General features: G+C 43.7%; 2 protein-coding genes and 1 non-coding gene across 3 annotated transcripts in view; 2 read left to right on the forward strand and 1 right to left on the reverse strand.

The window, feature by feature from the left end:
* Positions 1-10,196: 10,196 nt before the first annotated feature.
* On the forward strand, positions 10,197-54,548 carry CUNH11orf53 (chromosome unknown C11orf53 homolog). Its single transcript, XM_036323981.1, has 6 exons — positions 10,197-10,262; positions 10,949-11,015; positions 28,690-28,799; positions 50,028-50,070; positions 52,592-52,890; positions 54,147-54,548. The coding sequence occupies exons 1-6, from the start codon at positions 10,197-10,199 to the stop codon at positions 54,546-54,548; spliced, it is 987 nt and encodes a 328-aa protein (XP_036179874.1).
* Positions 23,272-23,469, reverse strand: LOC118665607. Its single transcript, XR_004970703.1, has one exon. It is a non-coding gene; the product is annotated as a U4atac minor spliceosomal RNA (small nuclear RNA).
* Positions 54,549-65,878: 11,330 nt separating the features above from the next.
* The window catches only part of COLCA2 (colorectal cancer associated 2), a gene marked incomplete at its 5' end in the record, with an annotated part of 7,593 nt that continues 1,382 nt past the window's right edge, over positions 65,879-72,089 (forward strand). Inside the window, 3 exons of the mRNA XM_036323982.1 lie at positions 65,879-65,977; positions 69,962-70,016; positions 71,339-71,565. Of these exons, the coding sequence (XP_036179875.1) occupies positions 65,879-65,977; positions 69,962-70,016; positions 71,339-71,565 (381 nt within the window). The remainder of the gene's footprint in view (positions 65,978-69,961; positions 70,017-71,338; positions 71,566-72,089) is intronic.

Genomic DNA, 72,089 nt, shown 5'->3' on the forward strand with positions numbered 1-72,089 from the left:
CAGACTTGGCTAAAATCTCTCAAACAAACATCAGCTGGTGTCAGCAAACCCCAAATTTAACAATAAAAGGCTCAAAACCCCGCACTAGCATCAGCCTACCTTGTTTCACAGCTGGGCCTTGCCTGGGAACTTCCAAGCACAAGTAGCAGCCATCTGTAGATCTCTCTGTAGCTCCTGCAAGGTGGCCCCAGGCAGTGGCTGACTTTACACCTCCCGGGAGGCCCCAGAGCCAGTACACCTGGTGGACAGCTTCAGAACATAGCAGATTACAACTCTACATATCCACAAGTAACACACTCAAGGAGCAGACTCAGTGAGCACCAAAGCCCCACTAAAGCAAGTCCTGCTCCATAGGAGTGTCTCCTGCACAACAGCCCTTCCGCTATAGCCAATTGGCCTGGAGGTCAATTCCTCCCAGTGATGCCAATAGCAATCAAGGCTCAACTACAACAAGACTATGTACACAGCCCACACAGGGGTGCACCTAGAGTACCCAACTCAGGTGACTTGGGAGGCTGAGTCACTGGGCCCTACAGGTCACCTGATACACAAGACCACTCTACCAATTCCAGGAGACATAGCAGCTCTACCTAATACATAGAAACAAACACAGGGAAGCAGCCAAAATGTGTAGATAAGGAAACATGTCATAAATTAAAGAAATAGAAGAAAGCAAACTACTGGATACAGAGTTCAAAACAGTGGTTATAAGGTTGCTCAAGGATGTGAATGAGAGCTTTAAGGTACTTAAATGAGTCTTTCAAGGATCTTAGTGAGAATTTCAACCATCATAACAGAATAGAGAGCCCAGAAAAATAAAAGCAACTCAATGGAAAAAGAATAGCCTTTTAAAAAATGTGAATGGATAAACAACCTTTGGAACATCAATACAATAGAATATTATTCAATGACCAAAGAATTGAGCTATCAAGACACAAAAAGACATGGGTGAATCTTAAATGAATATTGCTAAGTGAAAGAGGCCAGTCTGAAAAGGCTATACACACTGAATGATTTCAATGTCATTTTTTCCTCTTATTTCATTTTGGTAAATAGCATCTTTTGCATCTTAATGCCTCTTAATTGAGACTTCAATTTTAACGTCTTACTTCAAATGTGTATAAGTACTTATTCAGAGACTGAGAAATATCTAGCCATAAGAAACAATTCTAAATGCAAATCTACTAACTTTGTTATTTCTCTAATTAGATTATAAGTTCCTCAAGTGCTGTAATCATATCTTCTACTCTTTAGTAACACACACACACACACACACACACACACACACACACACAGAAACATAACTTCTATTCCAAGACTGACTCAATAAACACTGGTAGCTTGCTGATGATTTATCTGTGTATATTTAATTCTATAAAAGTAATCAAGCATGAATCTGCAGTCAAAACACATCATTTGGAGCCAGAACTCGGACTGCCGAGTTTCCAGTTAAATCACTGGTTGGCCAGTTGCAAAGCTAACATCGGTTAGTACAACCATTGTCACCTAAAAAAGATCCAGATTAGACAGTCAATCCCAAAGATCAATGGAATGACGTGTGTTGCATCCAGAGAAAACGGAACATCTAAATCACTATCAAAATGCAGCATGCAGGTAAAATGTTATTTTGTACTTGGTGATTTATTTGAATCTGTAAAATGAACAGCACTTTCAACTGGAAGTTCGGCCCCTCTAGAATTAGCAGGCACCGAACTTAAAATGCAGGTGAAATGCTTTTTTACTGACAAGCTCCCAAACCAGCTCAATTCATACTGATTGTACAACAGGGGGAGCATGCCTAACGTTTCCTTGGGTCAAAGGGAAATCCCACTGGTTCTGAATAGTTTCTCCTTGGCCAGGGGTGAAGTTTTCCTTTTGTAACTCCTTCCTCACATAAGATGCTTCAAATTCCTCCCCCTCTCCCCAGGGGCTTGCTGGGATCCAGGACTGTGAGGTGACAGGCCGTGCACAGCGGTGGATGAATTGGTGGGTGCATTGGTGGGTCCTGGGACCAACCACTGGCTCCATCCCTTATCCTCACCAAGCCTGGCTTCTTCCCCACTTCAAACACCCCAACAGCTTTGTCCCTCTAGTTCAGTGGTTCTCAACCTTGGCTGCACATTAGAATCACCTGGGAATCTTCTTAAAATCCTGATTTCTGGGCCTCACCCTCTGGAAATTCTGTTTCTTTGTTATGGGGTGGGGCCACAACATTAGTAACAAAGAAACACAATTTCCGGAGGATGGGGCCCAGAAATCAGGATTTTAAAAAGATTCCCAGGTGATTCTAATGTGCAGCCAAGGTTGAGAACCACTGTGTTAGGCAAAGTTAAGGTCACAATTGATGGCAAGGAAAGTAACTATAGGCTGAGAGAAGCCACCTGGTGTCCAGGCCAAAGTGGGGACTCACACCAGTGAGGTGCACTTCCCCTTTGGTCCTAGAGGCTGAGTATTGAAACTCAATCAGTCAGGACAGATGTGGCCTCTAGAATAGCTCCACAGATGTTCCGATATGAAGCCTGCTCTGAGAAAGTTTTAATCAGCATGAGTTTTAGAATCCTTGGTGGACTTTGAGTCTACACTAAGAAGGCTAGCAAGGGACGTTTAGGCCAATCGTAGTCCCCCACTCTCACCTCATACTGAATAGAAACCTATTAAGACCTAATGCCATGTGGCTTTTTATAAATTGCTTTTGATTAAAATAATTGCTGTTGGGAAAAAATTCGTGTTTTATACCAGAAACTTTCATAACTTCCCAGTAATAAAGGTATATCCAATTTATACTATAAACCTTTCTTTTAGAGAGCCCTGTGTCCCTTTTGGGACAAATTATTTTTAAAAGGCTTATAATGAGTATATTTCTTTGTCTCAGTGGCATATGGACATGACGTAGTTTTATTTTTTCTCTAATTACTACCGTCAACCAAGCTCAATCCAATCTGCCCTTTGCATTCCTTAGTGGCATCCTAGGTAGATTTCAAAACTTTTCTGTTATTTCCTAGTATTAAAACTCAGTGCAATTGAAACTCCATTTACATATCACATTCTCTCCTCCCATTAGCACTGCTTTGGAGTTGAGAGAGGAAGACACCAGGGGAAGCTCTAGCTGCCTTTCCTCTCCTCCCTTCAAGGCCCACTCTCTTAGTATGTTGGCAAGAGGAGGCAGACAGAGGTGTCTGCAATTTAACTGGCCCTTGTGGTTCCTCTCCCATTGGCGGCTCACTTCTCAGGGTAACACTAAATACCTATAGACACCCCACATGATTGGTGTTCAGATACCTGCCCTCGAAGAGTCTCTGTGGGAGCTCTTGTTGGGGCTACTGGGCCTCTGCCCAGCACACTCCCTGACTCCGAGATGTAGCTCTGGTCCTACCCCTGCCACCCCTCCCGCACAACCTCCACCGTCAGAGGACCACGCCGCAGCACTGTGGCCACTCATTCCCAGATACTCTGTCCTCCAGAGAAAGTTCTTTTAAGTGATACAAACCCAGCTACATCCCACTGTGTCTTCTGGGCCTATAGGAGGCACATGTGTCCTCACCAGGACCAGCCTCTCTCTGTCCCACCATCTCCCAGCCCTCCTTTCCCTGCTCAGATGCGAGAAAATGGAATCTGCGAAGGGCAGATCAGCAAGTCATCCAGTTAGAGACCCAGGTTCCCAACTCCTTACTTCCGGTTTCTAAAGGCCATTTTCCTGAAGCCTCCCCAACCTGGGCTTTGGCATGAAGAAAGGACCACATATAACTCACTCCTCTCCCAGGGGGTGGGGAAGAAATCACTTCTCAACACAAATACTGCACATCCAGGGGTTTCCCCCACCCCTCCTTCACTCCCTCTGTAGTTTTTCTGTATAGACTTGGGGGGTGGGGGGTGGGGCAAGTAAGTACCTGAAGAAGGTGACTTCCAGGGGCCCCCATGAGTTGGTGGCTCTTGACACAAAGACGGGTAATTCCTGCCGGTTGTTTCAGCCGTGGGCCCTAGAGCCCGCTTTTAGATCACTCCACATCCTTTAGCAGGTGTCAACAGAAAAATGCCCACGCTTTACAATATAAAACAAGAGAGGCAAAGTTTTCACCACAGAATCTGTCTGTCACGGGTAAGTGAGACTGCGTGTCTTTTTGCATAGGCACAGAAATCCTCTCCTATCCAAAAACCAAGTCTCTCTCTTGTGAACAGGTCAGGAAGAGAGGACCATTCTCCAGCCAAGGAAACCAGCAGCTGATTTCCTAACGGGGACCAGACTCACGAGGCTGCAGGACCCTCCGGTGCCTCCTGACACAGGAGCCCAGGGGATTCCATTTATTTCCCCTCAAGTCCCCACTTAACCCCAAAAGTCAGTCCAAAAGCTACTGACTGGAGGGCAAAACTGAAGGACATAAAACACAGACATGGAGAGAAAGCTAAGCAATAAAGAGAGTTGTGGGCAACAGAGTCGAGGTTATTCCCTTTGTGATTTTTGGGTAGACCCCTGAGTAGATGTGAATTTTATTTTACAACTTGACATAGAGAACGGACGATTAATGTATCCAGGGGACCCATCACAGTTCTGCACCCCCACACTTACTCAGTGACTTGATACCTTCACAGTCCCTTCTGTTTGTGAGGAAAGAGCTGGTTCCTACCCCAGCGCTGGAACTGAAGGCACACACTGGAGTAACAATACCCAGCAGATACAAAACATGTTGCCGCAGTGTCTGGCCATCATAAGAGCCACTGATTAAATCTTTTAAATCAAACCGATTTCAAAAGTGTTATATCTAGCAAAGTCTCCAGACATGGAAAGAAAAAATAATGCCCCAAAGATGATGGGTTCAAAGGGAGGAAATGCCCATAGCAAGCTGATGGGGGCAGGGAAGGGGAGGGGCGGGGCAGGCAGGAACAAAGGGAAGCAGCCAGCCTTGAGCTGAAACACTGGTGTACGGTTTGGAGGCTCTGTGTCCAAGGATATGGTCAACTGGAAGAAGTTCAAGACCAGAAGAGCAAGACACAGCTGACTCTCATAGCCAGTTAGCCTGGAGGTCAAATCACCCCCGGTATTGCTGACAACAATCAAGGCTTAACTACAACAAGACTGCGCACAAAGACCACTAGGGAGTGCACCAAGAAAGCATAAAAAAATGCGGAGACAAAGAAACAGGACAAAATTGTCCATGGAGGATATAGAGTTCAGAACCACACTTTTAAGGTCTCTCAAGAACTGTCTAGAAGCCACCGATAAATGTAGTGAGATCCTCAAGAAATCTAATGAGACCCTCAATGCTATGATAAAGAACCAACTAGAAATTAAGCATACACTGACTGAAATAAAGAATATTATACAGACACCCAACAGCAGACTGGAGGAGTGCAAGAATCAAGTCAAAGATTCGAAACGCGAAGAAGCAAAAAAACACCCAACTGGAAAAGCAAAATAAAAAAAGAATCTGAAAATACGAAGATAGTGTAAGGAGCCTCTGGGACAGCTTCAAGCATACCAACATCAGAATTATAGGGGTGCCAGAAGATGAGAGAGACCAAGATATTGAAAACCTATTTGAAGAAATAATGACAGAAAACTTCCCCCACCTGGTGAAAGAAATAGACTTACAGGTCCAGGAAGTGCAGAGAACCCCAAACAAAAGGAATCCAAAGAGGACCACACCAAGACACATCATCATTAAAATGCCAAGAGCAAAAGACAAAGAGAGACTCTTAAGAGCAGCAAGAGAAAGAAACTCAGTTACCTACCAGGGAATACCCATACGACTGTCAGCTGATTTCTCAACAGAAACTTTGCTGGCCAGAAGGGAATGGCAAGAAATATTCAAAGTGATGAATACCAAGAACCTACAACCAAGATTACTTTATCCAGCAAAGCTATCATTCAGAATTGAAGGTCAGATAAAGAGCTTCACAGATAAGGAAAAGCTAAAGGAGTTCATCACCACCAAACCAGGATTATATGAAATGCTGAAAGGTATCCTTTAAGAAGAGGAGGAAGAAGAAAAAGGTAAAGATACAAATTATGAACAACAAACATGCATCTATCAACAAGTGAATCTAAGAATCAAGTGAATAAATAATCTGATGAACAGAATGAACTGTTGATTATAATAGAATCAGGGACATAGAAAGGGAATGGACTGACTATTCCTGGGGGGGAAAGGGGTGTGGGAGATGCGGGAAGAGACTGGACAAAAATCGTGCACCTATGGATGAGGACAGTGGGTGGGGAGTGAGGGCGGAGGGTGGAGCGGGAACTGGGAGGAGGGGAGTTATGGGGGGAAAAAAGAGGAACAAATGTAATAATCTGAACAATAAAGATTTAATTTAAAATAAAAAATAAAAAAAGAAGCAGTTAAGAAAAAAAAAAAAAGACCAGAAGAGCAGGCCAACAGTCTTCTCCCAGCTTTGTGGTCAGAAGTAGAGCCCTCCTTGGGAGCAGGAGGCATGGAATACCAAGAGAAAAGAGTAGAAAAGATGTAAACTGATATTTTTTTTCACCAGGGCCAGTGAGATGGCAGATTGATCCTACCAAGGACTAAAATTTTCTTGGCTTGATCTAGTATGTAACCTGAACAGGCCTAATAGATAACAGCTATGCTACCACAGGGTAACAATCCTGAAGCAGGTCTCTTTGGTTATGCCCATTTTACAGATGAGGAAACTGAGTCATGTGTCTTATCTAAGTTTATAGTTTTTAAAGTGGAGCCAGGTTCAAACCAATAGATCCAGAGCCTGTGCATGTAACCACTTGGCTCTGCTGCCTCACATGAAGAAGAGCGGAGTTCCCACCCCAGGATTTCCCAAAGAATGTGTGAGGCTCCAGGGCAATGGAGAAAGGCTTGGAACGTGGTTAACCTCCTCCAATTAGCAGCAAAGGGCAGGGGGAGGAGGCAGAGGAATAGGCAGGGAAGTTAGGAAATGACCTCCTTCGCAGGCAACCATGGAAAGAACTGATTGACTCCCCGTTCCTTCCATATCACTGCAGTTCCCCCCAAAATCCTTGCTCTTAACCCAGCTGTCAGAGCGAGCCCTTTGGTAAACTACGGATTGGCTTGAGGCACCACCTAGTGGCTGAAACTGAAAATACTCGCAAAGGACGTCCGGGGAGGGAGAATCAGAGGCAGGGAGGGAAACAGGTCTGTCCAAGGCAGGAAGAGAAAACAGAAAGTAAACGTTACCCACACCCCAAGCCTTTCTCTATCTCCCTGTAGCCTCTAGCAGCACATGAACATACGTCTTTATTTATGCAGGCTTGTTCAAGGTTATCAGGACAAAGCAAGAGTTAGAATCCAGGAGACCTCAACTCCAGACCCCTGTCACTTTCTCTCCAATAGACTGAAAAATTGTGCCTCCTAAATCTTTTCCCAGAACTGAAAACCATGCTGGATATCTGGGCACCTTACTCAACATCGGGAATAACTCACAGGAGTTATTGGTGATAATGAAGGATTAGAAAAACAAAGAGAAAATAGAACAGTTTCCAAGGAGCTTATACAAAAATCTCAGAGTCATCAAGGGGAGGGCCGTAGCATGCACTGGCTTCAGGAGTTATCAGTGATGGTTATCCCTGAGGGACCTGATCCAGACCAAGGCAGCTGACCTGAGACTGAAGTATGACACAATTCTGTGGAGGAGGGATGGGCAGGTAAGGTCAAGTCCCTTAACAGAACTCTGACCTAGGTCAGGCATGTGACAGTGGAGAGTTATGAGAAAGGGAACAGCTAGGAGGTGCAACTTGAAGCCATGGGATGTAAGTCCAGATGCCGGAATTCTGAGCAATGTTTTGTACACCTGAGGCTGTAAACTGGTCAAGTCAGCTCAGGGTGGCTGGAGAGAGGGTTTGTGGTAGGAGCCAGCCCCAGGAAACAGGGCAGCTGTCTGGGCTTCCCCGTCTCACCTCTAGAGGCGATGGAGACATGCCAGGCATTGAAGAGATCAGACAGGAGACGGGTAAACAGACAAAAGTAGATTTGGGAAGCAGCCAGATGTAGTGATAGACCCTTGACCCTAAAGGAACCAGGATTTTCCCTAAGAATGTGCCTCCAGGTGTCCCTTTCTGTCCTTTATCTTTATTACATCCACTCAGTAAGCACTCCCGCTCCTGCAAAACAGAGCATTCAGACCAAGGCAAAGAATGGTATTGCTCCTATTTTATTTTATTATTTTACTAGAGGCCCGATGCATGAAATTTGTGCAAGGGGCTCGGCCCTCGCAGCCCCGGCGTCGTCCAGAAGGCTGTCTGGAAGGACATCTGGAAGGTCATTTGGCTGTCTGGTCTAATTAGCATATTATGCTTTAATTATTATAGACGTATTGATTTGAAAGAAAGAGAGAAACATCAATTTTTTTGTTCCACTTATTTGTTATTCCACTTATGTGCCCTCTGGGGCTCTAACCCAGAACCTTGGAATATCCAGACAATGCTCTAACCAACTGACTACCCAGCCAAGGCCAACATTGCTCCTATTTTAGCCTCAAGAATTCTTGTACTCAGGTCCATCTGGACTGGATTTCAGTCCACTCCTTCACCTTCGAAAGTCTCCACGCTCAGGTCCCTACAGCTCCAGTCTCCCCTGCCTCTGTTCTCTCTCGTCTAGTCTGGCTCACCTTTATTTCCCCTTTTCAGGGTTGGTTCTGTTCTTGGTGAAGTGCGGCTTCTTCACCTATTGCTCTGAGCTGAGCTCAGCGCTTAGACTCCCAGTGGTCAGATGGCCTCACTGGTCAGGGTCATCGCGTCAGGGGCCTCTCCACTGCATGTCAGGCCCCTGCCACAGCTGCCACACCACGATCTCTCCTTCCTTCAAAGGCTCAGGCCACGGAGGAGCTGGCTCCCAGCACCATTCAGGGTGGAGGGGGTCACTCCTAGATCTTCATCTCCTTGTCAGACAGAGCTGACTGGCATCCCTGCGGTCAGTAAAGGAATGAGCCTTCCTCTGTAGCTGTGAATGGCATCCCCTACTTATGTGTTTTCCCTGTTGTGTTTGCTTGAAAAGCTAACCTGCGGTAACAAAGAGACCTTGAGTTACAGTGGCTCAAAAATAAAGTTTCCTTCTTGCTCATGTGACAGTTCAGAAAAGTTACAAGCCTTTTGCTGGGCGGAGTCATTCAAGGTCTCGTCTATTTTACCTCCTCACTGTGTTTTAGAGAACTCTCCTATGTTCAGTGGATATTTGAGCACTTACTATTTAAAAGCGGCTGGGTCACATTTCACGAGAGATACAGTCTCCGCCTCCTCAGAGTCCTGATCTAATGGGAAGACAAACAAGTATACGAATAAGTATGTCGGGAGAAGAAAAACAAGCTCAACAGAAGGTCTGTAGGGGTGGAAAGAGGGAGGCATCACCTTCAATTCAAGGGCAACAGCAGAGCCTTCACAGAGGAAGTTGTATGTGAGATGGAATTTGAAGGATAAATAAAATTTTAGTAGATAAAAAGAGGATAAAATGTTACCAGTGGAGAAAACAGTATGAACCAAAGCTTAGAAACAATAAAATGTAGAAAGTGTAGGGAGCAGTGAGCATAAGCACATAGTGTATTAGCAGAGCAAGGCTGGGGGGCGGGGAGGGAAGAGTCTCATTGTAGAGGATGAATGTGTAACCAAGCCTTCAGGGTGGGGGGGAGAGGGATGGGGGATCTTTTGGGGTTTCAAGTTGAAGAGTGAATGGTCCGAGCTCTGAATTTGCTGAGAGAGGTAGGCTAAAGGGGGAGGTTGGAGATGAAGGAACTAAAAGGAAACTACCACTCAGTCGGGAGGAGACAACACTGTCTGCAACCAGGTTACAAGTCAGAGAAAGGAGCCGGGAGGGAAGCCCACCATGGGGACAACACAGATGAGATCTGACACCTGTTCGCATGTCAGAAGTGAACGGAGAAATACCACACAACTCAGAGAGGGCACGGTTCAGCTCTCAAAAAATGGTGCTGCTGAGCCACACATGCCGATCATTCACTGACTCCCGCCTTCCCCACTCAGCCACGAGCCCCCTAAGAGAGTGGACTGGTAGTTGCCTTGCACACAGTAGGGATCCATTTGAAGAACTGAATGAGAATGAATGTGTATTCCTTCCTTGAGGAAAAGGTTGGCAGCTTGGAAAAAATGAATACTCGGCCACACAAAATCAATGAGTTCTTTCTTATTTCGTGGATTTATGAGATACCCATGTTTTCACGTCGCAGCATCTCTGAGGGATCCCTGCATCCAAGCAGGAGTAATGGCTAGCTGTCACTGCCTGACAGGCAACTTGGTCGTAGCTGCTCATGCTGCCACCTCAGTTGAGGTTAGTGTAAGGCGACCACGGAATTTAATCCTCCAAACCAAGACTCTTTGGAGAGTGAAAGGGGACGCCAGCCAGACGGGATGCCATGACAAACGTGGGACTGTCCCATGCAGACGCGGGCAGGGGGCCACCTCAGCCATGCACCCACCTTGTAGGTACCACGTATATTGGATCTCAATGTCATTCAAAGTGTCTTCAAGGAGAAGACACTGTGATGGCCTTGAGGGTCACACCTTGAGGGTCACACCTTGAGGGCCACACTGTCATGTCCACAAAAAGCATAGATACGGCAGTGGGACATGAATTGGATATTAGGAAAGCAAATATTCATTTTTGGAGAAATGCTCCCAATTCCATATTTTCTTACAAAGCAAAAACTAAGTAGATACTTCAAGTCCACAGAGATGTGTTACATTTCGGGGGGGGGGGGGGGAGGGAGGGAATACATTGCAAAAACATATTTTTAATAAATATATTTACATGCCAAACAATGTGACTAAAAGCAGGAAAAATCATCACAGCCCTCAAAATGGAAGACAGAAATATCAAACCAAGAGGTTCTGTGACCATTTCCTACATCAGGACTGTTGTCATTGACCTATTAAATGGCCACTTCTGCTTTCTTTCTCAATGGCACACAAAATCGTGGTGTGTTTTTGCTATCCTTGGTGCTGTAACTTCGAAAGATACAATACCTTGTCCAGATAAATGCAAAGACCATCCTCATGATTGCAAACCAGACTGTACCTGACGGTAAGTGTCTGCCAGGTCCCTGTATCAAGGCCTCTCCAGTCCTCCCAAGGTGTGCTTCGGCCAACTTCAGACCCTGCTCCCGCCAGAAAGCGAGACTCTCTGAGTGGGCTTACCTGCCCCTCGTGCCTAATAAAGGTGAAGGAAACCCCTAGGCAGATCAAATCTACTGTCGACTTCTTGATGTGTACCGTCAAGCTCTCCCCTTCAACAGTCACATTCAGGATGCCTAAGGATATGGGAACTTTATGATCCTAAATCCTGGCATTTTGCTAATCAAGGACTCTAGTTAGGAAGAGGGTTTATTTCATTTTTCCCACCAGTGCTTCCTCCCCTCCCCACACCATAGTTAAGGGACTCAGAGCCTCTTCCACTAAAGAAAGGGCATGAGAGTCAGAGGTGGGGGTGGATGGGCATCCACCAGCTGCACCACCACATCCGCTCACTTAGTGCTTTCCCTGATCCCTAAATTCTTTCCTAATGGATGCTGGGAATGGGTTCATGAAACTGACTGGTATCCTTAAGTACAAGATTCAGGGTCCAAGACCCTCTTCAGGCCCTATGTACTGCTGCTCAGCAAATAAACCCATCTACCTCCCCTGCCCCAAAGATCAATCTCATTGCTTCCTGGAGGGGCCAGTGGGTGTCACTGAAGGGTGTGAGAAATCAAGTAAATCCCCAAAGGCTTCCTTAGGCCATCTCACTCATCCTCTCCCAGGGCTAGGGGTCAGCCTACCCCCAGCATGCCCTGCCAAAGGTAGCCCCCTGGGGCAGACCTCCAGGCTCCTCTCATCTGTAACTCCATTGTGCCTGTGATACCAAACAAAATGTCATGGTGGAGCCTGGCCAGGTGCCTCAGTTGGTTGCAGCATCATCCCACACACCAAAGGGTTGAGGGTTCAGTCCCAGATGGGGAGCATGTGGATCGATGTTTCTCTCTCACATCAATGTTTCTCTCTCTCTCCTGTCCTCTCTCTCAAAATCAATAAAAATATCCTGGAGTGAGGAATTTTTTTAAAGTTTAAAAAAACAAAGTCAGGTTGTACTTAATCATTTTTCCAGGGGTGGTGATCTAGAAGCTAGGTCTAGCATAGTGATTTTTCCCATGCAAATTAAGGAATATAGGCTGCCTAATCTCCAATGTTCTTTCCAGTGGAAACTCTGCATTATCGACATTTGATTCTTCACCTGAGTGTCCAGAGTATTTGCAAAACAACAATTTTGGGATTTCAGGGAAAGCTTGTGGCCATGAGACTGGCTGCGTGTAGAAGAATCATAATAAGTGGCCAGGATGCCCTACTATCAATGCCGGATAGGCCCCCCCCAAATGACAATTCAGCTGGTTTCAAGTGGCCACATCTGGCATCTTACCTGCCCTTCACGGTGCCTCGGGGCAGCCTCTGGCTCTGTTCTTGAGCCATCTTCACCCTCGCATGGCAAACTCCAGTGGTCAAGGCCCTCCTCCCTGCTCAGTCTTCATCAGGATGACTATTTCCACCCCCCCCCGCACCCCCCCCCCCCAATGAACTATGAAGCTGATGGGAAGACCCAGAAACGTGCCACTCCCTCAAGGGTGCCTGAGCCACACTGACCACACCTCTCCAGGTGTGGGGAGGACAGACACTTCCAACTTCCTTCTGCATGTGAGAATTCCGCTGGGCCCATTGGGCATGTGCTTGTTTATGCCTAAAAGGAAAACAAGTGAGCAAGTTCTCTACTCACAACACTTCTGACACCGAGCGTGTGGGTTTCCTCACACCAAGCAATTCTCCAACTCTTGGCAGAACCTGCCGGTGTGTCCTGCAATTAAACTCAATTCTGACACTAACTACCCAGAGTCAGTGCAGACCCCACAGATTAAGGGCTCAGTCCCGTAAGACGTCCTCCCCACTTCACACGCCAATCACAAGTCCCAGGTTGTCCCATGTACTCTGACCACTCGGCTATAACTCAGGAGTTCCCATGACAACCTCCTCAGGTTCAATAATTTGCTAGAACTGTTCACAGAACCCAGAAAAAGAGTTTACTTGCTGTTAACTGATTTATTATAAGGGATTCCACCAGGACTAGCCAAATGGGCGAGATGCATAAGGCAGGGGATACAGAGCTGTCATGCCCTCTCTGCATCTCTGTGTATTCACCAACCTTTAAGCTCTCTGGAGACTATAGGTTCGGGACTTTTATGAAGGCTTCACCTTATAGGTATGATCAATTGTTAACTTACTCTCCAGTCCCTCTCCCCTCCCGGAAGATGGGAGGCAGGGCTAAACGTTCCAAGTGCCTAACCTGCTGACCAGCCCCCATCCTGAAGCTACCCAGGAGCTGCCAAGTGTTACCTCATGAGAACAAAGACACTCAGTCTCCCAGGTCATTCCAAGGGATTGAGGAGCTCTATGGAAGTAGCTGGAATCAAAGACCAAATATTAGGGGGGAAAAGATGCTCCTAGCACTCCTAACGCTTAGGAAATTACAAGGGTTTTAGGAGCTCTGTGTCATGAACCAAGAGCAGAAACCAATATCTATTTCTAAGTTTGTTACAATGTCATTCTTTTCTGATGTAAGAGGCAGCTCATGTGCTACTAGCACTTTGCTCCCCTACCTCCCAGTAGAATCCTCTCCCTTCCTCTCGTCCCTGTAGTAAGCTGTCCCTGAGTCCCTGTGTACCATGCGAATGGAGCCTGGCATCGCCCAACCCACGGAGCCGCTTACTGCTCCCTTCAGCTCTCCCTCATAGAGAGGCCTCAGGAACAGCAAGCCCCAGCACAAAGGCAGGGTGGGGGAAGCAGAGGTGCCTGCTCCCGGGTCCCTCCCCCCTCCCCTCCCCCATGTCTGCCAAGCTGTCAGGAGCTGCCAACCCACACAGCAGGTGCCCAGCCACGGAATGAAGGGGGAAGCCGGCACAGAAACTTTGTGGTTGGGAGTATCTGAGGGTTGTTCCCTATACAAGGGAAAGGCGATGAATACTAATCCTGCCTGTGCTCTGCGGGTTTGTGTTTACTCTACCCAAGCCTGCCTTGTTTTCCCCTCAACATGCTGCCCAGGCCACCGCTATCCCCACTGAGACCCAACAGCCCGCCTGACTGCACATGTGCCCTGTTTCGGAACCCACCAGCTACTGAAGTTGAACAGACAACATCCACCGCCAACCCACATCCTTCCAGCAACCACCAGCCACTCAAATCTGCAGAAAACGTGTTTCCTTGGCCTATGAAAACAACCTTTCCTGGGATTTTTGTAAATGTGTTTAGTTCTAGGTAAACAATTCTGGAGCTCTATGCAAATGAAGCAAGTGTATGGAGGGTGTTTTCAGCACAAGCACACGGATCTTTTGCAAATCAATTTCTCAGCTTCCATGCATTTCAGCTCTTCTGATGACATTTAACATCTGCAGTGCTGCTGCGGGGTGCTAGGCATTTCTGCATCAAACTTCCTCTAGAAAATCATTAGTCTTTGGGGTACAGGAACGGTCTACAGGGCAATGGTTACAAAGCCTTCGGTGTTGCATTCAGTTTGTGGAAAGAGAAAGGGGTTGTGCTTAATAACATTTCTTTACAAGAAAACTGGTGGAATGCCCTCGGCTCTGTTTTATCTGCCATGTACTGCTTATACCCGAAGACTGCTGCCTCTGCTGGGTTCTATGGCAGGGTTCAGCATGGCTGGCGCTCACTGGGGACCCACTATGTGCACAGCCCCATAAGCACAGTCAAGTGCTGTGGGGATACAGAGAAGCAGAAAGAGACTATTTGGCTGGGGATGGTGGACGGATATGCAAACCACTGACCAGAATGGAAAGCAGCATGAAATCAGCGTCATTTCAAGTAAGAAACACCATGAAATGGTCCATTGAATCTACCCTGGGGAAAACTATGTGGAGAAGGCAGCATTAGTGGTGAATCTGAAAATCCACTGAGTTCTCAGGTAGAGCCAGAGCAGGGGCCATCAACCCTCAGTATTTATTAATAATCACATGGGTGGCAGTTATTCCATTTCTGGGCATTTGTCACAAGAAACCCAAACCACTAATTCCAGAGAATATCTACCCCCTTTGTTCATTGCAGCATTACTTATAATAGCCCAAGTGCCCATCAGTAGGTGAGTGGGTAAAAAAGCTGTGGTACCTTCACACAATGGAATATTACTCAGATATAAAAAAAGAAGGAAATCTTAGTTTTTATGACAGCATGGATGCACCTGGAGATGGTTGTGCTAAGAGAAGGAAGCCAGTCGGAGAAAGACAAATACCATGTTTCACTTATATGTGGAATCCAATGAACAAACAGTAGCAAACAAAATAGAAACAGACTCACAGATACAGAGAACAGACTGACAGCTATCAGAGGGGGAGATGTTAGGGGGTCTGTGTAAAAAAAGTGAAGGCATTAAGCAAAAGCAGCAGCACACAGACATAGACACAGACAACAGTATGGTGATTACCAGAGGGAAAAGGGGATGGGGGAAGAGACTAGAGGGTACAGGGGGAATAAATGGTGATGGAAGGAGACTTACTTGAGTGGTGAACACAAAATATAATATACAGATGATGTGTTATAGAATTGTACACCTGAAACCCATGTAATTTTATTAACCAATGTCATCCCAATAAATTCAATTAAAAAAGAATCACATGGGCGGGAAGGGCAGGGATTTCCTTTAGAAATGTAGCAACTATAAGAGATGTATTCTATCGGTCAGAGAAGTGCCGACACAAAGCTCTCAAATCTGCCTGTGCATTAGAGCACCCCAGAAACTCATCAAAACTGCAGATGTCTTTCCCAATGAGCAGAGGAGCAGGTCTCCAACATCTTGCTCTCAGAACCCCTTCACTTTCTTATAAATTATTGAGGACCCCAAAGAGCTTGGTTTTAATATGACTTATTAAAGTGTGAATAAATTAAAATAACTAATTAATTTAAATGCACTTATTACATTAGAAATTAAAACTAAGAAATTTTAAAATATTTATTAGTCATTTAAAATAACAATAATGAACCATTTACATATCCACAGAGATAATCTTATAATAAAAAAAAAATAACAGTGCTTTTCAAACTGAAAAAGTTACTGAAAAAGGTTGGCACTGTTTTACAAATTTGTGAATCTCCTGAATGTTTGGCTTTGTGGAAAACAGCTGGATTCTCTGCTTCTCCAGTCAATCTGTTAGTCCATCACAAGTCAGATAACCTCTACAGACCTCCCTTGTACATTCCTGAGATGATGAAAGCATAAAAGGCAAACTAATTTGTTATGAAATTAGTTTGGACTTTGCAGATCTCCTGAATCAGTCTCTGGGACCTCTGGGTATCTCTGGAATGCACTTTGAGAAACAAGGTTCTCTAGATGTCATGGTCTGAAACGGGGTTGGGCCATGTGATTCAGAGCCAGGTTGGAGGACCAGGAAGATGATACCCATCTGAAGCCCTGAAATGCCAAGTGTTACACAAATCCAGTCAGACTAGAAAGGGGTCCGGGAACTCACTCTGTTTAGGACTAGGAGGCAGAACCAAGATTAGGTTAAACAGCAATTGTGGGTAAAGAATGAGAAAAATGTCAGAAAATACCTAAAACGTGACTTCTTTTCATTTTGCTATAGAGGAGTTCACAACACTGACTGTACATCAATATAGATCCCCTTTCCCCCATTTTCAAATCATTTTCACTTTTCAATTACAGTTGACATACATTATTATATTAGTTTCAGGTGTATACCCCCGTGACTGAGCATTACATAACTTACTAAGTGATCAACCCCCAAAATGTCACCCCCATCTGACATCACACATACTTATCACAATATTATTGACTATACTCCCTGTGCTGTGCCTATTTTGTAACAACCCATTTGCACTTCTTAATCTTTTCACCTTTTTCACCCCTCCCCCAACCCCCTCCCACCTGGCACCTGCCAAAACGTTCTCTGTAACCATGAGTCTGTTTCTGTTCTGCTGGTTCATTTATTTTGTTTTTAAAATGCAATTGTTGATAGGTATGTATTTATTGCCATTTTATTGTTCATAATTTTTATCAAAAAATGCCCTTTTTAAAAATATCAGAAAGTGTGGTTTAAAATACAGCTCTCTTGAGCCTCTCTTCAAAAGATTCTGAATTAGAACAGGATAGACACTAGGCAATGGTATTTCTAACCAGCTCCACCAGTGGCTCTGCTATGGAGCATATATAAATATGTATTATATAGCTTATACATAATGAAAAGGCTAGTCAATTATATTAAAATGGCATTCATTTTTATTCTGATTCCCAAACAAAAACGTTTTCCTAGGATTCCGCCTATATCTGAAAGACACCCAGCTTTTAAAAATCAGGTACCCATAATCTAAGTATTACAGGCACAATACCTACATTTTGAACAGGGAAATATGGGCTTTTCATACATTTTATTTTTGTAAAACCTAACTAAGTTAAAGGGATAGAAAATGCCACGGCTATTCATAGACAAATAATGGATTCCTTGTTTACATAATAAACTTTTAAAAGCGTGGGCTCCTAATGGAAACTCATTGTTACTGAATAAAAATCCTCTTAGGGAGGAAAAAAGTACCTTCATATATAATCTACAGTGGGGATGCAAATTGCAGAGAAACAGACACCAAGGATTTGCATTTAATAAAATCTAAAGCAAGTCATTTCAGAAGCATCACTACCGTGTACAGAGGCCTTTCCTTCAGGATCTGGCTGAGCTTGTAGGAGGCCAGGACCTTTACCCAAGAGAGCAGGCCGCTCGCTCACCAGAAACCCTGCATCCCGTCCAGAAGGAAATTCACCAGAACCATCAAGAATGGAAGGTGGTGAGTCAGCGTTGATTTTTACAATTTTTATAAAGCTTTTAATAACGCTTATGTTTATTTTTGGCATCATAAAGTCATAAATGAAGCTAAGAACAAGAAGAAATATCCTTAACCCTGGCTAGAATATGAAATATAAAAATATGAAAACATACATCAGACACCAACAATTTAGTACTCTTGGTAACATTTCATAATTCCAGTCACATATAATCCTTAATTGTTAGATTTCCTTTTGCTGCATAGAGTTTAGGTTGGCATTTATTCTGAAAGATCAACTCTATTGAACATTATTTTTATAAAATGAGGACTTGGATATTAAAGCATTCTTTTTCAGTCTAGTGAAATTTTATGTTAAATGCAATGACTTCCAGTACACCCATTGTTATAAGGAAAGTGCAAGAGAAAGAGCCACATATATTCAGAACTTCAAATATCTTTTACTCATGCCTCTTGCTTTGAGCTCTTAAGCTAAGGATGAAGGTCTTCCCACATACATGTATGGGGGAACCTGAGCCGTTATTTCATGAATTCAAACTTTATACAAATCTTTCTCAGCTGGTTCACTCTGAAGACACGGATGTTAGTGTCAGCGGAGAGGAAAACCCAAATTTGAGATGAAAAAGTGAGCATTTTAAATGTCAATAATGACAGGAACTATTTCAAATATGCCTTGGGCAGTAGCTTGGAAGAAAAACTAATATTATTTTAAAGCCCCACAGCTCTTCAAAGTCTGATCTCAAAAGATAAGGAGACAGCCAGAGCCACACAAGCTCCTAGGTCCTGCAGCATGGAATTGGTTATTGGCAGGAATGCTAAGTTTCTGGATCCAGCTATGAGGCTCTAAAGGTGCGGAGGGGGGCTGTTGGGGTATTGGGAAGGGGGGCTGTTGGGTTATTGGGAGGGGCTGTGGATAGGAGGGGTTGTGGATGGAGGCCTGCTACCCGGGCCAGCCAAACTGACAAAATTCTAACAGGTGAACTACTTTGGCTTCACTTCTTTAAAAGTTTTGGTCTTTATTTCAAAAGCAGTATATATTATTTTCTGCTCAATAATTTGATATTTTGAACATTTCTAGAGAAGTTGCTGAATGCTCCTTTCCTTGTGTCCTCCTGGAGGTCCCCCATAATAAAACTAATATGATACCATTTCCCAGATCAGACATGGAAGCACAGACGCTGAGACTTTCGAAGGTGTAGACCTACCACTATTATTCCTGGGTGGGTATCTGTCTCCTGGTGAGGAGGTCTGCCCCTCAGCAAGGCAGGCAGAGCTGGGCTAGTGGCCCGAGAGGGCCCCCCGGTGCCAGGGCTGCCCCTGAGCCGGGTGGTGCACTGACACACTGCTTTGCCACTGGATTGTCCAGACCTCATTCTCAGCACTTTCCTAACAGACAGAGAAATAAAACCAATGTGGATGCTATCCACCAGTAACTTGTCACTTAGGATTTTTATTCTGCTCTGTCTTGAGTGAGAGTGTGCCTATATTCTGTTCCTTGAGAGTATACAGTGCAGGGAGAATTTATTTATTATCTTTTTTTTAATCCTCACCTGAGGGTATTTTTATTGATTTTAGAGAGAAAGAAAGGGAGAAAGAGAGAAACATTGATGTGAGAGAAATATCAATTGGTTGCCTCCCATATACGCCCCAACTTGGATGGAACCCAAAACCTAGGTATATGCCCTGACCAAAACTCAAGCCCACCAAATTTTCTGTGTATGGGGTGACACTCCATGCAACTGGGTCACCTGGCCAAGGATCATCTATTATTTTAATTTTGGCATTGTCTAATGACGTAACTCAAAACATAAGTTATTATTTTCTAAAGTTATGAGATGAGTATTTGTTTTATTCTTTTTCTGTTTTGAACTATCTCTTTATTCCCTTACATGTATAACAAGCATGCACTTAGAGACTCTAAAGTTTTGAAAGCAAGAAAATGTATTCCAGAGAATGTCATAAAAAATAGAAAAATAAGGATGTACTTCAAATACCATAAATCAGTGGTCGGCAAACTGCAGCTCTCGAGCCACATGCGGCTCTTTGGCCCCTTGAGTGTGACTTTTCCACAAAATACCACGTGCAGGCGCACACGTACAGTGCGATTGAAACTTCGTGGCCCATGCGCAGAAGTCGGTATTTTGTGGAAGAGCCACACTCAAGGGGCCAGAGAGCCGCATGTTTGCCGACCACTGCCATAAATGTATTCGATATTTAATAACAAAAAAAGGTTTATGAATCACATACATTTAAAATATTAAACTCCAAAATACATGACTTTTACTTAATGCAGAAACTGTTTAATTTTCAAAAATAAGGTTAAGGTAACCGCACCATTATATCTACTATGGGCCAAATTATTCAGCAAAGTGAACAGGAATAAGGAGTGGGTGTGATTGACACAATTTGGTATATATATATATATATATATATATATATATATATATATATATATATATAATCACAATACCACAGTACAATTTTTTCCAAATTCTAAAGAACAAATAGATTCTTATTGATAAATTTGTGTTGTTTTCTCTCCGGAAACTTGTCTTTGTTTTATCAACAACTGATCTGAATGCAAGCTGGTACCTAGAGTATTTGAATAAAAACTCAAGTGTCTTCAGGTTTATACAGGTGTGTAGTCTTTAAATAGACACAAAACACAGGGAAAATAATGTTTGGGAGTAGGAATACTGGTAACATTTTAAACTCTAAATATCACTGCACTCCAAAAAAGGAGGGCAGGGTAGTTAAGCCACTCTGAGAATTCTCAAAAACATGAAGACTATTCCAGATGATAGTTGAAAGGATGTGTCCCATTGCTTAGTTAAACTTTATTTTAATTCACCTTAGGTGCTGGGAAAAGGTTGGTCTTTGCTTGTTTGCACCACTGCTTCAGACCATGGCTTATCTCCATGGCCACTGTTTTCTCCCAACCAGAGAAAGGGTTTCGTTGCCACCTCTTACAAAACTGCTCCCCTGCACGCTCAAAAAGGTCTGCACCTTTGCAAACCCTGTGGTCTTTCTGGGCCTTCATTTTCCTCTACTTCTCTAAAGCACTTTATTTGCTCCACAAGTTTTTATTGAGCACCTGCTAGTTATTTCTCTTTCTCTACGGGCCCTCTTTCTTTCATTTCTCTGATGCTATCCTGATGGAACATTACTTATATTTCTGATCCCCCCCTGACCCCCTGACCCCCTGCCTTCCTCAGAGAACCAGAACTGTAGCCTTTTCGCCATACTCAGCGCTTGGATTTCTATTCCTCTGTTTGTACAAAGTCTTCCTTGGAGAACTTCATTTTCATAGCTTTCATTACCATACCTTTAATGATGTTTCTTAGATGTACAGTTCTAATTCTTGTCAAAGTTCCTGCCCTATATATTTTATTTTATTAAGCCACCACAATTACACTAGCTCTTTACCCTTTCTGCACATGCCTTGCTCCTTCCTGCCTCTTCTTTTGCTCATGTCATTCCTGATGTCTAAAATACCTTTCTTCCTCCTCCCATCCCATCCACAACCTTCTAAATCAGCGGTTCTCAACCTGTGGGGTGCGACCTCTTTGGGGGTCGAATGACCCTTTCACAGGGGTCTCCTAAGACCATCAGAAAACACATATATAATTACATATTGTTTTTGTGATTAATCACTATGCTTTAATTATGTTCAATTTGTAACAATAAAATTGGGGGTCACCACAACATGAGGAACTGTATTAAAGGATCGTGGCATTAGGAAGGTTGAGAACCACTGGTCTAAATCCAACCCAAGTCCCACCCATCCCTTCCCACAAAAAAGTTTATCAACAATCCAGAGTGTACTCTTCCCCTACCTTTCACGTGTGAATGTCTTATTTCTCTCACTAAAATAGGATCTCTTTGAGGACATCTGTTATATGTTCTAAACTTATTTTGCATCCCCTGTGGCATATAGCCCCATACAACAAGTCTATGCCAACTGGAATGTAAGACTGATTGTTTTATGATAAAACTTCAGAAGTGTTGATCTGGTTGTTTACCATCCCATGAACTTTATCCCTCTATTCATTGCTATGTGGTTATTTGTTAAACTTATTTAGAATAGGTGTAATTCCCCTAGGCTTTTTGGCATACACATAAAGCATAAGTAGATCATTCAGATTAAAATCAGCAATTAAAAAGCCTTCAGAAAAAAAGTGAAGCCAAGACTCTGCAAACACACAAAGGATCCAGCCTGGACCTCTTCAGCTTCTACCTCCTCCTCTCAGACCTTAGCCCACACCTGCCATCAACCAGTCATCAACCTTTATGCTTAGCAAGGATGCCTCTGTTAGAGTTGGCCCCCACCTCCGCAGGAACCTTATCCAAAGTCCTTACTCTTATGTATGCCTGTGGTTCTCATCAGAATCACCAGGAGGACTCATTAAACAATGGATTTCTGGGGCCCCACCGCTAAAGTTTCTGATTCGTTCATCTGGAGGAGACCCTGAGAACCTGCACGTCCCAGCTTCTGGCTGATGCCCTTGCTGCTGGTGCAGAGACCACACTTGGAGGATTACTGGGTGCATTCTCACTTAGGCTTGTCTATCTGACTTTGACCCCTGCCTTCTTGTGACATTTAGTACTTGAGTTGTTCTCCTACACCAGGCTGCTTCAGGGGCACTAGAGTAGAGGTGCCTTGGTCATTGAGCATACCACCCCTCCCCTTTCTTTACTCCAGTCTCAGAGGTTGAGAACCAACTTGTGCCCTTGACCCCAATTTCTTGCTTCTTTTTCAAAACGTCCTTCCATCATTTTCTCCCTCTTTTCCTAAATCTTTAGTCCTTTCTTTTGTCCTACTTTAATATCCTCTAATCTCTGCCACCCATCTATAATAATAAAAGTGTCATATGCTAATTAGACTGGATGTCCTTCTGGACAACCTTCCGGAAGAAGCCGAGGCTGTGAGGGAAGCCCAGGTTGGGTCCCGGATGCCTGCCGGCAGCCGGAGGGAAGCCTGGGTCCTGGGTGCCTGAGGGAAGCTAGTGCCAGCAGTCAGGGAAGGAAGGCCTACTCTTGCATGAATTTCGTGCATTGGGCCTCTAGTAAGTACATAAATAGATATAAAAACATAAACAAATGTCTCCTTGACCCTATAGTGTTCTCTAGTTATCATCCAATCTCTTGTTTCCCTTTCTCATTCAAACTTCAAAAAGTCATTTCCCTCCCTGTCTCTACCTCTTCTCTTGACATTATTACCTGTAAGGAGGAGAGTATTAGGAAATGAGGTTAGAGGTATCATGGAACAAGGTTCTAACTACCCTACTCTCCCAAAATTGCCATTGGGGAAGTCTAACACCAACCACTGCATTGAAAGGATGCCTTGCTGTCTCTATCTTCCTGGATCACTCTGTTGCATCTCATACCTTTCCCTTCTTTCTTAAAATCTCCCCCCTCTAAATTCTGTGATACCTTATTCCCCTGGTTTGACCTGGTTCTTCTCCAACCATTTCTTCTTCATTGGGTTTTCTCCTCCTCTGATAACCCTTCAAATGAGGATGTTCCACGGGACCATCTTTAAGCATCTATCTATCTATCTATCTATCTATCTATCTATCTATCTATCTTAGGCATTAGCAGTATTGTCCTCACTAGATGTTCATTGGACAGTAGCACAACCCCAAGAAAAGGATGGTTCCATCTTTAACCATTTAGTCCAATGTTTTAGGAATTGGTGTTATGCTGGGATCCAACCCCAGCAGGTCCAGGGGTTCCCAAAGGTGTGAACGGAGTCGGCGAAGAAGGAATGACACGGAGACAGCGTTCAGTTGATCAGCAGCCTAGCCAGGATCTCTAGCCAGGATCTCCAGCCAAGTTCTGTTCAGGATCTCCAGCGAAGTCCTGGTTAGGATCTCCAGCCAGGTTCTGTGTCCATGTTCTCTTGATAGGTTCTCCAGCCAGGTTCCCCAGGTTCCCCAGCCAGGTTTGGCCACCAGATTCTGTAGCCAGGTTCTTCAGCCAGGTTCTGGTTAGGTTCTCCAGCCAGGTTCAGTCACCAGGTTCTAGTCAGGTTCTCTTGCCATGTTCTATAGTCAGGTTCAGTCCAGGATCTTTTGCCATGTAGGTTCTGTCTTCTAAGTTCTGTCTTCTTACATCTGTATTTATACCAGTTGATTCCAATCCTATCAATCTCTATTCCAAAGGTTAGGGCGTTTCTTATCTCCATTCCAGGGAGTAAAGATTATGTAGCTTAAGCATGATTGTTCGTAGTTAAAGTGATTAATTACCCGCCTGGCACTTACTTAAGAGGTTTTATTCCCTCCCTAACTTCAGGGGAAAATCCCTACCTGGGGAAACAACCTTTCTCAGAGACCTTGGTTAAAACACATAGTGCCAAGAAGGTGAGCAAACATATTAAGAACAGTATGCCATATATGCCAGGTCCCTTGAAACAGCAAGGATGGACCGGCTCCCGGCAGTGTTACGGGGGTTCCCAGGATATTGATCCTCTCAGCCCTCAGCAACAGCCTGGCCTGCTTATTCCCATATGCCAGACACATATTGTTTCTATGTGGGCGATCATGTGACTCTAACTTTTAAACACTCCCCCAAGAGATTTCATCCTCTTTCCTGGTTTCATTACCATCAACATCATGATGGCTCTGGGCCTTCTGTACTTAGACCAACCCCATGATGGAAACTTGAGAATTACCCTTGGATCTTCCCTCTCCTTTCCCTCCCACATACAAATAATTGCCAGATCTGTCTGCTGCTTGCCCTCCTATCTACCGCTGCTCAGACCCCATCACCTCTTGCCCGAATTATTCTAGAAACCCCCTGCCTGATTTCCTTGTGGTTTTGTGATTCTTAAGTCCATTCTTCACATAGCTTCCAGAAAAGTCCATCTAAAATGCAAATCTAACCACAATACACCCATGCTTAAAAGCCTGCAATGGCTCTGTGTTGAATAGGATGAAGTCCAAACTCCTTCACATACAAGAAACTTCATGACAGAGCCCTACTCATTTTAGTTCCCCAGGCTCACTTCTTGCCACATCCTCCCTCACACACCTCTGTATTCTTGCTTCCAGGCCATTGCCCATGCTGTCTCTATGCCTAAATGTTCTTGCCCATTTTGCCATCACCACACACCCCTTACCTCAGCTCAGGTGTCACCTTGCCTTCCCTAACACCCTCCCACACTCACAAGGAAGTGACACATTCTGTGTTTATCTGAGTATCTTAAGTATATTTCTCTTGTTGTACTTAGTGCATTTTCATTATAATTACTTTTTTAGTATTTTTCTCCTCCCACTTGATAGCATGTTCTTTTGCATGTCCTGTTCTGAAATGCCTGACACAGAAAATATTCAATAAATATTTAATGAGTAAATACAGTCTTAGGCTTTTCTAAAAGACTAGAGGCCTGGTGCACAAAAATTTGTGCACTCGGGGGGGTCCCTCAGCCTGGCCTGTGCCCTCTCACAGTCAGGGACACCTTGGGGGATGTCCACCTGCTGGCTTAGGCCCGCTCCCAGGGGGATTGGGCCTAAGATAGCAGTCAGACATCCCTCTGGCAGCCCGGGAGCCCTCAGGGGATGTCCACTTGACAGCGGGGAGCAGGCCTAAGCTGCAGTCGGACATCCTTAGCGCTGCTGAGGAGGCGGGAGAGGCTCCCGCCATCACTACTGTGCTGGCAGCCATCAGCCTGGCTTGTGGCTGAGCAGAGCTCCCCATGTGAGAGCGCACTGACCACCAGGGGGCAGCTCCTGCATTGAGCGTCTGCCCTCTGGTGGTCAGTGTGTGTCATAGTGCCCGGTCATTCCCAGTTGTTCTGCTGTTAGGGTCAATTTGCATATTACCCTTTTATTATATAGGATAAGTCATCACATATAATTTTAGGAACAATACTTACGTTCCTTTGAAAAAAATCATAAGGTCATTAAACTTTAAATTTGAGGCTGATTTGAAAGACATTCTTTAAGCCTCTTTAATTAAAAGATATATAGTCCCATCCATGCTGTTGCAAATAGTAAGAATTTTTTACAGCAGTGTAGAATTCCATTGTGTAGATGTACCACAGTTTTCCAATCCACTCGTCTTCTGATGAGCACTTAGACTGTTTCCAAATCTTAGCTATTGTAAATTGTGCTGCTATGAACATAGGGGTGCATATATCCTTTTTGATTGGTGTTTCTGTTTTCCTGGGATACATTCCTAGAAGTGGGATCACTGGGTCAAATGAGAGTTCCATTTTTAATTTTTTGAGGAAACACCATATTGCTTTCCAAAATGGCTGCACCAGTTTGCATTCCCACCAGCAGTGCAAGAGGGTTCCTTCTTCTCCACATCCTCTCCAGCACTTGTCGTTTGTTGATTTGTTGATGATAGCCATCCTGACAGGTGTGAGATGGTACCTCATTGTTGTTTTGATTTGCATCTCTCGGATGAATAGTGACTTTGAGCATGTTTTCATATGTCTCTCAGCCTTTTGAATGTCCTCTTTTGAAAAGTGTCTATTTCGGTCCTTTGCCCATATTTTGATTGGATTGTTTATCTTCCTTTTGTTAAGTTGTATGAGTTCCCTGTAAATTTTGGAGATTAAACCCTTATCGGAGATAACATTGACAAATATATTCTGCCAGGCAGTGGGCTTTCTTGTTGTTTTGGTGATGGTTTCTTTTGCTGTACAGAAGCTTTTCATTTTGATGTAGTCCCATTTGTTTATTTTCTCCATTTGCAACAGCATGGATGGAACTAGAGAGCATTATGCTAAGCGAAATAAGCCAGTCAGAGAAAGATAAATACACATGATCTCACTCATTTGTGGAATATAATGAACAACATAAACTGATGAACAGAAATAGAACCAGAGACATAGAAGCATCTAACAGACTTTACAATCTATGATGGAAGGCGGTGGGGGGCGGGGAGGAGAGTAAGAGATCAACCAAAGGACTTTTATGCATGCATATGAGCATAACCAATGGACACAGACAGTAGGGGGAGGGGGAGGGCTTGTGCCTGGGGGACGGGATGGTGGGGGAGAGGTCAATGGGGGTGGGGGGGGGGGGAGAGACTCATGTAATACTTTAAACAATAAAGAATTTTTTTTAAAAAGATATATAGTCCAACTCCTTTCAAAATTAGACCCAAGGGACTCTTAAATAACTTTGTTTTGCTGAGACCAGATTGTGTGTGCTTTTATTTGTATTAAACAATACATTGTCTTGTAACCTATAGATTATTTCTTCTTCATGAGGCTGAGAGATGGTGATTTTCCCAAGTCAGTGATTAGTATGTGGTTTTATAGCACTGACTCAGTTCAGCAGCCTTTGTACCAATGCAGCATTCTGCCCCTGGTTTGGGTTTGGTTTCCTCCTTCCTTCCTTTCATCTTCTTTGTGATGATATTTTACTTATAAGTCAAATATATGCTAGATTATTTACAAATTCAACCAGATTGGAGAATATTTCTGGTTATATACCTAATGCATATATATGTTAGTATGTTCTGCCATATACACTGATGCTGAATTCTAAGCCAGCTGAGATTGCTGATAAACCAGCAACACCTCAATGAATCAAAACCATCAAACCGTCTCCAGAACAACAATTTCAGAGTTAAAAAAATGTCTTATAATTCCTCTAGTTAACCACCAATTAAGAGCTTAAATACTTCTATCATCATCCAAGCAAAAGGTTCTCCTGTCGTTGTTTGATCACCCTTAGTGACAAGGAACTCACTGTCCCCAAAAGCCATGTTCCCAATTTCATAACCTTGGGGGAATATTTTCTCGATAGCCTGTTATCACTCTGTAATTTCGTCAGGGTAAAATAGCAAATTTTCTGGTTGTTAGAGCTACAATCTAACCTCAGTCTGGATCCTAGCCACTAAGTCTGCTGATTAGTAGCTATGAGACCTTGACAAATCACTTTAGCCCCAGACCACAACTTCTTCATCTGTAAAATGGATCAAATGAAATAATGCATGTATCTTGTCCAGCACCATAATATGGTTGATCAGTACATGTGGTAAGTGCTCAATAAAGATTCTTAAATAAATGAATGACACTTCCCTGATCCTTGGCCTAGTTTCAAAGCAGCAACTCTTCATGTTGTGTAACTGTATTTTCAAAAATAAAAAAAATACATAAATTAGTATAGTGAACAGAAACAAATGACTTTCTCCTTAATAATATAATCTTCCTGCCCTAGCCTGGTGTTTCTCAGTGGTTGGAGCATAGGTCTGCTCATCAGATGATTGTTGTTTTGATTCCCGGACAAGGACACATACCTGGGTTGCAGGTTTGCCCAGTCTCTGATCAGGGTGTGTGTAGGAGGCAACCAATTGATGTGGCTTTCTCTCTCCTCCCTCCCTTCCACTCTCTCTAAAAATCAATGGGAATCCTATCCTGGGGTGAGGATTAACAACAACAACAAAAAAACATAATCTTCCTGAAACAGTCCAGTTGATCTGCTCACCCACAGCAGGTAGGAATGTGAGCCAGCAGGAATACTTTCCCTCTGTAATCTGAATCATGCAAATCCACCTTTGCACCATGCAGTAAGAAGCATCATTTCTAGTTGCATCCAATCCCTGATCTTGCTTTAAAGCATAAATTTTAAGTCTTCCTTACATAGATCTTGGCAAACCAGCGTACAAATAAGAAGACACTTTGAAGAGTTGTTGTGTAGAAGTTGGAATGGTGTTTCTTTCACTTAATCAGAGCTTGGTTGGGTTTCCATTCAGGGCCAGGAGATGGGACTAGATGACCTCTGTGAAGCCACTTCAAATTCAAGTCTATCATGCTAACAATAAAACAGCATTAGAATTATAGCTTCTGACTACAGCCCTCTAGTTGTTAACCTGATTACTCCACCCACATTTGATTGTTACTATTCCATTTGCTTAAGTCCCAGGAGACTACAGCAAACGAGTATATCAAGGCGTGAGAGTGAAGCACACAGTCAAAGATCTGCTGGCAGAAAAACGATCCAAGCAGACAAGTAACTCAAGATTTAATGTAAGTCTCATACATTCTGAAGTCTTGGGGGGGGGGGGGGCAAGTCCTATATTAAGATTAGTTATCTCCCCTCTTCTTTTATTTACACAGCAACCTCTCACCTCTTGAGTCTGATATTTTCCATTGAAAATCTTTCCTTCTACTGGCACTTACAGTATAATTACTGTTATTAACACTATGGCACATCTGTCAAGCTATTCCAAGAGCTCTGTGCACTGTTTGGCTGACTACTACAGCTGGTGGCAGTGAGAGGAAACTGTGCTCTGCCTTTTCATCCCCCGCCCAACCCATCATGAATCAACAAAGGCTTAGTTGGTGAAAATAACCACGTTATTCTAAGCCTGATAGAGACAACTTAGAAGAATCCTCTCTGTAACATGCAAAGTCAGATTCTAAAATCCTAGTAGGACTCAGCCATAAGAAAAGATGAAATACTGGTTTTTGCAACAACATAGATACATCTTGAGAATATCATGTTAATCTAAATAAGTCAAACAGAAAAAGTCAAGAACCATATGATTTCATTCATATGTGGGATATAAAACTGAAAGCAACAAGTCAACGAACAAACAAACAAAACTCATAGATACAGACAACAGTACGGTGGTTACCGGAGGGAATAGGGGTGAGAGTGTAATAAAGGATAAAGGGGATCAAACCGATGCTGACTGAAGGAGACCTGAGGTTGAATGGTGAACACACACGATAGTATACAGGTGATGTATTATAGAATTGTACATTTTAAACCTATATAAGTTTATTAGCCAAGTCACCCCAATACATTTAATAAAAAGTTTAAAGAAAAATCCTAGTAGGAGACACGCTTAATTCTAACACCCTTATATACCAACTGTGTCTTCATAAGTAGATATACTCTGTGCCTAAAATGTTTAAGTAGTGGCACCAATTCTCAAAAAACAAAAAGTGATTCAAGAATGGAAATAGTATTTGGTTATCAAGACAGTATATAATCATTATCTATTAGGTAAAATACAACAACATAAACATCAGGATCTGTCGGGGATTGCTGGGTGCAGGGCACAGAGCAGATGGCCAGGAATAACAGAGCAAGCATGGACAGCACCGCACCCAGGGGCTGGCACACAGTGGGCACTGGTCTCCCAGTGTGTCTGCTCTGTCAGCACCATGTCCAACACTGCTCCAAAATCAAATTAAATGAGAAAACCCAGATTCTATTTCCTCCCATCCATATTTTCTGCCTCTTTTTCTTTTAAACCATCTCCTCTCCTCTAGTTCAACAAATGGAGCTTAGCTGATAAAGAGAAATCAAAATAATGGGCTTCTTGTCTGCTCCTAGTGCAGTGTTTCTCATAACGCCTGCTTAGAATCATCTGGGGTGTGTGGGGCATGTGTTAAAATTATCCATACCAATCTAGAGGAGAGAGAGAGAGAGAAAGAGAGAGAGAGAGAGAGAGAGAGAGAGAGAGAGAGAGAGAGAGAGAGAGAGAGATTTCAGATCTACTGTAAATGAACTACAGCTTCATGGAAGTACTGTAAATTGCTTGGCCACAACTCTAGCTAAAATTGTGCAACATGATGAAAGTTACAGGCATACTGTCAATTGGGAAGATAAAGATCACAGTGAAGATAACACCATAGTCAAGGAGCAGATATTGTATCTTCTCAGTGTGAGTGAGGAGGTAACTCACTCCTTGGAATTGTCATCAATCTATAATAATAAAAGTGTAATATGCTAATTAGACCGGACAGCTGAATGACCTTCCAGACATCCTTCTGGATGAAGCCATGGGGGCCAAGGCCGAGGTGGTTAGGGACAATCAGGCAGGCAGGCAGAGGCAGTTAGGGGAGATCAGTCAGGCAGGAGAGTAGTTAGGGGTAATCAGGCAGGAAGAGTGGTTAAGGGTGACGAGGCAGGCAGGTAAGTGCTTAGGGGTGATGAGGCAGGCAGGCAGAGTGGATAAGGGAGATCAGGAAGGCAGGGAGGCAAACAGTTAAGAGCCAGCGGTAGGTCCCAGATTGCAAGAGGGTACAGGCTGAGCTGAGGGACCCCTCCCATCCACCCCCCATGCACAAATTTCGTGCACTGGGATTCTAGTGTCAATATACAAATGATAAGGCCCTATACCCAACAGAGTTACAAAAAAAGACCAAATGGTAATATATTTTTCTTTTAAAAATGACCTAACATGACTTCTTGTTCAATATCTATGACTATCAAATAGTGTTTTATTTGTTGATGTTACTTTTTAAGAGCTATAACAATATAAACATAATTAATAATAAGCTATATTATTTTATGAAAATGAAGATTCCTGGTCCTTTTACCATGTCTACTAACATAGAGTTATTTGGCTGGAGCCAAGAAATGGTCATTGTTAACAAGTTCTTTGAGTGAATCTTTACATATCATATCTTGAGAACTTTACCATGGAGCAAAGAGTAAGCATTGAAGCCTCACACACCACAGCCATAGTTCTTATCTTTACCCAGATAAGAACTTGTTGAACTACTGCTAATTGGCCCAGTGACATTGAAAATGTTATAGTGAAAGTGGCTACAAGAAATGCATAATACATGGTCTGTGCCATTAAACACCAAATAGGCTGGTGGAAAGGAAAAATACCTATTCACTTAAAAATATACAAGACAATATAACGAAGCACTGGGCTGAATGGTAAAGACAAAAGACCAGGCAGTATGGCCATGTGATATGAAGACTATAACAATGTTTACATAAGGACTGTTTAAAGTACATTTCCTTATGTGTTATTTCATTTAATCGACACATTAATTCTGCAAGATTGAGATTTACATGGTTTCCCATTTTAGAGATTAAAAAGATGAGAATAAGAGAAGGGAATTGATTATTTTTATGCTACAGTTAGCAAGTGGCAGGTTTTCTGACTTCTAGTTCCATATTCCTTTTAAGGGAAAGATCAATGTGGAGAATAGCAAAATCTCTGACTCATGCTGTCTTTGTCCATTTCAGCTGCTATAACAAAATACCACAAAAGGGGTAGCTTAAACAGCAAACATTTCTCACAGTTTGAAGGCTGGAAGTCTAAGATCAAGGCTGGAAGTCTACTCTTCTGGGGGGTAGACGTCTCCCTGTATTCTCACATGGGGCCTGGGGATCCCTTGGGTCTCTTATAAAGGCACTACTCCCATTCCTGAGGGCTCTGTGTTCATGATCTAATCACCCCAAAGGCCTCACCTCCTAATACCATCTTATTGGGCATTAGGATTTCAACATATGAATTTGGGGAGGACATAAACTTTCAGGCCATAGTACATCAAACAAAGGTAATGAAAACTCAAGAAAATACATTTATGTAAAAAGAACTTCTAGGACTAGAAAATTTCAAACCAGCTCTAACTATGCATTTATTCTTTGGCATAAGTGGGGGCTGTATGAACTCAGCCTTAACCTCATCTACTTATATAAAAACCCTGGGTAGTGTTCATCACGACCACCAGAACCAAGACCAAGTGGAAGGAAGTCAGTCCTGCAGGGGTTGTCTTGCCAACGGCTGCACCCTCACCTGAACTGTTTCCCAGAGCTGTTTCTGGTGAGGGCAGGGTTTGAGGCAGGAACTCGCCCTCAGAGCATGGACCCACTGAATCCTGGGTTGCTTTGCCAAGGGCTGAGCCCTCCCCAGCTGTTTCCCAGAGCTGTTTGGGTATAACATCAAGCCAGAAGCTGTACCAAGCGGAAGGAAGTCAGTCCTGCAAGGGTTGTTTTGGCAACAGCTACGCCCTCCCCTGAGCTGTTTCCAGTGAGGGTGGGGTTTGAGGCAGGAACTCGCCCTCAGAGCATGGACCCACTGAATCCTGGGTTGTTTTGCCAAAAGCTGCACCCTCCCCAGCTGTTTCCCATGTGGCCTGAGGGAAGAACCCACCCTCAGAGCACCAGGAGTGCCCAGCAGCAGTCAGTCCTGGGTTGCTGAAGTGGAGGCCACGGCATGGTAGAACTCTGGGTCTGGCCCAAAAGGAGGCATGGCCAACTTTCAAACCAGATCCTGACAGTAGAAAAGAGGGAGCCCCATTCCTCACAGAATCCGCTGTTGGATAGCTTGCTGTCAGTGGCCTGCCAGCCAGGAACCCCATTCTCCTGCACCCCGGACCCTGAAAGGAGGGAGGAGGGAGCCCCTTTCCTTGCGGAATCGACAGGTGGCCAGTTTGCTAATTAATTCCCTTTTTTAAAAAAATATATTTTATTGATTTTTTACAGAGAGGAAGGGAGAGGGATAGGGAGTTAGAAACATTGATGAGAGAGAAACATCCATCAGCTGCCTCCTGCACACTCCCCACTGGGGATGTGCCCACAACCAAGATACATGCCCTTGACCGGAATCGAAACCGGGACCCTTGAGTCCGCAGGCTGATGGGCAATTAATTCCCTTTTAATGTGCATGAATTTCGTGCACCGGGCTACTAGTTTATATATATTCCCAATGTCTCAATGCTAGTATCTTATTCTTGTCTTCACTTCAATGACCTTTCAAATTTGGGTAGTTAAATGCGTATAAACTTGAAATGTGGTTATTTGAACTTTAGGTGTCTTCACGTATTGATTTTATTGTCTACCTGCTCATTTTTCATCTTCTCCACCACTATTCTAGAACATCTGTATGTCCCAAAAAGGATGTTGTATTCATTAATAATCCACTCTTGATGACCTATTTCTGACCCTGTTGCAAATGAAACCCAAGAGCAGGAATCATGGAGAATCACATTACTGGCAGGCATTTGGGGGCTCTAATTGCATGGGTAATACTAAGACTACCTCCTATTTCTCTTTCCAGTGCACTAGGTGACAATGAGTCAGATATCTTGAATCATTTTAGATAGGGAAGCCACCCTTATACATGTTCAAAATTTGTTCCTAACAAGATAGATTATAACTAGTCAAGGGCTAACTTAAGGAGATGGGAGGTCCTATCATACATATTGTGTTAGGCCAGAAGTGGACCCCAAAATATCTTATGTCATATCCCTGGCATCTGTGAATGTTGCCTTATGGGGCAAAATAAGTGATTAAGTTAAGGATCTTGAAAGGTGAAACCCTGGATTACCAGGTGGGCCCTAAATGCAGTCACGTGTGTTCTTGTAAGAATGAGTTTGAGAGAGACACACACACATGAAGGAGGAGACACACAGAAGAGACAGAGGCAGAGGTTGGAGTCATGCAGCCACAAGTCACAGAATGCAGGCAGCCATCAAAATCCGGACAAGGCAAAGAATGTGTTCTCCCCTAGAGGCCTATATGGAGGACAGCGCTGCTGACACCTTCATTTGGACTTCTGGCCTCCAGAACTGTGAAAGAATACATTTCAGTCTTTTAAAACCACCCAGTTTGTGGTAATTTTTTACCAGTAGCCCTAGGAAGCTAATACACATATATTATGGCACTGTGTCCCCTGATAAGTATCTTTTAGAAGTTCAAATTGCTGCTCTGCTCTTCCAGCCAACGCTTTGATAAGTTTACACAGGTTGTGTAGATCTGGCTTTACCACAATTTCCCTAAGAGCATCTGTTTGTGATACTATGAGATGTTTTTCACATCTTTACAGGAGGAATCAAAGGGGGAAAAATCCCTCCCATCAAAAAAAAACAAAAACTTTCACCAAAGACTGCACTTAAAACCACTCGCGTACACTGCAGCCACAATCGTGTGGTTTCACACTGTTACCGGGGATATCTGCTTTTAAATAAGGGCTTTTCTCTTTCTTTCTCAAATTTTTCTGTTATTCCTTACTACACTGCTAGATCTTCTACCAGAATATTTAAAATATGAACCATTCACCAACATGTATGTATATATATACATACATACATATATATATATATATACATATATATATATATATATATATATACATATATATATATATATATGAATTTTGATGTAGGTTTAGGTTGCATTTTTTTCAGTTACACTATTTTCATTGAGATCCATAAAGGCTAATCACTGAGAGATTTTAATAATGTCACAAAATTCAGTGAACTCTCAGTTACTTATAGTAAAGAGGGAAAAGGAATAACAAGAAAAAGAAGCACTAAGGCTAATAACCACCACTTTTCATTTGGTTTGAAATTCAGTGAACAATTTCCAAGCTATTGAGTTTTCTAATCAAGTTTTTCTTAAAATATCATAAATATTCATTTAAAATCATTGGGTATACAACAGCTGGCATGAGGTGAAAATTCTTAAACTTGCTGAGTAGAAAATTAAAACCAGTTTGGAATTAAAATTAAGTCATGGAAAGTGGGAATACAATGCAGTTGGGGGAGATTAAAATGTGCTTAGGGCCCAGGCAGCATTGCTCAGTGTTTAGAGCATTGGCCCATGCACTGGAGGGTCTTGGGTTTGATTCCTAGCCACATACTTGGGTTGCTGGTTCAATCCCTGGCCCTAGTCGGGCCACATGTGTCTCTCTCACATTGATGTTTCTCTCTTCCTCTCTCTCTCTCTCTCTCTCTCTCTCTCTCTCTCTCTCTCTATTTCTCTCTCTCTTTGTCTTTCTCTTTCTCCCTCACCCCCTTCCACTCTCTCTCTCTAAAAAAAAAAAAAAAAATCAATGGAAAAAATATCCTCAGATGAGGATTAACAAAAAATAAAAATAAATGGGCCTGGGAACCATGGTCTGATGCTCAATTTTTATTTATATTTTGTTTGTTTATGGACACCCTAATAGCTCATTCTCTGCTCATTTATCAGAATGCTATAGTGAGGAACAACAAGGAAATAGCTATGAAAGTTATTTTAACTTAATATTGTACATAAACATAAGGAAAAATAAGTGAAGATTTCTAGTTGTTTTGGAAGTTCTGAACTGAGGAAAATATTGAAGAGATATATCCCAAGTGGAAATATATTTATATTCTATCAACCTTGAATTATACATATTATACATTTACAGCCTAAAATTTAACTATCTCCACCTGACATGATTCTTTTATATCAGCCTCAAGTGTTTACTTTCCAAATCACAATTACTAATAATTACTTCCTTTTTCTATATTTTCCCAAATCCTTACATTTATATGAGCTACTAAAACCTCCACATCAAGAACATATAAGATCTGGCCATATTGTCGGCTGGGCGCCTTGATTAAAATCTTTCCTATTTTTGGAAGGAAATCAATGCACACACAGAAAGAAGATGACAAGCATACACATTGGTGGGAAATTTGGAGGAACAGACGGCAAATGGGTGCTGTATACTGCATTTATGGCCTAGAGTAACTGAAAGTGTTTGGTCGTGTTGAGATAAACTCTAATTGTGGAACAGATGTGCATTGCCCAGCTCCATGCTTAATAACTGCCTGTCTGCCTATAGAGGTTTGTTTAGTTTAATGTCCAGCTGCTGTTTTATGGCACCAATCACAGGCACATTTCAGTCACCACCGAGTGTAAACATGGTGATGTGCGTATCTGTGATTTGCATTTGGACTTCTTGAGAAATGTAAAAAATAAAAACATACACAATTGGGAACTGTATATTGCAGCATCCCAAAGTTTCTTTGACTTCCCTAACGCTTTGGAAAATGCACCCAAGACATGATAAATTGCCCCTTGCTCCATCCGTTTGAACCACTCCTCTGGCTATCGGTGGTCTCAGGCAACTTTTCTCTTCTCTCTGAGCTTCTCTCTAAAAGTTGACAGTTGTGTCTCTCCCGTTTCAGTATTCAATTTTAATACTCAAACTTTTAAGAGTTCATCCCATTTCTTTATCTTCTTTATTATTGTTATTCATGTTTCAAATGTTCCCGTTTCACTGTTTAGGATTTTAAATAGATCTGAGTCTCTGAGAACTAGCTCATAGCCAAGTTGAAGCATCTTTGAGCTGATGCTTGCGATCACTCGTTTGTCTGGGAACCTACAGCACTCAGGGTGCCTGAAGTTCACCATCTATGACACAGACGGCATAGTTGGGGGCAGAGTTTGGGCTCGGGATCCAGATGACCTGAATTCAGGTCCCAGATCTGCCATTTGCCAACTGTACAATGACTTGATCTTGCTGTTGAAGGAAGGCAATATCTGCCTTGCAAGGTTATCATAAGAGTTATATTTAATTTTTGTTAAGGGCTTAGCACATGGTATGCGTTCAATTGATGCTTTTGCTATTAATTACCGCAAAGAACGTTAGAATTCAAAGGGATGTAAGATTGATTGCCCTGAAGAGCTGTGGGAGAAGGAATTATACATGAAAAAGACTTCTCAGAAGAAGATGAGCCTTGACCTAGGCTTTGAAAGAAGAAGATAGCTCAAGTGAGTGGTGAGGAGGGATGAAGTCCAAACAGAACACAGGTGGTCTAGACAGAGAGGTGGCACTCTGTCTGTGACATGAGGTGGATGGGCCAATTTGGTGTGCAGCATGAACTGAAAGAGAAGGTTGAGAGACCTGACCTGGTCCATGACCCTTCCAAATTCAGTGCTAGTCTTGCTTGCTAAGGTCTCCCAGAGTCTCCTTCTACTCCCAGAGACTCCAGCCTATCTATCTGCTAAAATACTTACTACATTGCATTATGACTATTTTTTTTAAACCCCTCCCCCCAAATGGCTAATGTCTTTCTATTTCTATTTGTTCCTTTTGGAGTCTCCAGCCAAGAGGAATGGCAGTGTGATAGAATGGTGAAGAGCTCGTATTTAGGACACAGACAGACTGAGGATCTGATTCTAATGTGTGAAAATTGTCTAACTTCTCTGGGCCTCAGTTTCCTCCTATGTCAATGGGGATAGTGATACCACCATAAAGTTGCCATGAAAATTAAATTAGATAATGTATACAAAGCTCTTGGTATAGCTGTGACATGTTATAAGTGCTCAATAAATGGCCACTTTCATGGTGTTTACAGTCCCTGGAACATGGTAGCACTTGCTAACATTACAGGGAAAGTCTGGTGCACACAGGTAGATACCCCCAAGACTGTGGCCAGCTCTGAATAGCAATCTTTGCAGTTAGATACTCCTGTTTCCATTACTATAGATTCTAACATCATAGAGTAAGTCAGGCCATTAGAAAGGCCACTGGATGACTTTTTAGGTTGGAAACATGGATTCACAGTGAGGAATGAAACAATAAGACGGTAGAAGCCACAGTTAGCACCTTTATTTTGTATTCAGACTCAGCAATTTCACCCTCATCCGTTCTGAAAGACAAGATGGCCAGAACCGAAGCTCCCGCTTGGTGCATTTCATTAATGTAAATCCACCTGCTCTCATTATGCAGTTGCCAACATCCAAAGACTTAACCAGTCTTGGATAACAAACAAAGTATTATACCTCCCAATCATGGAGTTTTCAGGAAACTCCAACTTCAAATGGCAGGAAGAAGAAAATAAAAGTCTTAACATTTTGGTCAGGATTTGCTACCAATTTGTTGACTTAAATAATGTTATTTTTTTGAACCTACATTTCCTCAATGACAAAAGATCTTATAATCTTACGAGTGGTATAGATGGGATGGAACTGGTACTTAGTGTTTCCCCTCCTCCCTACTGGGTACAGCTCTTTCTCATCCCGACTTTATAGTTTTCCCTACCTCAGAACATATTCCATCCACTGGCACCCCCACCCCCAATCTCCAAGCTAAGCTGAACCCCATTATTCTTCTAAGAGAGATAAATCCTGGGTCCCCTTCCATCACTTCAATTCTCTCTGAGGTAAAAAGAACATCAGTAATAATAGCCATCATTTACTGCTGGGCTCCTAATTGGGATTTTACAAATATTTTCATTTATGTAGTTCTAAATACATCTCATTTATCAACAAGAAGCACAACTCTCTTGAGAGGGCGACACTTCTGTTTTCAGATGTGGAAACTAAGCCTCATAGAAAGCAGTGAAGCTTAGATTTGGACCCAGGGTTTTTTGGACTCCAAGGTCTTTATTTTACCTAATGTGCTGCCTTCTTAAATTTACAGTTCTGACCCAAGGCAGGACTGGCTTTGGAATAGCCACTTTGCTTAGCTCCCATGCTCAGTGCTCATCTGATTCTTCACATTCCATACCTGATGGTCACATTCATGACTCTGGCTCCCTCTCCACCTCATGTCTGTCTCCCTGCCCACCCTGTAGTGATTCTGCAGGCTGCTCAGATGATGCCACACCCAGCTCAAATCAGAGCCAAAGCCTTTCATTCCTATGATACTCAGATATCTACATGCAAGTTCATAGTTCTGTCTAGAACTATTCTCTAGTGCCATCAGAACCTGCTTTCAAAATATAGTTCCTCTGTGTCATTCCCCACCACTGCTGGACCCCTAATCTCTTGGGCTTTCCATGGCACCTGGCCTTCTCTGTAAAATAGGAAAACATACCACACTGACCTAGAAGCCTCTTTGCTATCCTCCTGTAGATCTCTAGGGCCTACCTCACCCAACCCGTTTGGCACTGACCTTTTCTGCTGTGCTTTTTAATGAGGGGAGATTTTTTTTCTGAATATTGCCCAGCTGACCTGGGAGACCCACTCTTGAGACTGGGTGTAAGATGCCACTTCTCCTGCTGCAAAGGCAGAAAGCACATCAGTTTCCTCTGCGGGTTGGAAGAGATCCCTGAGCCCACAGAGCTGATAGCTTTTACCTGCTGTCTCTGGTGATCCACCTCTTAGATGCTCTCCCAACCTTTGTGGTGCCCAGCATTCTCTCATGTTTTATACACTAACTGATCATATGCATATTCTTAATAAATGCAATAGCCATGAAGGAAAAGGAGGGTAATATCTTTATGCTCTTCCCTTCTTATGAAAGTATGAGAAAAGATGAGGAGATGGGGACCACCAATGGATTCCATTCTTAAGTACAAAGCCAACTTTTTGTATTCCATACAAAAGACATGAAAGCCTACATATATACTAATATCAAAATTTAATTTTAATCAAGCTATACCCTCCGAACCCTGCTAACACTTGGTCAATGTATATAGTGTGCTATGTATGGTGGTGCTAAACAACAATAAAAAGGCCGGAAGAAGCAGAGTGTAAATAGCCTGGTGTAAATAAACTAACTGATTATCCATGCCTTAAATGTAGGAGTTGGCCATACATAAATTCCAGGGAGAAAGCACAGCCATTGCAGACATCCCTATACTACCAAAGCTAAGAACAGAGCACACACATGTTATATTCAATTTCTGGTTAGCAGGCATCCCAAAGCTCTGAGGACATGTGAGTACAAAAAATGTCTGTACCACGGCTATTGTAAGAAATATTCATGCTCTCCTCTGATTTCTTAAAATTTACCATAAAAACCATTTATCATCTCTTCAAGACTCATAAACTAAACCCATGCTACAATGTTTTCCAGCGTTGGTGAGATTTTCATGCTTGCCTGGGTACAGCAAACGGTCGTCACATGGCCCAGCATGTCTTGCTGTGCTGGGCATTATTTCTCTTATGTGATTTTTCTTTTTCTTATTTTTAGCAGTACCTTAACTCTTTGTGTTTAGTTACTAAATCTCTTAGGGAAATTATTCTTTTTCGCTAATAAGTCCATCGCATTTGCCCTTCCTGCTTTTTTTTTTTCTGAATTGCCAGAGGAGGGATCCATTTATCTGTAACATTTGCAAGGCTATTGATAAAGGGAATCAATGTTTACCCTAGTACACCTTTTTGCTCATTCCCAGAGCACAGTGCTTTGCATATTGCTTGTTAACATTGCCAGCGTACTCCCTTCATGAACCTAGAAAGAACCTAAAACACACACACACACACACACAAAAACAAAACATTTTCTGAGCAGGCAATGCCTTATAAACTCAAAATGCCAATGTTTGAATACAGAGGTACGCATTATATCTGTGCTATTCATTTGAACGGATGCTTTGTCTAAGGCTTTCAGAGTGGCCCCCTGTCTGACTTCAATTAGCCCACTATCCTGCCCTATTTAGAGAACTAAACCACAGTTCCAGGGCTCTCTGTGTTCTCTACCCCACCACCTGCTCCTTCACAATTGCAGAAAATTTTTAAAATAATAACAAAGGCGAACCTTTTACAGGCAACTTATTTTTTCAGCTGTTCTGTTGGTTCTGTCATTTTTTTTTTTAATGTCATGAAATTCCAAACATTTCCTGGTGGTGAATTCTTTTGCACAGCTCACAGAAATAGCCATGTTTTGCAGCACAAGAGCCACGGCAAGTCCGTTGGCGGGGCTGCCGTCTGCAGATTCAGTTCTGGCCAAAGCGTACAGGACCACCTACCATCATGCATCCCCGTGGTTCTTGTTCTAATCTAGCTACAGAAATGCAAAAAGCATCCAAGGGCACATGAAGGCCCAGGGATAAAAAAAAAAATGTGCTTCATTTTGTAACTTAGGCAACAGAAATTACTTCCTCACGGAGACAGTCTGGGTATAATTTTGTGCCAAACAGGAGAGTTTTAACAGCAAAATTTCAAGAAGTTGTCAGAGAGTTGGAATTCTGTAATTGCATTAGCTTTCCAAAGGATATAAAATAGTTCATGTACCAGAAATTTCAGACATTTGGAATCATCGTTTTATTAGGAAATTGTGATTTACGATAAAGATATAAAACCTAAATTATATTTTTTTAGCTTTTATTAGCTAGTTGTTTTAATTACAAAAGTGATGCATGGTAAAATTTCAAACAGTAAAAAGTATAAACAGAAGTCTACGGACCCCTACCCCTCATCCCCTCCTACTTCCCAGGTCTCACCACTCTGAGTTTCATGTGTAATCTCCCAGAATTTTGTTATGTTATCTATAATAACAAAAGCGTAATATGCTAATTAGACCAGATGTCCTTCCGGACATCCTTCTGGATGACCTTCCAGACAAAGCTGGGGCTGTGAGGGAAGCCCGGGTCCTGGGTGCCAGAGGGAAGCCCATGCTGGCAGTCGGGGTAAGGAAGGCCTACTCTTGCACAAATTTTGTGCATCGGGCCTCTAGTTATATTATAAAGAAATTAAGTTGCTGCACCAACAAGTTAATGAAGATTGAAATCAATGTTAGATATTTGCATGCACTATTACAAAAGGCATAAACTGAGGTTTTCACAGTAAATTCCTTTCCCCAAGAGAAAATTTAAATGTATTTTAGTCTTCATTTCATTCTATACATTTGGAAGCCTTAAGCACATCACTTAAAACTCACCCCCAAACCATCCCTGACCTGTCAGTTTCACCCCCAGATTAAATTACTTAGAATGCCACTTTCACCATGTCCACACTGCTAAAAGCTTGTCAGGGACATTGCCTGCTACCAAACAAAGACCAAGTTCCTTGACATGGATCAAAGGTTCTTTCTGGCCTAGCTCCTCCACCCCCCTGCAGCTTCTCCTCAGCTTTTCTGTCTGCACACTTCCTGCACACATTCTTATCTGGGACTTGCTGCCCACACGTTCGAGCCCCACTCTGGTCCCCAGCTATAACACCACTTATTCTATCTGCTTATTCGTTTCCTTTCATCCTTCAAATCTGGGATCAAATATAATCTGCAGTATGATGTGTTCAGTCTCCTTCCCTCAACACAGCAGTCCACCTCCCTCCCTCCCTTCATTCTTACCTCCACCCAACCCCTCACCCCTATCTACACTAAATCATGGTTATAATCAACCTAGATTGGAATCCAGCCTGTGTCACTTACTAGCTTTGTGATCTTGGACAAGTTCATTATACTATTTAATAGTTTTCCAATATATAATCTGAGATGATAACTTACAACAATCTATTTCATTGGTTAATGGTACAGGTTTAATGAGATAATGCATGTAAATTATCTAGGGTAGTGCAAGACATGTAAAGCACACAAATGTTAGTTGTTACTAAAAAGGTGAAACACACATTAATATATGTAAAGTGTTTGACTTAGAGTCTAGCATGACGTATTCATGAAATGCTAGTCCTTTCAACCCTCACTTTTATTTACGTATACTGTGCTCCTTATGAAATGACATGCTCCCAAAGAACAGGACCCATGCCTTATTCATCTCTGTACTCCTGGAAATTACCACAATCCTGTCACGTAGTAGGCACACAATACATTTTCATTTAATCAATTCAGTGAAACTTCTGCTCCTGAAAAGCCAACTTGCTTATACTCTCTTAAAGAATAGAAGGTGGGTGTGATTCCCACCTGTGGGCTTGGTTCACAAAATCCCTTGGGGCTGGGAGCTTCCTTTCTCCTGGCTGCATCCTCTCATCCTTCAGTGTCCAAATCCTCAGCCAGTTGATTTCTCCCCTTTCGACTTCTACAGTCTGTAGAGCATGGGCCATGCACCTGAACCATGATCTATTTTCTGGGTGTGTCTGTATCAGTTCCCTGAGAACCCACTGGAACCTGAATAATTGATAATAATTGTTCTGGTTTCTCACATTCCTGTGGGTGTGCTGGAAGTTTCTCTGCAGGTTCCCCTGGGCCTCACTCATGCAGCTGTGTTTAGCTGAAGTCCAACAGGGCTCCTTCACATGTCTGGCATATGCTAGCTGTCAGCAGGAGGGCCTGGATTCACTTCCACGCTGTCACTCAATATCCAGGAGGCTCAAGTGACTTTCTTAAGAGGAAGTTAGAAGGCAGCACTTGAAACAACAAAGGTAGCTCAGGCCAGTGTGGCTCAGTGCCTAAAACATTGGCCAGTGCACCAAAGGGTCCCAGGTTCGATTCCCAGTCAAGGGCACATACCTGGGGTACCTGGTTTGCAGGTTCAATCCTCAGCCTTGGTCTGGGTGCGTGCAGGATGCAACCAATCGGTGTGTCTTCTCACAACAATGTTTCTCTCTGTCTCTCTTATCCCTTCCTCCCTTCTACTCTCTCTAAAAATCAATGGAAAAATATCCTCAAGTGAGGAATAAATAAAGTGAGCAAAGATAAAAGCTGCAAATCCTCTTGAAGCCTAGATTCTCAATCTCATCCAACATCACCTCTGTCACATTCTGTTAGTAAAGCAAGTCACAAAACCAACCCAGGGTCAAAGGGGCAGGGTGGTAGACTTCACTTCGTGATGGAAGGAACTGCAAAGAAATTGTGGCCACATTTATCCTACCACAAATGGCTTGTGTCCCTGAGTGGAACCTCATCTAAGCTGTTGGGTTGCATTTTTCCCTGGCACCTGCAGCATTCAGCACTGTGCCTTGTACCTCAGAGGTGCCCGGTAAACATCTGTGGTTTGATGGAAGGGCTAGTGCAGGGAACCTGCTGGTCATATCACTGAGAGATTGAGGGAGCAGTCAGAGAAGCTGGTTTTAAATCCCAGTTTTGTAATTTACTAGATGGATGATTGGAGACACAATGACTTAACTTCTCTGTGCTTTCCTCTTTGTAAACCCCAGAGGACAATGACTACCTTATAATGAGATAACACTATATAAAACACTGGACACACGACAGGTGCTTAAAACTGTAGTTTCTATTCATTATGGAGTACTTTTCTAAGTTATGATTAAATTACTATATAACTCAAGATAAGTGGTCCAAAAACCAAAACCTGCTTCAAACTTTGCAAAACAGCAAGATTTATTAGAACAGACTTGGTATAGTTTAGTCACTGTGCATAAGCTTTCACACCAATCAGAATGACCCAAGGTCTACTTCATACTTGTCGCAATTGCTCAGGCGTCTGATTCTCTCTGCCCATTTTCTTCTGGAGGAGGAAGGTATTTATACCTAACACAGGTACCCATCTAAAGGCTGACTGTCTTACATTAACCTTCCATTTATTTTAGAGTTGGAGGAAAATCATGACCTATGGTGGATCTAAATTCAGATAGTAACATATGGTTTTAAAATGTTTAGTATGACATCATCAGTTCCACCTTTCTCCCAACCATCAATATAATGACAATGAGTAATTAAATATATAAACTATACATTCCTTGAAATGGGATTTATTCACAAGTGGTTATGATTATTATTGGTTAAGCATTAATAGCACTATCTTCAAGTTTAAATCCACCTCTTTTTTATATATTTTATTGATTTTTTAAAAAGAGTTAGGGAGAGGGATAGAGAGTTTCAATGAGAGAAAAATATTGATCAACTTCCTCCTGCACAGCCCCCACTGGGGATGCGCCTGCAACCAAGGTACATGCCCTTGACCAGAATCAAACTGGACCCTTCAGTCCGCAGGCTGACGCTCTATCCACTGAGCCAAACCAGTTAGGATGCACTATCTTCAAGTTTAAAGAAATACTTTCTAAACTTTATAGTTAGAATTTTAAAAATATGTTGTACAATAGTGTGAAATGTCTTATGCTAGTCAGAGATCTCTTCCTTTCAATGTGTTCCTTCTTCTAGGTTGGCACCTAAAAATATTATAGGGTCATAAAAATGAACTATAAATGTGCTCAAGGGAAAGTCTTATCACTTTACTACCTTGGTGACCTATTAGTTCAAATTAACTCATTTTCATGGGAGGGCTTTGGGGGCAGCTGTGAGACTGCTGTGTTAGCTACAGGAAGTTGCAGACTGGCAAATTTCATTCAAATATAAACCTCTAAATTTGGGTACCTGGCATTGCAAGATCCTGTTGTTTGCAATATGCAAAATAAAAATTATATGCCATCTCGTCTGGTCAAAAGATATGGACTCTTCGATATTAATGTTATTTCTAGAGGATTCACATGGTGAGTGGCAACATGATGAGTGTTATATCTTGAACAAGTAAGAAAGGAATATGAGTTCTCCTTTCACATGAGCAATGACAACTGGTGCTCATGCTGAAGGCTCGTGTTATAGGCTGTTCTCGCTCAACCTCTCACATCTGGGGATGGGATGGGGAAGTTCCAGCTCTGAAACCTGCCCAGTGAAATCCCTCCCAGGCCCATGCAGGCCCTTCAGGACCCTTCTATATCCTGTGAGATGGAGTGAAGGGACGCGTTATCATTGCTTTTTATATTTATCCCTCTAAATATTTCCCAGGCCACCGTAGAGAGGGCAGCACTAACTATAGCTATAAAATAAATTTGTGGAAATGTTTTATGTCATGATTTTGATGGTGGGTCACAAGAGTTTGTCAAATTTGTCACTCATCAAATTGGATACTTACAATTTGTCAATTTTACTATATGTAAATTATCCTACATAAAGATGAACCTCCAAAAATAGAATATTCATTGAAAGATGGAGATGATTGATTGATAGATAGATATCAGACAGGGAAGTATAAATACTACTTGATCATTTTGGTGAGCTTTTAGATAATTATATAATTAATCTCTCTTAGAGGCCCTCATCTCCTTAAAAACATTTTTAACTTTGATGCTTCCCTATTTTTGTTTTTGAGCTATTAAAATGCTTAGAAGGCAAAAGGTTTTTATTTGATCCCACCCACTACCAGCACAACCTTCAAGGAAGCTTGGGTTATTCTCTCTGGGTTGTTGTGATAATTGGATGAAATAATGCATATGATACATTTGGCCGTGTCTTTAACAGTATGTTTATGAAATTACTACAAGTGGTAAAAAATGTTGAAAGTCATAGAAAAATAAAAGCTTTTGTGCTGTGTAAAAATCAGAAATATTTAGTTTTAACGTTTAGGGATTCCATTTTGTTTCAGGCAGATGGATGGTCTGGGGTGGGAGAGTTCACCCACATAAAACTAGATCCTTCATGAAACACAATTGACTGGCAGGAAGCAGTGGAAATCTCCAAAGCTGGGTCTAGTGGTGGGTAGGGTTGCCATGGGAGGTTTGGGAAAGGTTTGGGCAGAAATTAAGACATTGAATGATGAGAAAATGATTACACCAAAAGACAGGCTCCCCTGAGCACGGGTGTCCAAATTAGCTTTACACGTGAAGACTGGTCCGTGAGCTGTTGCCACGTTTGAAGGGCTCAACCTGGGACTCCAGGATTAATTTGGGAAACCTGGAAGGGAGCTGGCTCCCAAGAAATGTAAACATAAATCTTTTGGAGGAAAGCAACCTCAATTTAGGACCCTGAATTTTCACAGATTCAGATTAACCAGATATGAGTTTCAATCAAAGATCCCCAAATGCTTAAAAAAAATACCACTAAGAATAAGAGTCAGCATAAACAATAAATTTAAATTCTCAGGACTTTCAGGTATTAGAATTACCAGATACAAAATATATAATAACTTAATAAATAATGAACACTCAACAAAAGACTTAAAAATTACCAAGCATATAAATTCAAGTTGAATTTATAGAAATGAAAAAATATAATCATTAATACATTTTTAGTTTTATAGTATATTTTTATTTTTTTAATATATTTTATTGATTTTAGAGAGGAAGGGAGAGGGAGAGAGTGATAGAAACATCAATGATGAGAGAGGATCGTTGAGTGGCTGCCTCCTGCATATCTATTCCAGCAGAAAAATAACTATAAAGTTCTAGTTGTGAATAAAGCAATATTATATTTCAAATACAAGGGCCAAAGAAATAATATTTTTAGGTAAATAAAACTGAAACAGTTTATCACCAACACCACCTTCACAAAAGGAATGTTCTAAAGTTTTAGTTTCGAAGAAGGAAAAATGAATCTAGGGGAAAAGTCTGGAAGAAGAGCAAGCAGATAAAATGATGTAATTACAATGCCTAATTTGTATAAGTTTAATAAAAACAAACTAGCTAAGCCCAGCTGGCATGGCTCAGTGGTTGAGCGTTGACCTATGAACTGGGAGAGGTCATGGTTCGATTCTCAGTCAGGGCACATGCCCGGGTTGGGGGCTCAATTCCCAGTGTGGGGCATGCAGGAGGCAGCTGATCAATGATTCTCTCTCATCACTGATGTTTCTCTCTCTCTCTCCCTCTCTCTCTCCTTTCCTCTCTGTAATCAATAAAAATATTTTTTTTAAAAGCGACAATCAACAACAAAAACTAGCTAAAATGAGAGAAAATGTACATATGTAAATTAAGAGAGCAGTAGTAAGAGTTAATGTTCTAAGGATCTTGTCTGTCTGTGAGAGGTTTAAGATATTCTTTGTAGACTTTGATAAATATACAAGGTAACATTTTATGGGTAACCATAAAGAATTGAGATAGAGAGTTTAATTTCCACATCAGGGAGGGGCAAAATTACACAGGAAAAAATGAACACAAGAGGCTTATTTTCATCATATAATAAATAACATAAACTACACTCAGATTGTAAAACCTTTGTAGAGTCCTCAGGTATTAAAATTCGGTTGGAGAGAATATGGTGCTGGGAATTCCACAGTAAGAATTAAACCTGGGCTGAAGAAGAAGAAGGGGTGTAAGAAGATCCTGAGGATTGGTGGTGGAGGGAAAGCTAGGAAAGCTTTTACAACAGAGAAGTCAAAATCTGAAGGGCCATGGCAGCATGGACTGAGCTCTATCCATGCTTTCCATAGAGTCTAGAGGCAGAGCCATGGCAGCTGGTGAAAGAATGGCTGACAGATGCTGAGGAGACAATACTTACATCCATCAAACTGATGTACCCTTCCCTTCAAAGACACCCCCCCCCTCCACCTCCCCCCCCACCCCACACCCACTCCTCCCAGGCCTTCACCACACTGTTGTCTGTGTCCATGGATTATGCATATATACATATAAATTCCCCATTAATCACTCCCTCCCTCAACCCCCCACCCCCAGCAGATTTCTTTATCACTAGAAGCTAACTGCATGCAGTGTTAGCATGGAGAGGATTTCACACTGAGTGAGTGGTTGGATGAGACTATCTATAAAAATCTCTTCCACACTTGAGAGTCTACAGGACTGTGAGGGTCAGGGCCAAGAGCTCAGATCCATAGAACTGGATACTGAGGATTCAACTTTTACTAAACAGCTACATTTTCCACTTCATTTTGTCCCTTATCATCTTAAAGCCAGATTTGCATTTGTATATTTTAAGACTATACACCTGGAAACACTTCCCATCAGAGGTTAGCTTAGGCACCACTTCCTCCAAGACGTGTTCCTCACCCATCCCTAACTCCAGCCTAAGTGCCTTCCTCCCACATCTTCGCCAGACCATGCCACCTCTCACACTGTAGCGAAGCATCTATTTAATCATCCATCAGTCCTTGCATTGGTTTCCTAGGGCTCAAATAACAAAGCCACAAATGCGGTGGCTTAAAACAACAGAAATTTGTCTAGTCACAGCCCTGGAGACTGGAAGTCCAAAATGGAGGTTTCAGCAGGGCTTGCTTCCCCTGAGGCTCTAGGGGAGCCTCCCTCCTTGCCTCTTCCTGGCTCTGGTGGCTGCTGGCAATCCTTTTGTTCCTTAGCTTGAGGGTGTATCACTCAAATGTCTGCCTCTGTCTTCAGGTGGCTTCTCCCTCTGTGCCTGTGTCTCTTGCCTCTTCTTAAAACAGTGGTTCTCAACCATCTGGCCCTTTAAATACAGTTCCTCATGTTGTGACCCAACCATAAAATTATTTTCGTTGCTACTTCATAACTGTAATGTTGCTACTGTTATGAATTGTAATGTAAATATCTGATATGCAGGATGGTCTTAGGCAACCCCTGTGAAAGGGTCGTTCGACCGCCAAAGGGGTCGCGACCCACAGGTTGAGAACTGCTGTCTTAAAAGGACACCAGTCATGTTGGATTTAGTGCCCACCCTAATGCAGTATGATTTCATCTTACTTTAACTACTACATCTTCAAAGTTTCTATTTCCAAATCAGGTCATGTTCACAGGGACTGAGTGTTAGGACTTCAGTATATCTTTTGGGGGATATAATTCAACTGACAACATCCCCCAACCTCCCAAGCTCACTCACTACCTGTGGTTTAGAGGACTGTATATTTATGCCACATATTTTTATTGTGCTGACTATGAACCACACTCTGATCTGGGCACTGAAGACAAGTCATAGTCAGGGTCCCCACCCTCGGTGGCACTTGATTCTGCATAAAGGCAGATATTAAAATTGTGGCAATTCAATGTTGAAGCCAAATGCCATGCAGGTAGGTAGAAATAGATAGATGATAGATAGATAGATAGATAGATAGATAGATAGATAGATAGATAGATAGATAGATACTATACTTGATATAGATTTGATGAAGAATATTCATGCAAATAGTAAAAAGCAAAGGGTAGATTATTCCATTTCATCTAGCCAGTGCTTTTTGGCATGATTACCAGCGTCTAAAACTTTGGCTTCTCTTTGTTCCCTGTAAAACTTTGTTCTCCGGTGCTTACATGCTTGGCCTCAGGTGACTCCCACCAATCTAACCCCCCTCAACAGTGCTCCTTAGCATCAGAAAACAAGGTTTGTAAAATGTATTCCTGATCTTTTTCCCTTAAATCCAAACGTGCTTCTAAAGAAGAAAACACTCGCTGTCTTTGCCTTCCAGGGCAGCGTCGGTTCCTCCCCGTCTCCATTTGTCCAGGTGCCAGGTGAGTACTTGAGCTCAACAAGCAGTGCATCCATTCCCTTTTGAGTTTCAATGGGACACCTGGGCTCTGGTTCTTTTATAGCTGTCCAACGGCACGTTTTAAACGTTGCTTCCTTAAAATAGTTGTTTATAAAATATCAGATCAGTGAAGAGAGACCTAATTCAGTCATTCCTGAATTTAGAACTCTCGCTGTCTTGCAGGCAGCCTTTTGATCACCTGCCTAGCAGAAGCTTATTGAGCAAAAGCAATGGCATTTAGGCTCTTGCTACAATTTTAAAAGGTCTAAAATTCTGGCGCCATGATCTGATGGATTATGCACCTGCTTTAGCGCACAAGGAGGGAGACCTGTGGGCAGATGGGAAACGAGCACATATTGAGTTCTCTCTATATGTCAGGCACTGAGTTAAGTGTCTTGTGTTCATTTAAATACATATGCCTCATTAGATGCCCCTGTGGGGACCCAAAAGGGGCATTCTTGATAACAGTAGTGGGCACTCCATATATGCACACACACATTCTTTCCAGGTCCCAAACTCAGAAGTGCCGTCGTGTTAATAATTTTAGGAACCTTCAGAGATGGATAGGGAAAGGAATAAGCAGAAGGTTCACACGTCTGAATGTCTCTATTGTGTTTCCCCATTCACATGTTATTGTTACTAAATTCTGCTCCTTTTTATATCAGAGAAACTTAGATAGCTTCTCTTACCACCTAAAATTATTCTTCCTCTTCTTAGGGAGAAAAAAAATATGCTTAACAGAGCAGAGTCTTTCTTTGTGCTTGTTTTTATGTGTGCACATAGCCTTAATTCTGTTCTCAGCCATAGCCACTCCCTCGGACATAACTCTGTGGTGTGAAACAGAACCTTAGGTACTGATTCTAATTTTCATTTGCTCCAGTTTTCTTTTCCCCCTGGAGAAATGTGCTTATGAGAAAACCCCTAACTGTAGCTTTCAAATTCATGAGCAAATTAGAAGTTCGGGGCTATAGATCTTAAGATAAAAATGGAGTCAGTAGCATTGTGCTATACTTTTCTACAAGGGCTTCTGGATGAATGAGTAAGTTTACATGTCATTGTTGAACACAGGAATAAAATAATGTGTTTACAGAAAAGGTATCAAAACACTAAGCTCTGCCCCCAGGGCACTCATAGGAAAGAGGTTGTAACTCAGGTGAGAGAGTAGTGAGCATCACATGAAGTGCCACAGCATGTGACAAGGCCTAGGTGCTGGGTGCGGAGTGACCTATGGCTGAGTCATGATACAAAGGGCTCTCTGACTTCTCTCCCTACAGACGAGTGGGGAGGGTGGACAGGGGCAAAGCTCAGAAGTGGTCGCTGTGGTTGGCGGGGGGTAGGCAAGTCAAGCATCTGCATCTTCCTCCCACTTCAGCCTGCAGGTGTCGGCCTTGTCTGATGAAAGCACACCCACCATGAGCAGGACAGTTTCACTGGCTGAGCCCGTGCCCTGAACATGTTCTCGGTGATCGTGTTTTCTGCTACAACTGAGGACAGCGTCAGAAAGTCCTTAGCAAACACCTCTTTTTCCTTCTGGGTCCATTGCACTCGCCTTAGCCTTACATATGACTCTTAGTTTCATCTTCTTCCCGTTCTCCTCAGGGAAACTGTGTCAGGCATTCTCTTTCCAAGCGTGCAGTGCCCACATTATGGCCACAAGAGGGCAGCAAATAACACGCGTCTCCCGGAAGCCTGACAATTTTTTGTGGTCCTGCCCCTAACTTGACTGCATAAAAGCTGTATCATTCCAAAGCAAGCCAGGTGGGTGTTAAAAGTCAGTCAGTAGCCCTAGCTGGTTTGGCTCAATGGATAGAGTGCCCCCTGAGGACTGTAGGGTCCCAGGTTTGATTCCAGTCAAGGGCAGATGCCGTGGTTGCGGGCTCCATCCCTAGCAGGGGGCCTGCAGGAGGCAGCCGATCAATGATTCTCTCTCATCGTTGATGTCTCTCTCTTCCTCTCTGAAATCAATAAATATATATATAGACAAAGGATTAGAGGAAGAATACAACCTGCCTCTGGATTGGGATGGGGTCAGAGTGTCACCGTATCTAGAGACACTGAAGCTCAGATAAAATGCCAGAAGCCGGCTCTTGTGAGTGTCCCGGTGTATGTGAGGACAGAGCTCAGAAGCTGTGGGAAAGATGCTTCATCCCATAAAATGTCAACGCCAACTTATTCTCATCTCTTCAGGGCCAGCCCCTCCCTAGCTCAGTGCCTGACCCATAGAAGGTGCACAGCACATGCACACTGGGTGAGGGAACCATTAAATAGCTATTGCACCATCTGAAGTGAACTCAGCCGGGGCAGCAGAGAGAACTTTAGGTAAACATATCATTGTTTGGGCTGGACCAGATGAAAGAGGTGATGTGGCCACACTTAACACGTTGGAGACGTGTATGTATCTAAACGCGGCCTTGACGGGAGCGTGTGCTGGGGCATGTGCCACAGAGACGCCTTGACCCTCCCAGGAGGAAACGTGTGCCTGTGTGCTTTTCATTTGGCAGCAGGTTCACCGGTCATGTCCGGGTACTACGGCGTCCGAAGATCTTTCCTGTCCGACTCGGACTTCCACAGCACCAAGCAATTTGCAAACGATGCGTGCACCTCCAGCGGGGCCAGGCCCTTTCCCTGCGAGTCCTCAGCTGGGCAGAGCCACCCCGCCCTCCTAGACTCCTACTTCCCGGAGCCCTATGCGGACCACCGCCCGCCGGCCCTCACCCCCAGCGCGGGCCCTCTATTCAGCGCCTCGCCCCTGCCGCCGCTCCTGCCACCGCCCTTCCCCAGCGACCCCACACACTTCGTGCTGGTGAGTATGCAGCTCTTTCACCTTAGGGGGTGACTGAGATCAGGGCTTGGCAACAGGACTGCAGCCAGGTATGGTTGCCATGGAGACCCCTGAGGCTGCCCTGCACCTGCCCCCAGAGATGCCAGGACAGACGCCCTCCAGGGTACTCTCTGAAGGGGCCTTCCTCAAAGATCTTCCCCACCCACGACAGCGGGAGGGTCTACCCTGAGGCCTGAACCGCTTTGACTAACAAGATAGGTTTTATATCCATTTTGTTAATACTCTGCTGGCTTGGCCTGGTGTTCATCATTCCTCCAGCGCAAGGGGAGAGCCTGCAGTTACACCTCAAACCAGGCACACCATCCCACTGTGCTTCCCACCCCTGACCCACCCCTCCCACAGCACTTCCACCCTCTAGAACCTTGTTCTCTCAGTCCTTCCAAAGGGGAGTTCGTACAGATCTGAACACCAACACCCTCCTTAGAGAAAACAGCCTTCAACCCCAAAGGAATGAATCGCCCTAAAAATGGGATTTTAGCTAAAGCTTGAGGGGACATGACTAAGTACCTACTCCAGCCAGGAACTTTCCTGTGCCTTTGTTCATTTACTCCTTGCAACATCCCAGGATATAGTTGTTAAAGCCTCATTTCCCCTTAAATTACATTAAACAAAGTAAGTGCTCAGTCAGGAACCTAGTGTCAGGATGGAAAGACTGAACCTACTTCCATTCCTACAGAATGGAAAGATTGAACCTACTAAGTGCCACAGGATGGAAAGATTGAACCTAGTAAGTGTCAGGATGGAAGATGATTGGACTCACAATCTTTCCATCCTGAGCCAATGCAATTCCCACCTCTTTGCTGGGCAAGACAGGTGGCCTTCCCGGCCCACTCAAACGCCCTTTAGTAGCTGAGAGGCCCACTCCTTCCAGGAGCCGCTGCCTGACTTCCCACTGTGGAAAGGGCTTTCTAGGACCCTGACTCAAAAAGAATGCAAGACATGGTGCATTGTAAATGTCAAACTGCAGTATAAATGTCCATTTTCTTATTCGCACATTTCACTCATTTAATGTGGCCTGGGAAAGGAATCTTCCTACACACAGGGAAACTAAAACTTCCTGCTGTGTCAATCCCAGAGGGAAAAGCTGCCGGTCAGGAGGCTTCCGACAGGGAGGACACCAAGCCCTCTCTGAGCAGCACCCCGTGCTGGGGAGGAAGTCTGTCCACATCAGAGCCTCCTCTAATGACTAACCCTGGTGACCTTTCCATTCTCCTCAGAGAGACTCCTGGGAGCAGACAGTGCCGGATGGTCTCAGCCAGCTCGACCCTGTGCCCACCGACGCCCTGCAGACCTTGCCACCCAGCACAAGTTGCCTCTCCCAGCTGGAGTCAGGGAGCACTGCCCAGCACCGGAGCCCCAGCTGGGGGCCTCCCCTGGCTGGAGCTCAGTCTTACTCGTGGCATGCACTGGAGGATCTGTACCACACACCAGGGTACCCCACCCCGTCCCCATATCCCTTCGCCCCCTTCACCACAGTGTCCAACGACCTACCACCCAAGGCAGTGCCCCTCTCGCCAGACGAGGGGTCAGATGCCTCTGCCCTTCAGGACCCTTCTTCATGGACCAAAGAGGACGGGAGCATGGTGTGGGGGTCATACGAGAGCCGCCGAGCTTACTGAGGGATGCACCGAAGAACCTCTCTGCTTTTCTTTAACTGGGGTTCTGTGTCTCACAGGTGGTTTTTGGTGTGGGAGTCACTCGGAACTGGATTTTCAAAATGGGCCATCATGCCCCTCTTGGTTAGTGGACAATGGAATTTATTTGTAATATTCCCCAGGGACCACATTCTAATGAGACAACCTGCCAGTGAGGTTTTGAGGAACTTTAGTAACCTGTTGCACTCTGAATCTTCTGTTATCTTTGAGGTATCATTTCTGGCACTGATATTTTCCCCTTAAATTACATTAAAAAGTTTATGCAGATCCACGAAACATGCTGAGCCTCCTGTTCAGTTTTTCTTAGTTATGAACTACGTGTGTTCTTTAGTAAAGAGAATTCATGGGATACATGTAGATTAGGGCACATAACACTAACTTCATTTTATGCCATGTGACTTTAAAGCACTCTCCTTACTGTGGCCCGCAAAGGCCCGGGGACAAATCTATCACCACACCGGAACGCTTTATTGTCATTAAAACAGGAAGGAGTCGGGAGACTGTGGCTTCATAAATATATAGTTTTGACTTTTCTCTAAAGCACAGGGTGTCCAAAAATTAGGTCACTCCAAAAAAAACAATAAAGGCCCAAACTTATTTTTGATCAATGGTTGCCATAATCCAGCTAGATATTGTCTCTCTGATAGAATAAGCCTACAGTTATTAGAGTGGGTTCATAGAAAGGGCATTCTGTGATCAAATAAAACAAGTGCGTTGCAAAGAAAACACAGAGAGCAGGACTGCACGGTGGGCAAGAGACAGCAGACCACAGAACACCAGAGGCAAAGGCACTTGGAAGAGGGACTTATTGTCAGGTGTGGGCCAGCATTACACACATCTCCCATGTGAAGGAAGACCTTGTTGGGAGCTCATTGGTTGGAACTGTACAACTCTTACTGCGTATGAATGAAGAAACTGACATCTGAAGCAGTCGTCTGTCTCATGTACGTTTGATTGGTTTAAATTCTTTTGTCTACATTTTTCTTAAAGCATTCACGCCATTTTATTGCATTTAACAAAATTAACCTATAGAAAAGTTTTCCTTCCTTATAGAGAAGGAAACATACACAGGCCCATACTCTATCTAGAATCCATTTAAGTTGTCTAGTCTAATGGGGATGGTGACAAGAAGTGGCTTTAATAATTCCACATGGTAAATAATTTTTAAGAATTCTATTTAGGGCCAGCCAGCATGGCTCAGTGGTTGAGCATCAACCTATGAACCAAGAGGACATGGTTCGATCCCCGGTCAGGGCACATGCCCAGGTTGTGGGCTCGATCCCCAATAGGGGGTGTGCAGGAGGCAGTCAATCCATGATTCTCTCTCACCATTGATGTTTCTATCTCTCTCTCTCTCCCCCTTCCTCTCTGAAATCAATAAAAATATTTTTAAAAGGAATTCTATTTAGCTTTACAGTGTGTTTCTATATTACATATACTTCAATTTGGTTCTTTCATTGTTCTAGGAATTTACAACACTTTCTTAAAAAGTGAAACCAAGCTATAAAATTATGTCAGGGAAATTAATTATATTTCCCTGTCCCATTTCCCATCTGAGTACTCTCCATTTCCCACTTCATTCCAGAGACCAGCTGCATCTTTTCATAATAATGAGCAGCACAATAAGAAAAAAAAAATGCACCTTCTCCCTCACTCTCCTCTCTTGAATCTGCTGTGCTCTCACTCACAGCCTTCCTGGGGAAGCCAGAGAAAATTAGAGAATTCGAGTTCACAACACCATCTCTTTCAGGTCCTTTAAGATGAAGCAGTGATGCCCTGGCCAGTGTGGCTCAGTTGGTTGGCATTGTCCCTTGCACTGAAAGGTTGCTGGTTTGATTCCCAGTCAGGGCACATGCCTGGGTTGTGGGCACAATCTCTGGTAGGGGGCATGCAGGAGGCAGCCGATCCATGATCCATGTTGAGCTCTGACATCGATGTTTCTCTCTATCTCTCCCTCTCCCTTCCTCTCTCTCTAAAGTCATCTATAATGATAAAAGCATAATATGCTAATTAGACTGGATGTCCTCCCAGATGACCTTCCGGATGACTTTCCGGATGAAGCTGGGGCTGTGAGGAAAGCCTGGGTCCTGGGTGCCAGAGGGAAGCTGGTGCTGACAGCTGGGGGAAGGAAGACCTACTCTTGCACGAATTTCATGCACTGGGCCTCTAGTTAATAATAGTAGTAAAAATATTAAGCAGAGATGGTGATGTCAAGTTCAAGCTACTTAAGAAAGTTTACTAGCTCTGGCCCATGATGCTTAGTGGATAGAGTGTTGACCCATGCACTGAAAGGTCACAGGTTCAATTCCCAGTCAAGGGCACGTACCTGGGATGCAGGGTTCACTCTCCACCCCTGGTCAGGGCCCATTTAGGAGGCAACCAGTTGATGTGTCTCTCTCACATTGTTGTCTCTCTCTCTCTCTTTCTCTCTCTCTCCCTTCTATCTTCCCCCCCCCCCCCCCCACTCTTCTTTCTCCCCTCCCTCTCTCCCTTCCACTCTTTCTGAAAAGCAATGAGAAAATATCCTCTGGTGAGGATTAACAAAGAAACAAATGAAATAACATAAATAAATACAATAAAAAAAGAAAGCTCACTAGATGATAAGATAAAAAAAGTTGAATGCAAAATGTGCCTCTGCGAAATTTGCAATATAGACAAAATAAATCACTGAAAACAGACATTAATCATAGTAGTAGTTGAATGTATTTGTGTGTCTCTTATAATGTTATATAAACCCTAAAAATGAGAGAAGAAACCACATTTTACCTTATTTATTTAATAAATGCTAAATGAGCATTATGACTTGCTACAGTTCATTTAATAACACAATATGATGCTACTCTAGTACTGAAGTACTAGAAGTATACTATAAGAAATTCCACAAAGAGAGAAGAGTTACCCCAACAGTAAAAGATGCATTTACTTACAGACATACATAATACATATAAAAGATTACTAGTAGCTTTGTGACCAACTATTCAATATGAAAATCTAAGTAATACATTCATAAGGAGTAAAACATTAGTTATATATTTGAAGAACTAAAATAAAACAGAAACATATTCATAGATACAGGGAATAAACTGATGGTCGCCTGGGGGTGGGGTGAGGAAGAATGGAAGAAAAACGGGAAGGAAACTAGGAGATACAAACTTCCAGTTATAAAATGAATAAGCCACAGGGGGTATAATGTACAGCCTAGGGAAAATAATCAGTAATATTGTAATAACTCTGCACGGTGACAGGTGGTTACTAGACTTATTGGGGTGATCATATCATAAAGTATATAAATGTTGAATCACTATGTTGTACACCTGACACTGATATAATATTGTATGCCAACTACACTTTAATGAAACTTAAATTAAAAATATAATTGAAATAATGATTGATGTCCTAGGTTTAAGCCACTTTACATGAGTGATTCTACCAACCACATGCCACATTCTTTCTTTAAGTTCTATTATTGGGTTCGGTATCAAGTCTCTTCTCTAATCAAAGCAACAGGACACTGCCCCTCTATACACCATAATCAATAACTATTGAATCTAGAGAGTTTACATGCAAAATCTTCCACTCTAGCTAAATAGGGATTCTCTTGCTAGACTCGCCAAGGAGAGGACTCATGAGTGGCTCTCAGCATCTGGCTTAGTGCCCAGCATGTTGTAGCTGCTCAAGAAATCGTTGTTGCATTGGACTAAAATCATACTACAAAGGTGAATATCTAGTCCCTCATTCTGTGGGTGACCACTCCTCTTCACCACATTTAGCATTTCACATTAACAATATTCTCTGCAAATGCTGAGAGTAGGGACATTGGATTTAATGATAATACATTTTAAATAATTAACCTAGTATATTTAAATGCCTCTAAGAAGAAAAATTACTGAAGATTTGAAGTAGTACAGAAAAATTTTCATATATTCATTCTGTATCTACATGTATTGTAATGTTAAGAAGCCTTATAAGTAAAAGCTATTCAGTGCTTGGTATTATCTACCATGTGATTAAAATGAATATGAAAAATAAATCAGGAACTTGAATACCCCAAAATCAGACTAAGTAGTGAGAAAATCTTCTATAATTACCTGTAAATTATGATACCATGCTATCTTTGATATTAGATATACAAGTGTCCTCAGATCATCACTATAATAAGACGTCGGGGTTTGCAATATGCAATATCATTGTCAGTGCATTGCAATATGCAATATCATCGCAAGCCAAGAGGAGAGAACTAAAAAATTTTACAAGTTCCAAAAGGGAAAAAATGTGGACAAAACAAATAATACCTAAGAATTAGCTCTGTTTCATCAGGAAAATAGATAGATGTCCCTACTAATCTTCTCCCTAACCAGATATCTTGAGTGGAATAATATAAAAGTTTAATGCTTAATAAATTAATTTGGTCATAAATAAAAGATCCCTCAACTATATTATTTCTTAACCTTCGTAGGTTTTTATCATGGTAATCTTTAGATATGTTTTTGTATGACATACATTACATAATAAAAATGTTTAAGTAAAAGATGAATTTTCAAGCAGTGCCTGATGGCATTTTTCTTGTTTAAATAATAAATTATTAAATGCTCACGGCCCATGGAAGCCTCGGAAAGAAAAGTTAAAACTTTGAATATGCTTTATGGGAAGAGAAGGACTTACCACAAGTCATTAAATAACACCTATCTAATCGTCTTCCTGGTTATTTTCATAAGGACCAAACATTCACCCTGGGCCCAGTAACTACTTATTTCCTCCATCTTTTTGGAACTTAATATTTCCCACAAGATTTGGTAACAGTGTCCCAAAGTCAAAATGGAAAAAGAACTTTGCATTGATAGAGGTTAGAGCTGTAGTCAAATTTAGAAGGAATAAACCCCCTTTTCCTTGTACTGAAAGTCTTTTCATATTCATGTCTGAGTTCAATCTCCTACGTTGTGGGGAAAATATAATGCTCTGCAGTGTTGTGTGCATATAAAAGACTGCTAAAATAAAGTTAAAACAGTTAATTTGAAACTTTAAAGAGAAACGTATTCTATTCCCATTATTCTGCTTGCTGAGTGACTTTAAGAAGGTCAATGAAAGGGTTTCTGAGCTCAGTGACCCAGAGATCTGAAAATTATATATGAAGAACTAGAGAAACGACAGATGGGGAGCCTCAAAAAAAAGCCTTGGATGGGGAGTGGGCATGATAACTTCTTCAGATTTAGCACTGGGCCTGGTCAGAGCAGATAATCAGTATATGCTTGTTGAATGCATGAATGAATGAATGAATGAATGAATGAAGCAGTGAATGACCAAACAAAGCCCTGGTGGAGAAGCAGGAGGGTGGAAGTGGGAAAGAGTTATCCCATGTTACTCACTCACAGAGCAGTTGATGACAGAAAGCAGGGCTTACTTATCTTTGCTTTCCTGGTACTCGATACCATGCCTGGTACATAGTTGGTGCTCAGTTAATACCTAATTGATTGTTGACTAGATCAATGATCATTATATTTAAAGCAATCTAATAGTAGGACAGGTTGCCTGATAAATAGCAAGCTCCCATTTCCTCACCACTCGTCTATGGGGGGCCAGCAGCCCAGCAAGCAATGGAGGGAGCCTGGGGCTGGATGACCACCAGCAGGGACGCTGGCAAAAGACTTAGTCCCTCAGTACCAAAAAGATCCCTTCCAACATCTAAACATCAGGACCCTGTGCTATATATTTAAGCAAGTGAACCTGTTAAAGCCTGTTGAAACTCCACACTATTTTTCAGCCTTGTATTAAGACCCTAAAATTATTATCAGGACACCCTAGAGGTGACCGACCATGCCCCAGGGAGAGGGAAGAGTTCCCAGTCTGAGAAGTGCAAACTGCAATTAGCATAATTAACAGCTCACCCTCCCTTCTAGCCAGTGTCTTCTTAGGGTTCTGGTGTCCTGTGTTTACAGAACACTCTCTAGTCCAGCGGTCGCCAACCGGTGGTCCGTGAGGTCCAAAAGGTTGGCGACTGCTGCTCTAGTCAGTCTGCTATACTGCCTCAGTCTCCTCACACACCGGTCAGTGAAACACACAGCACACCACAACACTTCCACATGCATACACGCACACATGTGCTTGCGTGTCCTGTAGGCAGTATCTTTCCAACGTTCATCCCTACGAATTAGTGGGCCATTAAACTACCTTAGTGACTCCCAACCAACATAGGCTTTTCATAAATAGAACGAAATGGAAAAGGTGGGATAGACTAGAAGTGTTCAGTGTCCTGTGTACATAGGTGTACACTGTTCCATGAAAGGTTAGTTTTATAAATATAAATTTTATAAATATGGAGGTATTGTTCGAGATATAGTAAGTGAACAAGCGAAATGGATTTCTCATTGTGAGCTGATGTCGAAGGTTTGAAAGCCTGTGCTGTAAAAGATTGGGTAGAAGGGCTTCAGCCTCAGGCATATCCCAGTTTGAGTCCCAATCCTGCCGTGTCTATGCTCAATAACCGTGGGCATGTTGCTTGCCCCTCTGTGCTTGTTCCCTCATTTGTGAGATGGTGAGACTATACAAGACAGTGTCTGGCATCCAATCGACACTCAATAGATGACAATTTTTAAAAAGGTCTCCTGTGAGGAACATCCAACTCTCTGGGGTCTCAAGGCAGACCTGGTGGCTCCTGGCTTCGTGGCAAGGGCAGGTCTAGAAGAGTCGCTGGACATGTCTAGAAAGGATTTTCCCTTATGCCCACAAGCCTGGTGTTTGGCTGTTGAATATGTGGGGTGGGGTCTACCATTATAGAAACAGCAGGAACTAAAATCGTTTAATATTGGGCTAAAAAAATGGGGACTTCTTTCCTCAAAATAGGGCCCAGGCCTGAGGAAACCCAGTTGTCTGAAGTTGCTGGGCAGCAACAGCCCAGGAACCTCTATCCCAGTAGCAGGTGCCAGCCCTCAAGCCCCCAAAACGCTGCCATAGCTCAGGCAGCAGCTTCCTGGCCAAAGGACAGAGCTCATCACTGTCCCTACAGACTCGGTGACTTCCAAGGAGCTCATCTCTCACCAGCGCTACCTTCCTTCTTCGAAGGGCAACCAAACATCAGCATCAACTTCAGTGATGTTGCCAAGGGAACCTGTGGCCTCCTGCCAACCCTGTTCATCTCCACATGGAAGGAAAGGAGGAAGGAGACTGAGCCTGTAGAAGTGAGACAGCAGCCCAGGCGGCGTGGCTCAGTGGTTGAGCATCGATCTATGAATCAGGAGGTCCCAGGTTCGATTCCTGGACACGGCACACGCCCGGGTTGTGGGCTTCATCCCCAGTGAGGGGCCTGCAAGGGGAAGCTAATCAATGATTCTCTCATCATTGATGTTTCTATCTCTCTCACCTTCTTCCTTCCTCTCTAAAATCAATAAAAATATATTATATATAAACAAACAAACAAAACAAAAAAAGAAGTGAGACAGCACCTCAGTACAGGGGACAACAGACACACACAGGGAGCCAGGAAGGAAAACAATCAATGCAGGCAAGAAATGGAGGAAAGCAGCCACAGGAAGAAAGACAAAAAGATATTCAGGGGAGAAAATAAACAGGCCAAACGACAAAGAGGAAGATTTTTTAAAGCAAACCAAAAAATAAGTGTGAAACAAAGAGGTAGATGACAAAAGAAATAATGGAAAAGCTATGAGGATGAAACCGTCCCGAATTCCTAGCTGTTTGCCATTCCTGGCAGTGCGGGGCAGGGCAGGACTGGAGATAGGAACTGAGGCTCTCAATTCTTCTCCCCTGCTCCTGAGTCTGGCCTCCAGCCTGACTCCCGGCAGGGAAACTCAGGACACAGCAGTGGCCTGGGGAGAAAGAGGCTGCAGAAGCTGTTACAGATTCCAGCTGTTCTGTCCTCAGGTTCCCAGTGCCACCTCAGGTGTTCACAGTCCTGACCCCCTCCCAGAGACAAGGTGTGAGCTGTCAAGCAATGCCTACCCATCACAGACTCGGGTGTGTTGTCACTCAGAGCGCCCTGGTCCCGTTGCCTTATGCTCCACCCAGTATAGACACATTTGAGGGCATCCAGATGATTTTCTCCTGCCCTTTGGGGCTCAATGCCACTTTGGCATTTCAGAGAACTCAGGGGACAGAGCAGAGACCCAGGCCCCTAGCCTGGCCTGGCCTCACGGGACTCCCACCCTGCTTCTGTCTTCCAGTGCCTGCCCTCCCCTCAGGGGCTAGGAGAGGGCTGGGCCTGGCACTCTCTCCCTCCCTGAACCACAGCTGAATTCAAACTTCCCAGTCACAGGGAAGAGACACCGGAAGTGCTTGGAGAAGATGACCCAACACAGTCCCAGGTCATTTGTGAGGGGCTCGGGCCTGGACCACCTCCTTCCCACCTCTCACCCCAAAGTGTGAAGCTTGAGTACATCATGTCCTTTGAGCTAGAATGAGCAGGAGCCAAGCGTATTGTCATTCCTAAACACTAGCTCCTGCAGCAAACCAGCAGGGATGCTCCAGAGGGAGGAAAAGGGGGAGAAGAGGGGACTTCACCATGAAGAAACCACCAGCCTCAGAAAATCTCCAGGCTGCCAGGCCATGGGCAGCCCAGCACGTTAAGGGGGAGCAAAGGGTGTTAACGGGCAGGCATTCTGGGCCGAAACCCCACTGTTTGGGGCCCAGCCAGAGAGCAGACAAAAGGGCAGGGAAGCCTGCACATGGCCAGGAGGGGTCAAAAGGAGCAGAGCGAAGGCCTCTGCTGGATCTCTGGCCTGCAAGCTGGGCCCAGAGTGACACCTTGCTATGCCACACCTACTGGCTGTCATGTTCATTCCCCGAAATGTAAGATTTCCCCCTTAAAATACAAATTTGGGATGTGGCGATCCGTCTGGCCAGCCAGTCTGGCTCAGGTGCACATGAAGGACAGCCTAAGTCACCCGGGGCTCCTGGAGCTGCCTTTGAGGCAGAAATACAGAGCATCTTTGAGCCCTCCTGCTCTGTTTGGGGGAAGGTGGGCAAAATGCTCAAAATAGAGTAAAAGCAAGGGTCAGGACCCAAAAAGGTCTCATTCCCTGTTTCTCTGGACTCTCTGTAGGGTGCCTGTGTGCAGGATTTCTGCAGAAGATAGTCCATTTTGTTAAGCCTTTGAATATTCAAATTGAAAGTACCGCGCAATCATTGATTGTCAAATCATGGGTTTCTAGAGGTTTTAAATACTTGGCATGAAGGGGAAAAAACTCAAACCTATACCCGAAGGTATAAAACATTAATTCTGTTTGTCTTCTGCTCCAGGAACCTGGATGCAACTGAATGCTTTGTGAAACTTTAAAAATGTTGCATCTCTGCTTCTCTCCTTGCACAGGAGCCATCCTAGGCGCTGAGTCCCTGCAGCTGCTGCATCCAGCCACAGACCCAGCTCCTGCTGACCAGCATGTCGGGTAACTCGGCTGCTTCTCCGGGGTAGGGTCACGCGGGCCAGGGGCCTTTTTTCTGGGTGTATTTCCACCGCTTTTCCTGCACAGAACAGAGAGGCACAAAGTCAGAGCATACAAGGGTGTGCCGGGGATCCGGAGAGGGCACGGGCCACACTGTGGCCGCTCCCACTCGGCGCCTGCTCCCCAGAGCAGAGGCCCGGATGCCCAGTTAGCTGCTGCGGACGGCTGCGTACCCCGATCCCGGGCCCCCACCCGCCCTTCCATTTTGCCACAGTTGTGACCCGGGGACTTCGCGGCCCGGATTCTGCGCGCCCAAAAGCGGCGGCGGGGGGAGCTAGAGGCTCACGGTGAGCCCGGGACGCGAGCAGGGACGTGCGGGGCGCACAGGGCTCAACTGCGGCGGCCCCAGGGCGACCCCGAGCCGCGCCCGCGGCCCGGGGAGCCGCAAACACGGCGAGGAAATCGCGGGGGAGACCGGACGCAGGGAGGACGCGGCCCCCACGTCCTGCGGGCGGGGCGCGGGATTCCCTGGGTCTGGGCGACCAGGAGCGCACCCTCCTTTCCTGGGGAGACCCCTAGCTCCCTGGACCTGACCTGGGGGCTCCCTGCCAACCCGTTGCGGTCTTCGCAACGACCAGGCGAGGCGCTGGCGACCTGGCACTGTCGCCCGGCGCCCGGGCTGGCCGCGCGGCCGCCGAGATCGCGGGGCCCGGCCCCTCCCCGGCGACTCCCGGGCGCTCGCTCCAAAGTGAAGGTCGGAGTCGGAGTCGCGCTCCGCTCCTGCGGCCACTCCCGGCCGGGAACGGTCCCCAGCCCGGCCTGCCCGGCCCGGCGCGACCTGACACCCGGCCCGACCTACTCACTGCGGCTCGGCGGGGTCGGGCGGGGGCCGCGGCTGCCCGCTCCCGGCGCGCTGGGCTCCCTCCCGCCGCCCGGCCGGCGCGCTCGGCTGGCCCCGCTGCCCGGGGGCTGTCCGCCCGGCCCGCCGCTCCGGGGACGGCCCCTGCCGAGCTCGGCCTCCCAGCCGGGTGCGCGATCGCTGGGATCCCCGCACCGCTTTCCCGGAACTCGCGCTGCGCGGGCTCGGCTCGGAGCCTCCGCGCGCGGCGGAGAAACGCCTGCCCCAGAGAGAGAGTGGGTGGGGAGAGCCGGGGGAAGGGGAGCGCAGGAGCGGGACTTGAGGAGGGAGGAGGAGAAGATGGAGAGCAGGGAAGGCGGAGGAACGGGGCGAGGGAGGGGAGGCAGAAGAAAATGATCGGTGGAAGGGAGGGACGGAGTTCCCAGCGCCTGAGCCCTTTACTGGGGTCAGACTGGCAGGTCCCTCGCCGGCCCAAGGACAAGGCTCGCTCAACCTAACAGCCGGCCCCGCTGGCTTCCAGACCAAGGGCACGTAGAGGTCGGAGCCTCCCCAGAAGCCACACCTGGCCTGGTGGAGAAGGAAGGGACTCAGATGGCGCACCGCTGGGTGCATCCGAGTGGGGTGGGCTAGGTCGGCCGCCACAGGTCACAGAGCATTCCTGCACCAGCGCCAGGTCCCTTTCTGGTCCATAATACCCTCTCCCAGGCCAGCGGGCTGGGCCCAGGTATCCCCAATTTAGCCAAGATGGTGAGCTCCCCTGGCCTGGTCTCCACGTTCCTGCACAGAAAATCCTGTGTGCTATTGGTCTAGGCATAGGACCCAACCTGAGGTGGGCGGCCGAACCGATTTCCCTATGCTCCTGCCTCTCTTCCTTCACCCCTTCAAGTTTGGCAATTAGAGTGGCTTTCCCACTTGTCTTTTAGCATTCTCTATGTGTTCTCCAACCCTAAAAACCTGGCCTCAGATGCCACGGTCTATAAAGAGGACCTCCAGACCCCAGCCTGACACCCAACCCCACACTTGACCACTGACTCGGTTGTCTTTCCCCAGAAAAACCAAAAGTGTATCAAGGTGTCCGTGTGAAGATCACGGTGAAGGAGCTGCTGCAGCAGAGAAGGGCTCACCAGGCAGCCTTGGGGGGAACCGTAAGCATAAACCCTTCACTTACTCCCAACTCTTCTTAGACCTCATTCAACCTGCATCTGGGAAGGTATAGAGGCCACCCCAGGTCCCAGGCACCACTCCCAGACCTGCCTTCCTCAGCTGGTCTCATAAATTTGGTGCCGGCTTCATCCTAGTTCGCCACAGGAAGCCACAAAGAACAGCTGTGGTCTGTCGAGGGGCTCAGGATTTGGGGAGCCCATCCCTCACTGACCCTAACTGAGTAGGAAGGGCTTGCTGATCCTGTGTAGGGAGAGGAGTAGCCAGCAGGTAAGTAGGTTGTTACTCTGGTAGGAAGACAGTGGATATGCCCTCCCAAATACAAAGAACATCTCTCCCAGAAGAGTAGGAAGCCCTTTAAGGATAGAATCCCGGTGGAACAGACCCCCTCCCTCCTCATTCTTCTGGAACCCAGCCTCTGAGCTCATTTATCTTTAATCAACAGTCACTAAAAGTTTCCAACAGAAAGGGGCAATGTCTCCTTAGGGGAGACAGCTTGGAATGTAGAACCACCTCATTAAGACGTAATTATCGCGAGATGAATCTGGACACTCAAGAGTCCCCTGCCACTTATATACATTCTAAGCAGATAGTCCTGCCAGGAGCTCTCAGGGCAGTGGCAAAACCAAAGAAAGTAAGTCGGGTTATCCTCCAAGAAAGGGAACTTCGTCACTGAGCGCCTTTGATTGTACAATTGCTTGTGGGTTGGTTTAGATGTGTGTGTAGGACCTGCAGCTGGGACCCATATTGCCAGGATCAGCATTGCTGCTGTCTCCAGCTTATTGGCATCTGCCCCACAACAGGTGTTGTGCCTGGTACTCTCTGTGTGCCACGCACAACTTCATGAAATGGGCCTTTGTGGGAAGAGGCAAATGATGTAGGGGTGGTGAGCACAGATTCTAGAGCCAGTGGACTGGGTTCAGATCTCAGTGCCTCTGTGGTGTGTATCCCCTGAACAAGTTATTCCGCCTCTCTTGCCTCAGTTTTCTCCTCTGTAAACTGGAGGTACTAAGATTTTGTGAGGTTAAACGGGTTATTGCATATAAAGCACTTAGCGGAGAGCTTTTCATGGAGTAAGTGTTCAGTTAATGTTAGCTCTCATTATTATTTGTGAAAAGCAACTACAGTAAAATTCCAACCAAAGCTTGAAAGCCAGCTTTCTAGTAATGTTGATCCGCCTTTGCTCAGAGTTTAGAGGTTCAGGTGTGAGCTTGCTGTGATATGGCACGTGGAGCACACATTTTAAATTTGCTGGCGAAGTTATTACCTCCATATGCAGAATTTCAGCTAACACAATAAAACCTCCTTCTGCTTGTAGAGGTCTTTACAGTGGTTCTTTTAAAGCATTGTTTGCACCCTCATTTCATTTAGTTCTTACAATAACCAGGGGAGGTAAGTAGATCAGGGATTTGTATGCCTCTATTACAGCTGAAGTTCAAAGTCTTGCAGTCACTGATGACAGAGCTAAAAATAGAACCAAGGTCTTCTTATTCTTAAACACACACACACACACACACACACACACACACACACACAACACTTCCCACCTATTAGTTCCCTAAATTCATCTTTATGCAGATCCAGCTGTGCTGAGCAGGAGTCTGGTAACCTCAACCACCAACCCCTTCAATTCAGAAATAATTATAAAATTAATAAAACTGGGATCAAGGGAACTGGGAAATGCTTCTGGAGGGGGAAAAAATCATCAAGACATTCATAACAAAATGTAATCTTTCATTACGGAGCTTTGGTACATGGTAGAATTCTGCTTCAGCTACACCTGGAGAAATCCATGGCGATTTTATTGCTGTTGGCCTCTTGCAGGTTGGTTTGGCCACTGTTCCCCTGTTAGCTAGCTGCAGGAAGGAAAGCAAGGGTTAAGCATTTAGCTTGTGTATCTAACCAGGATCTGTTCCCTGGAGATGTTTGACTTATCTAAGTTTTTCTCAATCCCCCTTCCCCCCCCCCCCCCCCCCCCCCCCCGCCGATAAATAATAAAGCAGTACTTCCAAACTAGTGCCTTGCAGAGGTTGCTTGCATAGTACATCCGCCCATGCCCTCATAGGCAAGCGTAGCACCACACAGATGATTTAATTACGAGAGCCAGATGTACAGTCCAGTCCCTCCGTGGGAGCCATCAGAAGGATCTGGGATTCCAGGAAAGCTGTGAAGGTATGCTCAGGAGGCACGTAGAGCGGATACGAGGGGATAACGTGTGCCTGCTTCTTTGTGTAGACTTCTGGCTTCATACAGAGGATCTCCAAGTTGTTCGGTGGTTAAAGGATAGCTCTAGGGAGCTTTAAGCCAAGGAGAGAGTTAATTTTATAAAATATACAAAGCAGGAAGAAATGTATCTTCAGTTGTCATAGAATCAGTAGTATCCACCACAATTTGAAATTTCAAGAAGGCAATTGTGAATGGAAGTTATAGACTGAGATGAATATCAGGGTCTCAAACAGTGCCAGGAGAAATGTGTGTGTGCAGTATTTGTAAATTTGACTTTTAAAAAAACTGATTTCAGCCAGGCCAGATCAATTTGCAAACAACCCAGGGAGCGCGCGCGCGCGCGCACACACACACACACACACACTTCTTTTACCTTTAGGATAAAGGGGAACTTGAGCTAGTACTTATGGAAATATATAATTTACCCCTTTTTAACCATTAATTTCTTAACAGCCTTGATGTGTTTTTTAAATTTTAGATTGTGGATTTTTGCGCTGTGTGAAATCTAAGAGAAGGGTGCCTTTCTTTGTACTCTTGGAGCAAAGTAGAAAGTGAACCCATGACTAGAAAGATAATATCAAGTAGGATATTGTAAACATACCTGAGGGAGATAAGGTGGGGAGGCAGACAAACAGACCATGGGGCGAGGGGGGGCAGGAATGGGGTTAATGAGAGCCCTACAATGAAGCAGTTTTTAAACCCACTCCTTTCAAGTCCTTTAGCTCAAGCTGCAGCCAAATATTTGCATGAAAAGCTGGTGAAGGATTCCAGCTTCCTGGTTCATGACATTACAGCATGGATCGCTTTCAAAATTAACACCACCTCCTGTTTCAGCCGTGGCTGGCGGCGCTCTCCCAGTGGCTCTGTGTGTGGGAGTGAGCACACCCTGGAACCCGAGAGAGAGGTGCGGTGAATCACAGAGCAAAGCTGGTCCCTTTAAACGTTAAAGCCAGCACCTGAAACCTAAAGAAATAATAATTACAAATCCTAAATTACTCGGTTGGTAAAATTATCAATTCAACTGGAAGATACAGGCTGCTTTACTTTCAATGATTAAAAGGAACAGTCTCATAAACTTCAAGTATTTATAATAGTGAAAAAAGCTACTTTTATAAAAATGAGTAAAAAACATAGAGAGTTGAAATATTTCTTGACCATTAACTAGAATATAGATAGGATCCAACTCAATGACTACAGCTTTAAGAAAAATATATATTTTATATAACTTTTAGTATTTCATAGTTGGTAAGATCATGAGAATATTTTGAACTATCCAGGATTAACAAAATTAGGAGTTGTGTCCTTTGGGGAAAAGAAATCCCTAGCTAAGTAGCCAGATATTATATGAAAGTTTTGAAGGAAATGATTGACTAAATCATAAAAGTTGGGATTAAATTAATTTCATATTGAATGGTTTAATTGAAAGGCTCTTTACTGGGTTTTCTTGAATTGTTACACTTCTTGTATATCAAAATCATATAAATTGAGTTTTTATCAAAATGAATAAATAGCCTTTACATTTTAAGTGGGAGAATCTGATATTAGAAAAAATCCCCAAGCAAACCTAAAAATTAAAACTAAAAAATACATATCAGATCAGTTGTCTTGTAACTTTTTTTAGAAGAAAGAATCTAGCTTACCTTAGAGCAGAAGGCAACACAGTTCACATCAAAATGTCTTAGCTTTCCCTGTGTGGAGCTCTCATTTCGCTTTGCTTGATGGTTATATTCTTGCTTTGGCAGCTGTCCGGAGGGAACAGTGACCACCTTTCAGATCCAGTCACACCACCTTCTGCAGGTCAGTACAGCAGCATTACAGTTCCCTCCAACACTCTTTCAAAAGTGCATCTCGAAAGTCTTTCAATGCTTGATTCAGGGGTTAAGATAGGCACCACCATTTAATTGCAATCCAACCAATCAGAAAGTGAAAAAGGCATAGTGACTCCAGATGGAAGCCCCGCAAGCAAACAAGTGCAAATGTTTTCTTTCTGAACTGTCTCTTCTTTCCTGTCTACTCTATCCTGAGTCTATTCTTCTCATTCATTCCAGGTCCCCATCTCCAAGTAACTAAACTAGATGAAAAGATCAGATTTGTTTTTAGAAACTTGTCTTTTGTCTCGTGCCGTTAGATGGAATACAGAACACTCTGAGGTCCTAGAATCTAGCCAACAGGGGCTTCCCTCCCCTTCTGTCTTCCCAGAAAGCAATTCAAACAGCGGAAAGTTTTCTCAGCCCAATGCGAATAACTCTACTACATAAACACTCCTACCTATGCCACTCAACAGCTAAGAGTTTAAAGAGTTCATAGACAAGGAAACCTGCTTATGGTAGCTCACCACTGAATTTGCCACTTTCACTTAACCTCAAAGGAACCTTAAGACTTCAAAGAATCCCATTGATGGACACACTCTAAACCTCTCTTCTTTGAGCATTTTTTAGATTAATAACCACAAATTGGGTCTATTAATCCTAAAATGGAAAAGGAGTCACGGTTTCAGAATTATTCTTGTTTGGTATTTAACAACTTATTTTAATTCCATTATCAGGTTAACACTAAGAAAATATTTTTGCTTTGTGTAATTTAGAGCAAGTAATACTAATTTGTCCTGTATGTTCTGGTTTCTATTTTTAAAACTTGCTCGGAATTTAAGTAACTTAGTAAGTGTGAAAAGTGTAGGAATGTATTAACCCTAAATCAAGAGAATTATTTCCCACGACACCAGCAGTTTTCCTAACAACTCTGGCTGCTTCAGAGACGAGTGCTTGACATGAACTGCAGGTAGGGGCTGAATGTGGATGCTTTCATGGTCCAAGAAAGTGCAGGCATGGGCCATTATTCTCTGAGGCAGTTAAACCCAGGTTGGATCCCCATCCTTTTTTTTAGCCCTAGCCACATTCACAGCCAGTGTTCATATTATTAACCAGATGCATTCCAATGAAACTTGAATTAGCTAAGGCAACTAAAAAATCCAAATCGCCTGACTGTTTACCTTTCTGGAACTTCATAAGCCCCCTTTCCCCTTAGGGATAGCAGATATTCAGAATGTAGCATAGAACTTCATTCAAATGCATAACTGCAAATTTTAAACAGAAAAAAAATCTTTTTCCTTTCTCTTCTAGTGTATTTTGAACCTGAATCGGTTTCTTCCACACCTAATTACTTTCAACCCCGAGAATTTCCCAGCTGTGTTTCTTGTGAAGAAAACCCAAGCTGCCTTGACCAGATCTTGGATTCCTACCTTCAGACAGAGACACACCTGGACCCTTTGCTCAATTCCACGCAGAGTGCTCCACACTACTTCCCGGACAGCTTCCAGGCCGCCCCCTTCTGCTTCAACCAGAGCCTGGTAATTAGCGCAGTTCTTAACAAAACCTGTTTATTGCTCATTATATAGGTTATGTTTGCATTGTCTCCTGAGAAAGCATACAAACACTGTCAACAAGGAAATCATCCAATAAGCAAGCAAAGAACCATTCACAATTCATTGGAAGTAGAAATAACCACACATTTCCCAAGCTACTGTGGGGCAATATACATGCGATGTTTTTCAACTTTAAAATTAAGACATCTCCTAATTGGAAATCATTGATTTAAAAAACGGCCCTTGAATTCAGGGGTTCTTGAAAATGGAATCAAGGCCACATCTACGCAGTACCAAACTGTCATTTTGATAAGTGCGTTTCGTTTTAATTTTGACATTGAATTGACTCTATTAACTCGTTCTTTTGGTCTGGTTTAGGCACAAGAGCCATTTGAGTTGGAGATGGTTAGGAAAAATGAAGCTCTAATACTTGAAAAATGTGCATGGTCCATTCCGGATGAACCTCAAACATTTAAAAATAGGTTATTTAAAATGCATAAGGCTTGCTG

The sequence above is a fragment of the Myotis myotis genome, unplaced genomic scaffold, assembly GCF_014108235.1.
Source record: "Myotis myotis isolate mMyoMyo1 unplaced genomic scaffold, mMyoMyo1.p scaffold_m19_p_10, whole genome shotgun sequence".
NCBI classification, from domain to species: domain Eukaryota; kingdom Metazoa; phylum Chordata; class Mammalia; order Chiroptera; family Vespertilionidae; genus Myotis; species Myotis myotis.

What these genes read in the sequence shown, in the direction of transcription:
- CUNH11orf53 (XM_036323981.1), top strand. Translation starts at nt 10,197, where the DNA reads ATGGCTAGCTGTCACTGCCTGACAGGCAACTTGGTCGTAGCTGCTCAT. An exon ending in AAACCAGACTGTACCTGACG is followed by an intron (nt 11,016 to 28,689) that starts GTAAGTGTCTGC and finishes CATTTGCTTAAG; the next exon opens with TCCCAGGAGACTACAGCAAA. An exon ending in TCCATTTGTCCAGGTGCCAG is followed by an intron (nt 50,071 to 52,591) that starts GTGAGTACTTGA and finishes ATTTGGCAGCAG; the next exon opens with GTTCACCGGTCATGTCCGGG.